Genomic DNA, 72,089 nt, shown 5'->3' with positions numbered 1-72,089 from the left:
GTTCATTTTGGCCTTTACCTGCCTAAACATCCTTCTCATAGTGTCCTTTGATCAGTCAAAAAATTTTACAAATCTCGGTTTAACAGAAAGCTTCAGTTGCAGTTTCACTGACTGCTTTGGATGCTTTTCTCTTTTCTTCCTTCATATTATTATTCATAATCATAGTCATAACTCCATTTATGAGAACATTCACTCCTCTTTAATCATTATCTTGCATTTTAGAGTTTCACATAATGAGATCAGACATATCTTTTTGCTTAATCCTTTCATCTCTTCCTTTCTGAAGTCCAGGGAAATACAGCAGTATCCAAATATTTAAATTGCATGTGAATCTACAGTTTTCTTATAATGAAAAGTTTAAAGAAAAGTGAGTCAGAAGAAAAAATAAGGAACATTCACTTTCTTGCAGCTAATTAGAAAACAGCAATCACTCCTTTACTTGAACTAGACTGTGTTTTAGAAGCACAGGGTTACTGACCTCTATTAAGCGCCCACCTCTTGGTCCCATCCAACACTGTTTCTTGGTGTTACATGCCTGCATGTTCTTTACTCCCTTGAAGAAAAAAATGTGCTTACAGTCTATATTAGTTTCCCATGGCTACTCTAACAAAGTACACAAACTAGATGGATTAAAACAACAGAAATTTGTCCTCTTCCTGTTCTGGAGGCTGTAAGACTGAAATCAAGGTGTCAACAAGGCTATGCTCCCTCTGTGACTCTGGGTAGAATCCTTCCTTGCCTTCTGCTAGTGGCCAGCAATTCTTAGCATTCCTTGTCTTTCAGCTGTATCACTCTCATTTCTGCCTGTCTTCATGTGGCATTCTCCCCGTATGTCTCTGTCTGTGTCTCTTTTCTTCTTATGAAGACACCAGTCATATTGAATTAGGGGCCACTCTAGTGACCTAATCTTTACTTGATTATATCTGCAAAGACCCTATTTTCAAATGAGGTCACATTCACAGGTACCAGAGGTTAAGACTTCAACATATCTTTTCATGTTACACAGTTCAATTCATAGCATATCACAAAGTTGGAACTCAAAAAGTGGTTACATCTAAAACAAAACCCCCAATTTTTCAATTACTTTGATAAGCATCACTGCAGCCATTCTCTCTAAACTACATCTTCCAATGTTACAAAGAATTGCTGAAGATTATGAGACGCTTTAGGGGAATTAAACTCTAATTAACTTTGTGACTGATTAACTTTGTCAATATTTTTCAGGAAACAGGGAAAGGATTTAAAGATTAACGTGGATTGTCACAGGTGGCTGCAGAGGAAGACCCAGATGCTCACAAATCCTTTCACCACCACTCCCAGTGGAATATGCATTATTTAGAGTAAAAATATAAGAAAAATTTGATAAAACAGGTGATACAACTAGCTTCTTAAAACTGCTCCCTTTTTTCTATCCAACTGGTAGTAGAAATAATAAGAAATAGGAATACGGTCAGAATTAAGGCAATAAAAGGTCATAAGAAAATCATACCTGGTTAATCAGTTCCTGAACAAAACAAGATCTGTCTGTAATATGAAAGTTAATAGTTCCACTAAGCATAAAAATATGTTATTATTTTAGAAATAAAATATATTATCATATACAATGTAATATAGTAAAACTCTCCCTTGGCAATATTATACATTAAAATTAAAGCAGTTCACTTAAAATTGGGGGTTTCCTAGGAATTGCTTAGAAATGAAAAGCTATAATACAAATCCAGACTTTGTCTAGACTCAAAATCCCAAACTTAATAAAAAGTGTGTCTCTAGATATTCAGACTATTGTCCTTGCTAACACTAAATGATATATTTATTCAAACATTTGTCTTTCTCCAGTGGGAAAATAGAATTGTGCGATAATAGAGAGACTTCATACAAATCCATTACTATTTGTCAGTGCATTTAGAATAATCATGAACACATAGTAGGTACTCAGCAAGTTTCTCCCTAATAATTAAACAAATTAAATGATCCTGGAAATAATAGGTTTTAACTCCACATTAAGATTTGTACAGTCCTGTTATTCAATAAATTTTTACAACTGTTTTTCTTTTAATTAAAATTGGAAAATGAATCTGAAACCATTATAAATTGTAAAGTCTCTTACAAATGTATGTTATTAATATAATTAATGAGTTGATAAATGACATTTTTAAAAAATGAAAGCTTTTTTTTCTTTTATCTTTGGGTCATTTATCGTTTCCCTTCTAAGTACAATTTGATTTTTTCATTAAATTAATTTATTTCTCTGGTTCATATTGTAAGATGATTTTGGAATGTCTTTTGTGTGAAATATATGTGTGGCTGAGAGAGAGAAAACTACCTAATTCTGCTCATATTGCAGAACTTAAAATATATTAATAAAATTAAGCCTCACCATAGTTTGAATATATTTGTGAGGCATCCACTTTATAAAACTCTATAAAATCTGTGCTGTCCAAATGTGAGTTGACATATTTAAAGTTAAATATTTAAAATATTTAAAATTTAGCAAAAGTTAAACAAGAACCTTCTTTAAGTGAAATTAGGTATTTGAAAAAAATGTCATGATAGGAATTACTTTCAGAGAATGAAATAGAAATATAGTTGCCGGTTAAATACTCTTTTTATTGGAAAGGGGGTAGCCTCAGGGATTCTGATTATGAATGGGAAAAGCAAAAGAAGTATGGATAGAAATAGAGGTACTATGAAACACAGGTAGCAGTGAGCTCAGTACTTCCCCTCTCCATTCCTCCTCCCTTGCTTAAGACTTGCTCTCACCTATATCACTGCAGGAGTCTCCTCACTGGCTTCCAGGCCTCCAAATCTTGCCCCTCTCCAAACCATTTTCTATGCTGCAACCAGAATTATCTTTTTGAAATGTAAATATGATCACGTTGCTCCACTGTTTAAGACATTTTAACGACTATTCATTCCTACAAAATGAAGGCCAAACTTGTTACCATGGCCTTTAAGAACCATTATATTCACGCTTTTCTCTCCAGCCTTATTTCTCACCATCTTTCTGCTTACCGCCACCATCACTATCCCACCCTCAAGCTCTAATCATGCTGAACAGATCGGAATTCCTCAGTGTTATTATTCTCTCTCCAGCTCTGGGCCTTTTCATATCTAGTAATCTTTTCAAGATCTCTCAATGCACAATTTAGTAACCACTTTACGTGATCCCATAGAAAGCATCAGACTTGAAAATTTCTAATAATTTTTCAAGGCTCAGTTGAAAGACTAACTATACTCTGTGAATCCTTCCTTGACTTCCCCAGGCAGAGTTAGTCTCTTTTCCTTTGCTCCTTTTGCAATATGCACATTTCTCAATTATGGCTTTAACTTTACTGCATTTTAGTTCTTGGACTTCTTGTCTCACGCACTACTGTATACCCAGCATCCTAGCAATGTGCCTAATACAAAGTTGACGCTCAATAAATATTTGTTGAATGACTAAATGTATCAATAAACCAACCAATAAATAAATAACCACTAGGTATTTAAATAGTGATATCCAAACAAGAGATCTCAATTTAAGAAAACACAAACTACCAAAGCAATTTCAGTTTATTCTCAGAGTAGCAGTAGAAAACAAAGAAAAAAAGTATTACTATTAGTGGCCATAATTTATAAACAAGATCTGTTATTCATAGTGCAATAGCTAAAAACAAATTAGTGTTTGTGTCTACAGCACATATTTCTGAGGATACCTGGGGTTGAATTAATCTATGACGGATAATTATGGCAATTAATTTTGAGAGGAACTTTATATGCCAAAGTGATTGCATACCTATAAATATTAAAATAAATTGTTTTTTTCCCTAAATGTTATACAAATATTTATAATTAGTACGAAGATTGTTTCAGTCCATTTAGGTTGCTATAACAGAATATCGTAGCCTGGGTGGCTTAAAAACAACAAAAATTTATTTCTCATAGTCCTAGAGGCTGGGAAGTCCAAGATCACATGACTGGCAGATTTGGTATACGGTGAAGACCCACTTCCTGGTTCATAAATAGCCGTCTTCTTGTGTTCTCACAGGGCAGAAAAGGCAAAAGAGCTCTCTGGGGTCTCTTTTATAAGGGCACTAATCTGCTTCATAAAGGCTCCTTCCTCATGACCTAATCACCTCCCAAAGTCTCCATCTCCTAATACCATCACATTGGGGGATAGGATTCTAATATATGAATTTTAGGGGGATACAAATATTCAGTCTATGGCAAAGATAAGTTTTAATGATAAAATCAACTGGAATATTAGAGATAGATCATTTTTAGCACTTCTACCTCTTCTAGAAATGGTGGACTACATTGTTTTGGACCAATAATACTCCTGAGAAAACTAGAAAATCTGGATAACATCTATTTAAATGCAATGATATGCACTTGTGAGGACAAGATCTCTACCAGAAGGGAAATCAAGAGGGTGAGACTGATGTGGCACTACTTTTCCCCTCAAAGCATTTGACTATTCACATGCAGTGACTGAGAGACTGAAAAGGTAAGAGAGCTATTTGCAGTGTCCCAGATCTGGAGGAAAAAAATTACGGTTTAAATCTTGACAAGCAGGAGGAACGCTGGTAAAAACCTGAGGCTTTAACTTGAGACCCTAAAGGGTTATATACTAAGAGTAAGGGTAAACTTGAAATAGACCAGCCCTCACAAAAACTAAAGCCAGCATTAATCAGATAAATCCCTGATTGGAATAAAATAATCTGCCTTTGGCTTAATTGCATGCCAGAAGCAAAAGTAAATTGTCTCTGGAGCATAACAATATCCAGAGCCTCAAACAATCTCAACTATTTTGTCATACACAATAATCAGAACTCAATTAAAAACAATAAAGCATGCAAGAAGTAAAAAATTTACTAAAAACCAAGAAAAATAAATAGACTGTATAAAAAAATCATGTAAAATCTAGATAGTATAATTTTTAGATATTAACCTTAAAAAAAACCACGGATTAACAATTTAAGAAATTCAATGACAAGGTGAGGAATTCTTCAGAAAACTGGAAACTGAAACAAAAAATCAAATAGGAGTTCTAGAATGAGGAAATACAATAATTGGAAATAAGAGTTAATGGATGGGTCTAATAGCATATTAGAGATTAAGAGAGAAGAAATACATTGAAGTGTGTGTGAGGATTGAGGAGAAAGTATACTGAAGAACTATGAGACAAATTAACAGAAAAGAGCACAGGAAACGTGGGACATGGGAAAGAATTCTGACATATGTGTAACTGGCATCACAGAAAGAGAGCAATCAGAAAATGGGGCAGAAAAAATACTTACAGAGACAATGCCTAAGAATTTTCCAAAATTGAGAGGTAATACCAAGCTACAGATTCAAGATGTGCTACTCTAAGCAGGATAAATGCAAAGAAATCTACATGTAGGCTCATCATGGAAAAGCTGCTGAAACCCAAAGATGTTTTTTTTAATTGCAAAAGCAGCCAAAGGCAGGCGGGAATACATATTACCTCTACATTTTGGATCACTTTGCCCCCACACGTGTTTTCCTTAGGATGATCCAAGTTGAGATCCTACTGTAGGATCCACATTTAGCCCATGGGAAACATGGGAAGCACACACCTATCTATACACGCCAATCTCTGAAGGTGCAAGCTATTTCCAAACAGCTGTGTCGTTTTGTTCTACTACCCTACATGTCTCATCCAGTCTTTCACCTTTAGATTATTCGGACATGAATCAGGTATGAGCACCTTTATCTTCAAGATGTCCCCTCCGGGAAATACATATTAATCTCCTCTGAAATCCCATCGTTTGGCTTGGTGGATTGAGTATAACTCCCATTGGCACGGGATGGAGTTGCAGAGGTAGAGAAAGGCCAAATCATTTAGTTCCTTATAGGCAATGGTAAAGAATGAGTGTGTGTGTGTGTGTGTGTGTGTTTTCTAGTGCAATTAGAAGCCTTGAAATGTGTTAAGGAAGGAATAACAAAATAATGTTTGCATTTAAAAAATACCACTATGTTTGCAGTTTGGAAATAAGATTGGTTGAGGTAGTAAAAGAGAAAGCAAGAAAACCAATTAGTATTCCATAGTGGCTGCACCAGTTTGCACTCCCACCAGCAGTGTATGAGAGTTCTCTTCTCTCCACATCCTCTCCAACACTTGTTGTTTCCTGTCTTGTTAATTATAGCCATTCTGAAGGGCGTGAGGTACGAGTATTAGTATTTAGGTGGTGAACATGATGTAATCTATGCAGAAATAGAAGTATAATGATGTACACCTGAAATTTATACAATGTTATAAACCAATGTTACTGCAACAAACAAAAAATTAAAAGAAAAAAAGAAAACCAATTAGTAGACAATTGAAATAGTACAAACTAGAGACTATGGTGGCTTGGACTTGAATAGTGATAAATAAATATAGAAATAAGTAAACAGATTACAGAAATATTTTGAATGATTCTCTTTGTGGAGGCCAGGGCTCCATTCCTGTCTACTACTCTGACCCATCTGTTGTTTTTCACGTCAACATATTCAAGTTTTTTGTATTTCTGCTCCTGTTATATAAAATTCATGATTTTTTTATACCATATAAGGAAAGATAAAGTATTCTTTGAAATATTATTACTAGATTTGCTAATAGTTTACATCTGAGTCTTCTCTTTAACTTGTTCTGCCATATCTATTTTTCAAAGTTTCTATATATGGTTCTTTTCTTTCTGTCCATCCTTGAAAGAGGCAATAATCATTCAGATATGATATATGGAAATAGACAACATTCATTAATTTTTTGGCTCTACTCACTTGTGTGCTTCCATGATACCCTTTCATAGAGACACTGAATGCTGACAAGTTGAGACTCTGCTGTACTCATGGGGCTCTATTCCTATATCCACGTATTGGCTTTCTGGTATTTTGAAGCAAAGTAGTTCCAGAAATGAAAGAGAGTTGGACACTGTGGTTGCTCCTAGTGCTGTTCATAAATCTAGTTTTCTCTATAGCTATATGGTGGGATGACACTCCCAGCCTCTGTTGAAGTTAGGCAGTGTGTTTTCATTTGGCCAATAAAATAGAGTGTCACTTGCAGGGGAAAATTTGAGAACTATTTTGTGACTCACCACCTTCCCTTTCCAGTGCTCTAGTTATAATGGAAGCTCATGCCAAGATGAAGACTCCATCAACCTGAGTCCCTAAGTTACAACAATGAGCAGAGTCAACTACACTCCCCCCAAACCTTCCTTGGACTTTTAGCACGTGAGAAACTTTCGTTGTCCTAAGCCTATTTTAGGCTTGTTAATGCAGCAGAGCCTAGTCCGTCCTCATACAGACACTGGTTTAGGTCAACCTCTCACTCTCAGTAGGGTCTCCCTCTAAAGCAATTGAGTCCCTGGACATTTAACACTGATAGTGATTGAGAAATCACTATCTTTTGAGGTCATGTTCTCCAATTTTTTTTTTATAATTTTATTTATTTATTTTTCCCCCAAAGCCCCAGCAGATAGTTGTATGTCACAGCTGCACATCCTTCTAGTTGCTGTATGTGGGACGTGGCCTCAGCATGGCCAGAGAAGTGGTGCGTCGGTGCGTGCCTGGGGTCTGAACCTGGGCCGCCAGCAGCGGAGCGCGCACACTTAACCGTTAAGCCACGGGGCTGGCCCTCCATTTTTAAACAGTTAAAATTATTAAATTATTCTCTGTTTTGAACCAAAATTTTCCTTTCTGTAACTTCGACTCAAAAGCTAATTTACATACTGGGCTTAATTAACGAATAGGCACTTGACTATATTTCTTCAGTGATATTCTTCAACTTAGAATTTATAACCTGCCCCAGGAAGTGTTCTGTTTAAACTATCTTCTGAAAAAGCCTAAATCTTGAATAACAGAACACATTGAATGTAAATTAAACAGCCCTCTTGAGCAGAAAATTAAGTTGGTTCCATGACATGGGTTTTAAGGAACCCCACATAATGTAAACAGTGCTGCAAGTGACTGATAAACCTGTAAACTCAATTGATACCCTACCTTGGTGATAAACAGTGGGGAAAATTAGAGTAATATGATGCATATATCATTCAAATACTTTGATTCTATTATCTTAGTAGAACCAGAAACTATTTTCAAGTAATTAATGACATTTTAATCCAGAAATATCAATATAGTATACACTTTTTAAATGCACTCCTTTTAGTTTTTATAGGAAGAATGTTCTACTCACCATAATCCTAGGTTTAAAACTAAAGTTTGATGGTTCAGAGTTCCTCATCATAACTAGTCTATTTTACACCAGTCTATTTTACAACTGGTGCAGAGAAATAAGTAGCAACCTACCTAGTATAATTTAAAAGGCACTAGAAAACTGCCATTGCCCCAAACCTATTTATCAAGGGTCATTCATATTTTGGGGCTTACAGTATTATTTATTATTTCCGAGCCCTTAAACATCAATATGAATTAGATAAATGCACAACAGAATAATAAGTAGAGGAGGAGAATATGGTCTTCAAAAGTGAAAAAATGCAAACGGGGAAGAATTGTGTAAAAATATGCTTAATTCCCTAGAGATCAAATAGCAAAATTAAAGCAATAAGATCTCATTTTTCATTGGCTTTTTCGTTTTTTACTAACAATGTCTATTATTGATGAGTTTGGGAAATGCACCCTCTTATTCACTTTTGATAGTAACATAAAATAGCATACTCTTTCCTTTCCTTTCCTCTCTTTTCTTTCTTCCTATGGTGATCAGTGAAAAGGAAAACACTTCATAACAAGTAGGTAATTACAGCAAACATGACTCAATGAAGACGAAGAAACTAACGTCTCAGGTGCCTCAAGGATGAAGGTCTTTGAGTCACTGCCACCCCGGAGAAGAAAATTTGACTTGCTGAAGTGTTGGTCATGGGTGAGAGAAAGAATGTGTAATGGAGGAGAGAGATAAATATTAATTACATTTTCAGAATCAGTAACAACAAGCAGAGACTGTAGCTTCTTTCACTAAACTTCCTGTATTAAAACTTTTATAGAGATGGTAACTGGCTTCCAACTTCAAGACTAATTGGACTTAATGGAGGTTATAATAGTACTAGGCATTTCTCGTGTATCACCTTACATAATTTCAACAACAACTCTGAATCCAGCCATGCGTATGGTGAACAATTTTGTGTAGGCTTCATCCTACTTCACACCAACTGCCTCAAGAGAGTCCCATGCTTCTCTCATTTATGGCTCTAGGATTTTTCTGATGCTGCAGCATGGGTTACCTATGGGAGCATCCTCAGCACCTGCATATGTGCTACCGAGAGGTGTGGGGGAGTTAACAACCCATGGGACAGCCCCCAACCCAAAGAGGATGAGAGTAAATGGCTAAGTGCTTTTGCCTTTTATCCTCCACTAGAAACTTGAGACACACATTCTAGGACTCCTCAGAAGTTCCCATGGGACTGAGCATGAGGTTACCAAGTATTGCTTTTCCTTTGTCCTAGGTTTCACTCTCCACAGGCCCTCAATCCTGCAACCTCAAATCACTTTCAAAAACAAAAACAAAAAAAAACACTCTCATTCAAGCCCTTGTTCTAGGCTCTGTTTGCCTAGAGGAAACCCAGGCTAAGATAATATGAATAACTTTACACTAAGAAATTTATTTTCAAGAAATTTATTCTGAGGAAATAATCAAACACAAGAAAAGTTTTCTTTCTAATATATCAGGTATAGTATGTTATGAAATAAAAATACTTAAAATGTAAATGTTCAATATTAGGGGCTTGGTAATCCAAATTTCAAACTTCTAAGGGGAAGATAGCAGTTTCATTGGAAAACAACTCAGGTTTCAGCCCACTCCGTTTAGGCAAATAAGTGAGATCCCTAAAACCGGGCTGAGATTTATGGAATAAAAATTACAAAAGAGGACATTATTGGGTTTTGATTTATGTGGAAGTTTAATTTATGCACGAGATTTCCTTTGGATTTCATTTTTGGGAGCTTAAGGTCTCTGTGGGAAATTATAATAATATGATAGGGGATTTTATTTAAAATTCAGTCCCTGATGTGAACTATTCTGTTCTATTCTATTCTACTTCATTGTATAAACCTTCATGAAGAATTAGGTGGGATAGCATAACTTTACATATTGTTAGTTGGACTAAAGAGTAGAAGGTAAACATTCAGCTTCGGGAATAGGGAGGCCTTAGAGTTAATTAAGTTCCTGTCCCGACCAATCTCTGAAACTTCTGAGGAAAGTCAGCTAGAATATCTATTATACCGGTCCAAGAAAGATCAATAGGAGTTGTGGCAAATTATGAGCAAAAGGCCTACCAAAAATAGTAGGATTTCTATATTTTATCTATATTTTCCAGAGGGAAACAGCCACAGCATAGGCTTGCCTGTTGAGCTTAATGGTCTAAACAAGAAAGAAAAGTGGGAGAACCGAGGAAGGTGAAAGCCTCTTACCCCTTTGGCTGCTTCCCTGTCCACTTTTGTCTGTACTCCTTCTCACCCAATTCCCAAAACCAAAGAGGGTGAAATAATGATCGGATTCGTCAGATACTAGGAAACTGGTTATGTCACAATTACTAATAAGCAGTAACTTTGTGATAAATGGTCATAAATCTCTTTATCCTTCTTCCTCTTTTTACATGTGGCATCATCAGAAAGTTAAGATATACAGTATATCTCTCTTATGGGCTGTCTGAAATTTAGGCCTTAGTTAGGCCTTAAAAGGCTAGTTGTAAATCAGGATTAGGGTTGACGCACATGTATGGTCTTTTTTCCGTTTCTAAGTTACATGCTCTAATTCAGTCTCATGAGAGATCCTTATATTTCAGTTTATATTGACCTGGATAATAACAGAGTGGCATTTTATATCTAATTTAGCATAGTCACACATGCATCCAGCTTTCTAATGAACTTTTAGGGATGAGCTGGGACATAGGCAGGATTTAGGTATCTCTAAATAATCTGGACATACTACTATTTAAACATGACCGCAACTTTAATTTCGGATATCAAAAACCATTCTCTATCCAAAAACTAAATTCTCAGTACTGACTTTGAATTATCTGTCATGTTGATATGGTCTTAATCCTCCACTTAAGTTGGATAATTATAAAAACCTCAAGTTCCAGAATATTGTTTACAGACAATTACAAAAGGTGGGGGTGGAGGAAGTCTCATATATGTAAAATGGTTTTACCTTGCTAGGCAGAAGAACAGATTCGTTTACATGATGCCGTTCAAGTTATGTGCTCCACTTATTTGTTCTAATAGAATTCGCTACTTCCCTCTGTCATACACTTCTTCTTTTTTTTTTTTGAGGAAGATTGGCCCTGAGCTAACATCTGTTGCCAATCTTCCTCTTTTTCTTTTTTCTCCCCAAAGCCCCAGTACATAGTTCTATATCCTAGTTGTAGGTCCTTCTACTTCTTCTATGTGGGGTGCCACCTCAGCATGGCTTGATGAGCCGTAAGTAGGTCTGCGCCCAGGATCTGAACCAGCGAACCCTGGGCCGCTGAAACAGAACATGTGAACTTAACCGCTGTGCCACCGGGCCGGCCCTTGTCATATATTTCTCACATTGGATTTGTCATTGCCAGTCACTCTTGATAATCTGTAATCCCCAAAAGGGCAAGAACTATGATTAAGTTGTTTTGTATTCCCAGTAACTACCAGATTTCCTAGAATAAATTATGCACTCAATCAATAAATGAATAAATTAACATAGACTTTGCATTGTGAGAAAATCAAGTTAGACAGTGTCTGAGTCTGCTCGAGCTGCTATAACAAAATTCCAAAAACTGGGTGATTTAAACAACAGACATTTATTTCTCACAGCTCTGGAGGCTGGGAAGTCCAAGACCAAGGTGCCAGCAAATTCGTTTCCTGGTGAGGGCCCTCTTTCTGGTTTGTGGACAAGAATCTCCTGACATGGTAGAGGAAGAAAGGGAAAGAGAGAGCGAGCTCTCTAGTCTCTTGCAATAAGAGAACTAATCACATTATGAAGACCCCATCCTCATGGCCTCATCTAATCTAATTACCTCCCAAAGGCCCCAACTCCTAATACCATCACATTGGGGGTTAAGACTTCAACACATAAATTTTGAGGGAACACAAACATACAGTCCAAAATAGCCAGATACATAAAGGATCTCATAGTACTTGAGCTGATTCTAGAATAACATATTTATTTTTAAAAAGCACTGTGAATCTGAAAGGATATGAGCTTTTGATTGGTAAGAAGACTGGTAAAATAACTTTCTGTAACTCAATCATAAAAATAATTACTCTTTGGCAATCTAGACATTCTGGGGAAAGTGGAAGGGGATAATTCTCTAAAATGTTTTGGGTTTTTATTTTTGGCCAAAATGTTTTAAAAATTATTTTCCACGTGCAATCAATCTTATATGCTGTGTTTCATTTGCTTTTTATTTACTTACTTGGAGTTTGGGGTTAATAGTTAAATATGAAGAAATGTTATTTGAATTTATTTTAGTCTTAAGAATATTTTAAAAGAGTAAACCATTTTCCCTCACTGTACAGGGGTGACAGATGCTTAAGACAGCAGGATAATATAATGAGGGAAATTAAAATATTAACTTTGTTTTTCATCTTCCTTTAATATACACGATAATAAGATATTCTGCAAATCCAGGGCAAATTACTCCTCACAGTCTTTAGTCATTTGAATCAAGCAATAGAGAAATAGCACCTTGCTGAGATAGCTTGGGTATCACCTCAGGGGCCCCTCTAAAATTATTAAGTTCTCATTCACACCACAGTGAGCAAACTCCCTCTAAATGATTCGGAGTAAACTGAGTACATTTATTCGACTCAAATATATCTTCACTTGTCTAAATGGTTAATTGGATGATTCAGTTCATTTGCTCTTCTATTTAGCTGACTATTACCATATATCCACTATATGAATTACCCCTTTTCAACAAAATGACATTTCACTGTAAAGCAATACTGAACACAATTTATATTTTTTAATGACTGAGAAGGCACATCATGATCTAGTTACAGGACCTCAGGGACATCATAGTAAACCTCAAAAATCACAGTGCTGTATAAAAAATTGATTGAACTAATCTCCTGTGATTTCAGAAATAAATCATCAATTTCTTTGTTTATATCATATTTTCTCATATTCCTCACAATATGATACATGAAATAATTTATTTATTAACACTTTGAATATGGCAATGCCAATAATTCATCCATTTCAATCATTCTCTCTTTTTTTTACCATGGAAATTTCCACTACTTAAATCCTGACTATCTTTAAGGAAAAATTTGCAACATTCTGGGAAGTTTAGTCTCCTTTTCTTCTCAGTTTCAAAACACTCCAGTTAAAATTTGGAAACTGAGGCATTCTCTGTTAAATAGGCTGATGTCATAAATATGATTAACTCCCAAATAAAATCTAGTGTGATAAATTTAAACCCATAACTATACAGTTTTATTTAAGGTAGCCTCATACAGAAAATTATAAAAAAAAACCATTCAGATTCTAAACTTACAAAGCAAATTCTTGTTTCGGGGATTTGTTATATTAAATATTAATTAAATGTGAATTAACAAATGTTAACTGTGAACAATTTGTGGAGGAATTGGACAATTTGGGAGTAATAAATCTTTATTAATGGAAGCAGAGACCTGTGATGCACTTACCTCTGCAGTTGAATTTAACAATTAGATAATAATTGTCTAGTGGTGATTCCTGAACTCTTTTTGTTGATATAAAATAAACAAATTATCTTTATAACTGCTGTAATTGAATCAAACCTGAAAAGTACAAAGCCTAGTCAGCAATGGGTTTCCTATTTTCTTGATCTCCCCTAACACAAACTTCCTTATTAGTAAGCCAGCAGCCCAATATGGCTTTTCTTCTCTTCCTACAAAAATCCAAAAATTGTGCTGATCAGTTGTTGCCTCACAATCAAGCCAGTATATGGAAATGAACCATCATAGAAGCATGTTTATTCCATATCCAGAAATTCAAAGCAAGACTTAATTAGAAATTTGTTTTAAACAGTGATTTTTTTCCTGTCAGTTTTCATCCCACTAGCCAAAATAACCAAGGAGAATTGTAGTTGAAGTTTTTTCTAACTTTTGATTTTGGAGAGACAGTTCAAATTTAAGTCATATTGCTATCAGCTTTCAAATACTATTGATTTTGAGTCTTGTTTCAGGGTCTATTATTTGTCAAATCAATATGCATTCTCCCTCTTTACTTAGTAACTGTATCATTGTTTTATTTGGAGTACCAATGCATCCAGCAAAAAAGACTTCATTTTCCAGGTTTCCTTACAATTAAATGTGGTCATAAAACTAAGATGTACATAGAAGTTACAAGATGAAACTATTTTGAAAACTTCTAAAATAGAGGAAGACATACACCCTTGTTTTCTCTGAACATCCTGTCTTCTTTTTTCTTGACAGGATAGTTAATAGCTAAAGATTCAGTAGCCATTCTCAACTGGAAATTACATGCTAAGGCTATTGTAGAAGAAAGAAAGAAATTGAATCTCTCTGTTTCCAAGGCATCTCTATACCATTGTGGGCTGCCTACCTCCAGAACTCTTTAAAATGAGAGAGAAATAACTTCTATTGTGTTTAAATTTTTCTTATTTTAAGTTTTTCTGTTACGTGCAGCTAAAATGAATGTTACCTGATATGGTGTGAGTGTTCATGGATTAGAACATTTTCTGATAATAAGAGAGAGTAAGGAAATAATATAAATTGCATCGGCCCTCACATGCCACAAACAACGAAGGCTGAAGCCAAATTAAACTATAAACTCAAATACAAAGAGCAAAGGCTCACCTGCAATTTCAGCTCCTACATGTAAACAACTTGGAAATAATGACTACTACCTTTACAATAAGAAAAAGGCTGAACAAACTGAAAATCAATGACTTTTCTTGGACCCGTCAGAGAACCAAAGTCACAGAGCAAACCACCATCCTAAAATATGGAAAGACTGAACAATTCAGTCACATCTGAGATCTTAAATGCACCAGAAACCACTAGAGCCATAAATTGGTAGCAACATCTCAATGGTAATTTTGACAAATTGCTGAAGGCTGAGTGTGGGCTAACATGAAAGTAAGAAACTCCTAGGGGCCACGGTATTAGGGATGCCCCCACACTTTCATGGACCTTACCTCCAGGAACCCTGCTAGGTTCTCAGTGTGAAGAGCCAAGAAAGATCTCATGGCTCTGGCAGGGGGAAGGGAAAAATAACCATTGTGAAGTATTTCTAGGGCATTCTCCAAAAGTAAAGCCCTAGAGGGCTCTCTACTCTCTAGAGGAAAAGACTTTACCAGAGCTTTGTCCCAGAGCACTGGGAAAATGGCATTTTTCTCCCTCCAGCCTCCTCTAGTTTTCCTGTTTCACCCATGAAGGAGCAAAGGAAAACAAAAAAGCTATACAATAAAAAACACCTGTAAAGGTCACAGGCCAAAGCATAGGCCTACCCACTAAAAGAATGAGATTTAAATGGAAGATTATATAGGACTCCTTCTCCTCCTCCACATCTTAACACCACACCACCAGTACAATAACAATAGATTACAGCTGAAAGACCTGCAAGACAGACTTTTATTTTAGGAGAAGTACTTAGGGAATTCCAAAGTGCTTGGCAATTTCAAATATAGCAAACATTTAAAAAAGATTCACTCCCAGCCACATTAACATAAATTCTCACACTAGTGGCTTACTTACCTCAGTTCTTCTTATCCAATACAACATATCTAAACTTCAACATGGTATTACATGGTATGCTACAGGAAGAAAAAAATCCGTCTAAAGAGACAAAGCAAGCATCAGAAGCAGACTCAGATATGGTAGTGATGTTTGAATTATCAGACTGCTGAATGGCATTTTTCTCATATTCAGCATCAGAAATTTAAAATGACTATGATTAATATGTTAAAGAATCTAATGGAAAAAAATATACAACATGCAAAAACAATGACTAATGCAGAAAGATGGGAACTCTAAGGGAGAATCTAAAAGAAATGCTAGAAATCAAAAACATTGTAACAGAAATGAAGAATAGCTTTGATGGGTTCATTAGCAGATTTGACAAGGTGAGGAAAGAATCCGTGAGCTTGAAGTTAAGTCAATAGAAACTTCCCAAACCAAAATGAAGAGAAAAAAATAACGAAAAAAAAAATAACAGAATATGTAAGAACTATAGGATAATATCAAAATGAAACTATCAAAAGGACAATATCAAACATATGCATATATGGAATACCAGATGGAGAATGGTTTAGAACTTTCCAAAATTAATAACAGAAACCAAACCAAAGATCCAGAAAGTCCAGAGAACACTAAGCGGAATAAATACCAAAAGTACCACACATAGGCAGATCATAATAAAACTGCGAAAAAAAAAAAAAAGGAAAAATCTTAAAGAAGCCAGATAATGGGAGGAAAAAGCACCTTGTTGATACAGGACAAAGGACAATAATTACAGCAAACTTCTCATCAGAGATCATGAAAGCAAGAAGAGAGTGGAGTAAAATATTTATAGTGTTGAAAATAAACAAAAACCAATAACCCAGAATTCTATATCCAATGAAATTATCCTACAAAAGTGAAGGAGTACCACTACAATCTATTAGAACAGCAAAAATCCAAAACACTGATCACATTAAATGCTGATGAGAATCTGGAGCAACAGGAACTATCATTCATTGCTAATGAAAATGCAAAATGGTACAGCCACTTTGGAAGACATTTTGGAAGTTTCTTGAAAACTAAACATATTATTACCATATGATCCAGCAATCACACTCCTCAATATTTACCCAAATGAAATGAAAACTTATGTCCACACAAAAACCTGCACATGGATGTTTATAGCAGCTTTATTTATAATTGCCAAAACTTGAGCAACCAAGATATCCTTCAGTAGGTGAATGGATAAATAACATGTGGTACATCCAGACAATGGACTACTATTCAGCATTAAAAATATGAGCTAACAAGCCATGAAAAGACATAGACAACCTTAAATTCATATTACTAATTCAAAGAAGCCAAACTGAAATGGCTACATACTGTATGATTCCAATTATATGTCATTCTGGAAAAGGTAAAACTATGGAGACAGTAAAATGATCAGTGGTTGTCAGTGTTTGAGGGAAGGGAGGGATGAATAAGCAACGTACACAGGATTTTTAGGGCAGTGCAACTATTCTATATGACACTATAATGGAGGACAGATGTCACTATGCATTTGTTAAAACCCATAGACTATACTACATCAAGAATGAATGCTAATGTAAATTATGGAATTTGTATGATCATGTTGACATATAAAAGTTCATCAATTGTAAAAAATGTACCACTCTGGTTTAGGATGTTGAAAAGGTGGGAGGCTGTGTATGTGTGGGGGCAGGAGGTGTATGGGAACTCTTTATACTTTCTGCTCAGTTTTGCTGTAAACCTAATACTGCTCTGAAAAATAAAGCCTATTTTAAAAAGTAAAAGAGAACTAACAACTTTTCCCAGACCAAAAAAACCTGAGGAAATTCATCACTGGCAGACCTTCCCTACAAGAAATGTTAACAGATATTCTTCAGGCAGGAAGAAAATGATATATGTCAGAAACATAAAACTATATAAAGAAAGGAAAAGCATTAGAGAAGTAATAAATGAAGGTAAAATAAAATCTTTTTTCTCTTATTCTTAATTTATCTAACATATAATTATTTAAAGTAATTAAAGTAACAATGTATTGAGTGGTTATACCACATGGATAAATGAAATGAATGACAGCAATGAAAATGAATAGGAGGGAGGAATTTTTAACACTCTACTATAAGGTATCTGCACTACCTTTGAAGTAGAATAGTGTTATTAAAGGTGAATTTAGATTAGTTAAAAATGTATATTATAAAGTCTAGAGTAAACACAGAAAAAAATTTTAATTATAATTGATAATAAATTGAAATCATAAAAAATACTGAAAACCAGAGAAGGCTGAAAAAGAGGGTGTAGAAAAACCCCCAAAGAATAAGTATAACAAATGGAAAATTACAGACATAATAGATATTAATCTAGCTATATCAATAATTATATTAAATGCCAATGATCTAAATACATTTATTAACAGATATATTATCATAATTGATTAAAAAAAACAGGACCCAACACATTGTCTACTAGAAACCCACTTTAAACATTAACACTCAGATGGGTTAAAAATAAAAAGATGGAGAAAACCATAGCATGATAACTCTAATGAAAAGAAAGCTGAAGTTGCTATGTTAATTTCAGACAAATCAGACTTCAGAACAAGAAGAATTATCAGGGATAAAGAAGGGCATTACATAAGTATAAATAACCAATTCTCTAAGAAGACATAACAATCTTTAATGTATATGCATCTAACAATACAGCATCAAAATATAAGAGGCAAAAACTGCTAGAACTGCAAGGAGAAATACACAATTTCACTATTATATGGAAACTTTCATACTCCTCTCTCAGTATTGATAGATCAAGCAGGCATAAAATCGGTAAGGATCTAGTTTACCTGAACAGGACTATCAATCAACTTGATTTAATTGACATTTATAGAATATTCCATCCATTACCAGCAGATTACACATTCTTCTCAAGCTTGCTGAAATAGTCACCAAGATAGACCACATTCTGGGTGATAAAACACACCTCAATAAATGCAAAGCAATAGAAATCATACAAAACAGATTCTATGCAAAAGAATTATACTAGAAATCAATAACAGAAAGAGCTAGATAATCACCAAATATATAGAGATTAAACAACACACATAAATAATACATGGGTCAAACAAAAAGTCTCAGGATAAAATTAATAATATTTTGAACTAAATAAAATGAAAATACAACTTATCAAAATTTGTGGGTTGTGAAGACAGCAGAGCTTAGAGGGAAATTTATAGCACTAAATGCATACATTAGGGGAAAAAAAAGATCTAAAATCAATAATCTGAGTTTCCATTTTAGGAAACTAGAAAAAGAAGAAAAATTTAAGCCTAAAGCAATGAGGAGAAAAGAAATAATAAAAATTAGGGCAGAAATCAATGAAAGTGAAAACAAGAAATCAACAGAGAAACAAAACCAAAAGCTGGTTCTTTGAGATCAATTTTAAAAATTGATAAACCTCTATTCAAGCTACCTAAGAAAAAGAGAAGATACACATTGCTAATATTATAACTGAGAGGTCATCACTACTGATCTCACATTAAAAGGATAATAAAAACATGGTATGAACCACTCTGTGTCCCCAAATTTCATAATGTAGATGAAATGTCTTTCAATTTATTGAAAGACACAAACTACCAAAACTCACACAAGGAGAAGCAGATAATTTGAATCAACCTATATGTATTAATGAAATTGAATCAATAATTCATAACCTTCCAAATAAGAAAGCACTATCCCCAGATGGTTTCATTGGTGAATTCCGCCAAACATTTAAGGAAGAAATGATACCTATTCTCCACAATATTTTCCAGAAAACAGAAGCAGAGGAAATATTTCCTAAATCATTCTATGAGGCCAGAATTACCCTAATAACAAAATCACAGAAAGACATTGCAAGAAAGGAAAACTACTCACCAATATAGCTTATGGATATTCATACAAAAATACTCACCAAAAATGTAGCAAATCAAATCCAATAATGTAAAATAAGAATTATACATTATGACAGGGTGACAATTACTCCAGGTATGCAAGGCTAGTTCAGCATTTGGAAATTAATGTAATCCAGCACATCAACAGACTAAAAAATAAATAAAATTATATGATCCAAAAACAAAACCTCTAGAATAGACTCAGTGCAATAAAAAGTACTGATTATAAATGTAATTTCAAGCCTTTTGGAATGAGGGAGTCCTGCTCCCTCAAAGAATAAAGGTTAAGTGATTGAAAAAACAGACTTTTTATAGAGCTAGTAAATTGATCTCTACCAGGAAAATGTCTTGTGATCCACCCTACAAAATGATGTACAGATTTATACTTAGAGAAAGATCAAGATCCATCTCTGTCTTCACCTAAATTGAATCTAGCACATAAAAAATTTCACACAACTTGTGGCCCCGTGAATTATCCTATCCTCTCAAAATTGAGACATGGTCCTTCTACATTTCAAGACTTTGTTGGAGAAATTTGTGGGTGGTGATGTTTCTCAATGCAAATAGTAGTTGAGATTTTATAAGAAACACAATTCATGTCATTGTCATCTATCGTTCTCTCAGAAAGCATCAAGCAACACATCGACAATTAGATTCACATACAAAGACTGTGTAGTTAGACTAATGTTAGATTACAGAAGAACTTGAATACTAAGCAAGCTCAGGAATTTAGACCTTATTCTGAAAGCATATTCAAAATCATGATTAGATTTATTCACCTTTTATAGTCAATTTTTATAACTTTATATAAATTCAGAAATTCAAGAGTAACTACTATATTTCATTTTTAAAGCCTCTACTATGTACAAATTATTTGAAGTTTGGGATTTATTTTGTAAAAGAAAACAAATGGAAGTTGCCTATTTAATTTATATTTGTCATTCTGGATGGAGGGAGGTGATGTGAAGAAGGAAGGTATCAAGGGAAGATGGTGTTGATCATTTAGGGAAGCTAAGTCATTAGTCCGGATTAGAAACCTAGGTTTAGAATTGCCCATAACTGGTTAACAATTATGATTCAGACCACTGGTTCTTAAATTTTACTGTGGACAAGCATTATCTACTGTTTTTGTTAAAAATGTAGATTTCACTCTTTGGGGTTGGGCCAGGAATCAACATTTATAACAGGGATCCCAGATGGCTCTGATAAAAGGGTTTACCTTAGGTTGTAGTCTCCAAAATGGATCCTAAGAAAAAGGTTCATTTACTAAGAAGGTGTTCCCAGGAGAAAATAATAAGAGAAGGGGAAAACGGTAAAGAGAAAGGGAAGAAGTCAAGCAGGAGTGACATTTCAGGCAAAGTCCTCAACTCAATCTGATCCCATGGAGAGCTCTACAGAATAAATTACACCTCAGATTCTGTCTTAACTTGAATCCAGTGAGCTACGTTTTCATACTCTGCCCCCATTGTCAGTCATAGGCTTAAAGGCAATTCAAGGGAGATGTTAACTTGCAGGTACTTCCAGCTCTGCATGCATCTATCTTAGTGTGTGGATTCAGTAACAGTCAGTCTCCCAAAGAAGAATTTTACCTACAGATCCTTATAAATAAACCTACATTTAAGCTGGAGGAAAAAGAGAGATCCAAGGTAATCTGGATAGAGCACCAACTACATCCCCTACAGGGTCTGTGGAGCACATTTTGAGGGACGTTGCTTTTTATTTTTATTTGATTTGTCAAAAACAGTGAGTCATAGATGAGATAGGATTTGCATGACCTTGGTACCTTACAAAAGGGAAAATGATAATACAACAAAACTTAGATCAGGGCAATTTGAAATTGAGTGGAAGACATTTTCTGAATCAGATCCAAAGAGGCCTTTGGCAACTTGATAGTGAGAGATCAGAGACTAAAGCAAGACCTGTTCATTTGCAGACTTGTTCACCTATTAGTCCATCTGTAGAGCTAAATTAGTGTCCATCCTCCAGTTATTCCTTCATGAACATATGAGTAATAAGGAAATACTGGGGGGATATATGGCTCCCATCAGCCTTCCTAGTGGGGTTTGCCCATACTTCCCTCAGACAATTTCAATTATTTATTTTTTGCACCCAGCCTAGACAAGGTTAAGGGATGAGAAAGGAACTAAAGTCTACACGCAACCTAAGGTGTGCCACTGAGACATATTCTGTAACATCATCAATTCATTTTTTTATACAGATTTTTCTTTCAGTTTCTTTAAATTTTCAATAATTGTGTTTGCCAGCACAAAGAAAAAAGACACGCTTCCGTATCTTTGCTAGAATAAAAAAGAGCTAATTATGGTCTCAAGGCCTGAAGAAACTCAGGAAAGCTTGATTGATTAGGGAATATGAGATGGGGTAAATTAGCTGGGAAAACACTTTTAAAATGTAACCTGCTCCTCATATGGTATGTTTAGGAAGCTTAACATCTATGTGAACGTGACACCTGTTGGACACGTGTTTGGGAAATCTAACAGAAGGGAGAAAGCCATTAGTAGGTGGAACTTGACTTCTGGTATACCTGTAATTAAAGCTAGAAAGTCAGAATAGGGGATAATGGTGAGAAATCCCAAGTCAAATAGAAAAATAGGCGTAAAAATTTCTTATAATTTTAAGTTTAGTTGGTTACGTCCCAGCTAGGCTCTGATGCTGCTGAATAGTTTCTAAAAGTTGTGGAGAACAGCAATCTAAAGGTATTCAGATCAAAGATTCAGGACTTTTCTTCTATGGCTGTTCTGTGGGAATGAATGTATGTGGGAGTATATGCATATCAGTATAAATGTGTGTTTATGTGTAAACACTTCAAATTGAATAGTACTATAGAAATTTAAGTTTGTCACAAATACCTGGGTATTTACTAAAGAGATAATCAATTATTGCCTGGGAAAATCTTTCTCAATTTTAAATTTCTTTTCTCAATTTCATATTCACTTTTAGTTAGCACTGGAAATAAAGGCAAATTTCAGTGAATCAAGTTGTAGTACAACCAATCTATTGACAGTGCTCTTAAACTGCTCCACCTGAGTTTTCTCTCTCATGATTCCCACCATCTACAGAGGTTTATTTCCACGGTGGGTAATTCTAACCTAGACTCTCTCTCTTGAAATCATTGCATTGATCTCTTATCAAGCAACTCTCTAATATTGACTTGGTTTCCCCACTGGACAGGCAGCACACAAGTAAATCAACAAGAGTCTTCTATTCCACTTGGCAGTTTTATTGCTTAGTGTTAACAAATACATTGATACTCTTTGCTTTTAAAAATCACTCTCTTAGGAGTTCAGTTAGTAATCCATAAGAGTTGAGTTTACTCTGGTAAATTGACCAAATTGAGTTTCTGACACTGAAATTGTGAAAATCCTATTGGAGTACAGATACTCTTCGAGGTCCTTTCTAAAAACAGTCAAATTGGTCCCTCACATACACACACACACTTATACAAATATTGTAGTAGTTGCTTTTCCTCTGCCTTGAATATGCATGTTTCTCCAATGTTTATTTAAAATTAAATAAAATCATTTGACATTGCTGTTTCCTCTAGCTTCCATCTTTATGCTTTACATTTCCCTGAAGTCTGTTATCACTTCCTCACAGTATCATTCTAGCCTATTTTAAATTTCCATATCCAATACTCTCGCGGAACCATATACTTCTCACCCATACCACTTACTAGAGTTTTAGAATTCACATTTAGTTTATATGTATGAATATTTGATTAAAATATGCATCTCCATCTAAGTGTAGGCACCATGTGTACCCAGCATGTAGCACTGTACATGGTACCTAGTGGGATATCAAACATTTATTGAATGAATGGGTAAATGAGTGAATAAACTATTTCTTACAGGAATTGACTATGTTAGTTGTCTTCATTAATCCACAACTCTTCTACTCCTTAATTTCATAAAATCATTTTTTTCTAACTCCACAATTCCTCAAAGCTGCTTTGTTGAAGGTAATTAATGTCATAAGTAGAAAATATAGTCAGTTTTTTTGATACTCTATCTCAAATTTTCTGCAGAATTTGACACGGTTGATTGGTCCCTCAAGGCTACCTTGGAATACTTCCATTCTTTTGGTTACAAGATATTTCATTATTCTGTTTCATCTTTTACTTCTCAAATTTCTTTATCTCTGTTGTTTTTAGCTTTCCCCAAGCTTTCTCCAAATGTGAGCATTTACTAAAGGCCTAGTTTCTGACCATGGAATTATTGTTCTGGACTAATACCCTGGTGAATTCTGTCTCATACCTTCAACTATCTTCTCCAGATCTGTAGGCTTGACCTATCCTATCATCAGAGCTCACGTTCCCTGATGTAAATTGCCTACTGAATATTTCTATGAATGTCTTTCAGTTACCTAGTTACCTCCTCATTTTCCCTTGAACATACTAATTATCTCAGGCAAAAATGGGAAACTCATTCATCTTGTTCACCTCTTATATAATGATTCAATTCCTCATACCTGTCAATCGTTCCTCTTTATTTCTCACATGCATCTATTATTTATAGTTCCCACCTTCAAATTCTCTGTACTTCAGAGTACAAAATAATTTCTCGGCGCATGCTGTGACCACAAATTTAAAGAACCACATTTCCTTATCCCTATGTCATGCCAGTCTTACCCACCCATTCCTATGAGTCAACAATATCCTTTCACTGTCTCCTATGAACACTAGGACTTAGTGCACATACCAGCACCAGTTGCACACTGCTGTCTTATCACTTAGTCTTTTGTTCACTCATAGCATATATTCATACACTAGTGCTTCTTTAAAAAGACTATAAGCTGCTTTCTAACACGGACCCTGCTCCACCTACAACTCTATAAGGCAGCAGTGTTAAGATTTCTTAAAGCATGGTGTCCTGGGTGACCCTTCCATACTGCAGTATCATAGTTCAATTTTACACAATTTTACATATAAAAAGGAATACATGCTCATAAACATTTTCAAGATATAATAATAGTACTTTTATGAATATATTACTCTGTAATTTACAAGGAACTTCCCATTTATTATCTCATTTGAACATCTCAACAAGCCCAGATACTGATATTGGCCTAAATTTTTATACTCATTTTACAAATTAAAACATTGAAATTTTAAAAAGTTAAATGGCTTGCTTACTAAAAAAATCATGCCCTTTGCTATATCTATTCACTTCTGTAAAATATTTCATATTTTTCTATATAATCTTTCTATATAGCTTATAGAGAAAGCTAGAAGTTGTTGACCACAATGTTTCTTACAATAGTGTCAAATAAGAGGATGGATACATATTTACAGTCAATGGATTATTTTTCAACAAGTAGTTAACTTAAAATGAATTAAGTCAAAAAATTTATTCAACACCCATAATATATCACACACTGAACAAAACATATAAGACCTTTGCTTTCATGAAAATTACGTTCGTGTGGGGAAATTCAGGAATTAAAATTAAATATATAAATAAATAAGCAAGAGTATATCAAAATATAACAAGGTCACTGCAAAAAAAGAAAAAGAAAATATGGTCATGGGATGACTGTGAAATGGTAGTTATAAAAGAGTTTGATACAGAAACAATAATTGTGATAAGAGACATATAAAAGTGATAATGCTAATAAATGTAAGTGGAAAAGCATCATAGCATTGAATGCACACTCAATGTACACTATTTAACAGCTAAATAAAATATAATGCACAGAAAAAATAAGACTGGATGAATATATACCAATATGTTTATATTGTTCATCTTAAGGTACTATAATTGGGGTACTTTTCGTCTTCTACACAATGAGAAAAATTTAATATAACAATTATAATTTTAAAATGCTGTTAACGTTAACCAGCTTGTATATGGAGGACCCAGTATTCAAACTCAGATCTTCTGGACCTAAATCTAGTATTATTTCTGCTATACAAAGCTTCCTATGGGAGAACAAAAACTGTTGGAAATCATTCATATCATATAAAAATACCAATAATAACATCAATAAAACAGGCTGTCACAGAGTCAAAGCTGTGAGCATCTGAATGAATTTAAGAAACAGGCACTATTTCCTGCCTCAAGTTTAGCAAGTTTTTGGTTCATTTGTTTTGGCAAATTTGCTACTCTTTCAACATTCACCTTTTTTTTGTCAGTGCTTCATTAGTTTTTTAAAATTTGAAGTGAACTTACATACAGGAAAGTGAATAAATCACAGTAATGTTCTGTGTATAGTTCTATGACATAGATACCGATGACAGTATAGAACATTATCCATACCCTATAACGTGCCCTCATGTCCCTTCCCATTATAGACACTCCTCTTTCCATTATAGAAACTCTCCACAGAAGAAGCCGCTATTCTGATTTCAGTTACAACAGATTAATTTTGTCAGTTTTGAATTTTATAAAAATGGTCCCATACAGTATGTATTCTTTTATGTATGGCTCCTTTTACTCAACGTTATATTTGTAATATTAATTTATGTGTATTAATGAATCAGTATTTTATTCTTTTCATTGCTATATAACATTCTATTGTGTATACCACAATTTATTTATACATTATACTCTTGATGGGCATTTGGATTATTTCCAGTTTGGGCCTACCATGAATAAAGTCGTTATGAAGATTTTGATACCTACAGTTTGGTAGACATATGCCCTCTCTTCTCTTGTATGTACCCAGAAATAGAGTAGCTCAGTCACAGAATAGGTGTATATTTAGCTTTAGTCTAAACAGACAAACAGAAAAGCATACACTTTTAAAAGCCTACACTCCAATGAGAAACTAGAAACTGATTTTTGCAATAAGCTAAATCAGTCTTGAAAATAAGGACTTCCTGAGGAAGAGTGTACAAGAACCTGGCTGATTATAATCCTGAACTCATTTCACTGCTGAATTTCATATTCTATGATTTATATAGACAAGAGATTTTGGTTTTGTAGAAACATTAAGGTCCACATTTCACAATATCCATGTTCTTCCTAGTAGAGAAAAGAATGTAAATCAAGTACACAGTATTAACTGCCTTAATACATCTTCTCACAAAACATTATATTCCTTCAAAAATTATTACTACCTCATAGAGCAAAAGAAAACATAGATTATAGTTTGGTTTTGCTTCCAAATTTCCTTTATATTAACAGTATTTTGAAAAAATCATTCTAACAAACCAACATTTGAGAAGCTAGTCTTAGGAGGATGACCCATAAACTTGACTGAGTTTTAGCACAGATTCAGAAAGGATTATTTCAAATATATAGACACACTTCAGTTTTTAATTTAATCACACCAAAACTCAATACACTTTTTTTCAGCAACTGATATTGAGGAGTAGGAAGATCCAACAACCAATCATAGGTGAGAATTCCCACCGTGTGGAGGATGGCAAAGATCATAATGCCAACCACCAGAAGCAGGAGCCCACAGACCTTGGCCCACCAGGCACTGGTTGGACCAACGCTTTACTCACAGAAAGAAGAGATGCAGCAAGATCAGCATCTGTAGTGTGCACTGGTCTCCCATGGCCAATGGGTCCCTCCCAATAGCTGAGGCAGGGCAAGGAACTGCGCGCAACCCTCTCCTGCTGCAGGCAAAGACTCTATTCCCTTACCGCGAGGGGTAGATATACCGGTGCGGCTGGCCAGGTGCGTTATGACACACACGCTTAAGTAAAACAAGAAAGTTCACTGTGCACCCAAAACAGGGAAAGATTTCTCCTAATAAGAAAGAAGAATCCTGGACCAAGACACAGTTTGGCACTTGGCCTCCATACAGGGGAATGTTCCACACCCAGGGCACTGATTGGGCAATCCCAGAGAGGGGCAGCAGGTCACAGGATGGCTGTTTCCCCAACAAATATGCTTTCCAATTTAATCACAGAAATGTCGCTGGTAAAGAGTAAAGTTAATTATAAAGCATAATTTGAACATCTGCATCATATTTTTTTATTGTGGTAAAAAACACATAACATAAATTTACCCTCTCAATGCTTTTTAAGGGTATATTACAGTATTAACTACATGCACATTTTTGTACAAGAGATTTCTAGAACTTTTTGATCTTGCACGACTGAAACTTTATACGCATTAAAAACAAGTCCCTGTTTCCCCTTTCCCCCCGTCCCTGGAAACCACCATTCTACTTTCTGTTTCTGTGAGTTTGATTACTTTAAATAATTCATATAAGTGCAATCATTTATCCTTTGTGATTGGCTTATTTCACTTATCACAATGTCTTCAAGATTAATCTGTATTGCATATTTCAGCTTATGACAGGATTTCCTTCTTTTTTAAGGCTGAATAACATTCCATTGTCTGTATATACCACATTATCTTTACCCATTCATCCATTAATGGGCATTTAGGTTGCTTCCACATCTTGTTTATTGTGAATAGCGCTGCAATGAACAAATATCTCTTCAAGATCTTATTTTCAATTCTTTTGGATAGACGTCCAGAAGTGGGATTGCTGGGTCACATGGTAGTTCTAATTTTAATTTTTTGACGATCCTCCACACTGTTTTCCACAGTGGCTGCATCATTTTGCATTCTCACCAACAGTGTGCAAGCGTTCCAATTTCTCCACATCCTCACTAACTTTTGTTATCTCTTGTTTTTTTTCATAGTGGTCATCCTAATGGGTGTGAGGTGATACATCATTGTGGTTTTGTTTTGCATTTCCCAAATGCTTAGTAATGTTGAGCACATTTTCATATACCTGTTGGGCATTTGTAATATCTTCACTGCAAAAATGTTGATTCAATTATTTTGCCCATTTTTAATTGGGTTATTTGATTTTTTGCTATTTAGCTTTAGAAATTCTTTTTTTTTTTTATTGTGGTAACATTGGTTTATAACATTGTATAAATTTCAGGTGTACATCATTATACTTCTATTTCTGCAAAGATTACATCATGTTCACCACCCAAATATTAATTACAATCCATCACCACACACATGTGTCTAATCATCCCTTTCACCCTCCTCCCTCCACCCTTCCCCTCTGGTAACCACCAATCCAATATCTGTCTTTATGTGTTGGTTTTCTGTTGTTTTTATCTTCTATTTATGGGTGAGATCATATGGTATTTGACCTTCTCCCCCTGACTTATTTCGCTTAGCATAATACCCTCAATGTCCATCCATGTTGTCACAAATTGCTGGATTTCATCGTTTCTTATGGCTGAGTAGTATTCCATTGTATATATATACCACATCTTCTTTATCCATTCGTCCCTTGATGGGCAGCTAGGTTGCTTCCAAGTCTTGGCTATTGTGAATAATGCTGCAACTAACACAGGGGTGCATGTATCTTTACGCATTGGTGTTTTCAAGTTCTTTGGATAAATACCCAGCAGTGGAACAGCGGGATCATATGGTAGTTCTATCCTTAATTTTTCGAGGAATCTCCATAATGTTTTCCATAGTGGCTGCACCAGTTTGCACTCTCACCAGCAGTGTATGAGAGTTCTTTTCTCTCCACACCCTTTCCAACACTTGTTTCCTGTGTTGTTAATTATAGCCATTCTGACGGGCATGAGGTGATATCTCATTGTAGTTTTGATTTACATTTCCCTGATAGTCAATGATGTTGAACATCTTTTCAAGCGCCTGTTGGCCATCTGTATATCTTCTTTGGAGAAATGTCTGTTCAGATATTTTGCCCATTTTTTAATTGGGTTGTTAGTTTTTTTGTTGTTGAGATGTATGAGTTCTTTACATATTTTTGAGATTAACCCCTTATCAGATATATGTTTTGCAAATATCTTGGACCAATTGTTAGGTTGTCTTTTTGTTTTGTTGATGGTTTCCTTCACTGCGCAGAAGCTTTTCAGTTTGATGTAGTCCCATTTGTTTATTTTTTCTATTGTTTCTCTTGCCCAGTCAGACATGGTACTTGAAAATACGTTGCTGAGACCAACGTCAAAGAGTGTACTGTCTACATTTTCTTCTAGAAGTTTCATGGTTTCATGTCTTACATTCAAGTCTTTAATCCACTTTGAGTTAATTTATGTGTACGGTGTAAGATAATGGCCTACTTTCATTTTTTTGCATGTGGCTGTCCAGTTTTCCCAACACCATTTGTTGAAGAGACTTTCTTTTCTCCATTGTATGTTTTTGGCTCCTTTGTCCAAAATTAGCTGTCCATACATGTGTGAGTTTATTTCTGGGCTCTCGATTCTATTCCATTGATGTGTGTGTCTGTTTTTGTGCATGTACCATGCTGTTTTGGTTACCATAGCTTTGTAGTATATTTTGAAGTCAGGGAGTATGATACCTCCAGCTTTGTTCTTTTTTCTCAGGATTCTTTTGGCTATTCAGGGTCTTTCGTTGTTCCATGTAAATTTTACGATTCTTTGTTCTATTTCTGTGAAAAATATTGTTGAGTTATAGAAATTCTTTATATATTTTGGATATTAACTCCTTATCCAGTGTATGGTTTGCAAATATTTTCTCCCATTCTGTAGGTTGATTTTTCACTCTCTTGATTGCTTCCTTTGTTGTGCAGAAGTTTTTACGTTTGATGTAATCCTATCATTTGCCTTTATTATCTGTGCTTATGGTGTCATATCCAAAAAATCAATGCTCATTTCAATGTCATAAAGCTTTTCCCCTATGTTTTCTTCTAGGAGTTTTATAGTTTCAAATCTCATGTTTAGGTCTTTAATCCATCTTGAGTTAATTTTTGTATATGGTGTAAGATAAGGGTCCAATTTCATTCTTTTGCATGTGGATATACAGTTTACCCAATACCATTTATTGAATAGACTATCTTTTCAAGACTCTTTCCAAGAGTCTTGGCACTTTTGTCAAAGATCAGTTAATCATATATGTGAGAATTTATTTCTAGGTTCTCTATTTTGTTCCAATGGTATATATGTGTGTCTTTATCCAATATCATACTGTTTTGATTACTGTAGCTTTATAATATATTTTGAAATTAGGAAGTGTGAGGCCTCCAGCTTTGTTATTCTTTGTCAATTTGTTTTGGCTATTCAGGGTCCTTTGAGATTCTATATGAATTTTAGGATGTTTTTTTCTGTTTCTAAAAAAAATGCCATTGGGATTTTTACAGGGATTACATTGATTTTGTAGATTGCTTTGGTTAGTTTGGATATTCTAGCAGCGTTAAATTTTCCAATCCATGAACATTTGATATCTTTCCATTTACTTGTGTGTTCGTTAATTTCTTTCAGCAGTGTTTTCTAGTTTCCAGTCTACAAATTTTTCACCTCTTTGGTTAGCTTTATTCTTAAGTATTTTATTTTTTTGATACTACTGTCAATGGGATTGTTTCCTTAATTTTATTTTCAGATTGTTCATTGTTAGTCTATAGAAATGCCACTGATTTTTGAGTGTTGATTTTATATCCTGCAACTTTACTGAGTTTATTAGTTATAACAGGTTTTTTTTCCATGGAATTTCTAGGGTTTTCTATATGTCATGTGTGAACAGAGATAATTGTACTTCTTCCTTTCCAATTTGGATGCCTTTTATTTCCTTTCCTTGCCTAATTGCTCTTGCTAGGAATTCCAGTACTATGTTGATTAAAAGTGGTGAGAGTGGGCATCCTTGCCTTGTTTCTGATCTTAGAGGAAAAGTTTTCTGTATTTCACCATTGAATATAATATTAGCTGTAGGCTTTTCATATATGGCCACTATTATGTTGAGAGAATTTCCTTCTATAACTAGTTTGTTGAGTGTTTTTATCATGAAAAGGTGTTGAATTTTGTCAAATGATTTTTTCTGCATCTAGTGAGATGATCATGTGATTTTTATCTTTTATTCTGTTAATATGGTGTATCACATTGATTGATTTGCAGATGTTGGACCATTCTTGCATCACAGGGATAAATCCCACTTGATCATTGTGTATAATCCTTTTAATGTGCTGCTGAATTTGATTTGCTAGTATTTTGTTGAAGATTTTGCATTAATATTCATTAGGAATATTGGCCTGTAGTTTTTATTTTTTCTTGTAGTATTTTTGTCTGGCTTTGATATCAGTGTAATTCTGGTCTCATAAAAGGAGTTTGGAATTGTTCCCTCCTTTTCAAATTTTTGAAAAAAGTTTGAAAAGGCTTTGTATAAATTATTCTTTAATTTTTGTAAGAATTCACCCATGAAGCAACCTGGTTCTGAGATTTTTCTTTGTTGGGAAAGTTTTGATTACCTTGATAATTTATTTTAATTTGCCCAAACACATGAAAAGCAAAAATTGCAGTGGTCATAAATCACTTTCTGTATATTTTACACATATAGGCTTATTTTAATTCTCTCTGACAGCCAAGTTAAAATGGTACTTCACAATTAAAAAAATTCAATATGTATACTGAAGCAACCACTGGAACAAGGTATAATAGGGACAAAATTCAAATATCACATTTACTCATCTAGGATGAAGACATTTCATAAGTATGAACAAAATGGTGAACCTAAAATAAAAACTAAAATTAATTATCGTTTTCTGTATACTTTATAGGTAACTGTCTTTTTATCACCCATGAATAAAACTCATAGGATTACACTTCCCTCAACTTTCAAGATAGACTCTAAAGGATTGCTATGGCCTCTATGGTGCAGGGTACAAGGAAAGGACCTAGTCCCATTGTAGCCAGAGGAGGCAGCAGATGATATAAAGATATATTCATATCACTACATTTCCAGGGTTTCTCTATCTTCTCATGTTGTTGGGACATCATTCTAAGTATTTGGTCACTGTGTTTCATTTGACTATTACAGGCCAGGTCTTGTGGTGAGCAATAGGAATCTAGCAATTAACATTAAATGTCTTCTACCTTTAAGAAACTCACAGTGTTCTGGAGGAGGCAGACATCCATATAAATCTTCCTCTGGAAGTGTCAAGGAGGAACCAATTAATTTCAACTATGGGAAAAAGGGAAGGTGGTATTTGAAACTCTATTCATCCTTTTTCTCATTTCAGTTCAATCATTTTATGAGTGCAATCCAACATTCACCTACTTTTTATACAATAGCAGTTGATATTTATTAAGGGCTTAATACATGCCCTTGTACAGATTAATTATAAAAGTAACCTAAATAGTGGCAGTGGTCACTCTGGCTTTTGACATTTAGATAAATTAATTTAAGCATGTATTACTCATTCTTTGAAGCCCAGTGCTCTCCCCAAGATTCCTGCTCTTCTGGGCACTTATTTTTTCACTTCTGTCTCTAAGCCATTGCTTTCACTGACATTTAAATCTTATTCTCTAATATAATACCAATATTCTCTTCTTCTCTGTACTAAACCATTTATAATAACTACTTACAAAAGGTATTTGTGTGTGCAGCATACTTTATTAAAGATTTAAGCAGGTAGAAGAATTTTACATCACAAGAATATCAAGAACTTAAAATTAGTTATTTTTATTCTTACGAGCCTTTTGGCCACCTCGATACTGAACATTTCCAGCCACCTATTTCTTCATATTTCAGACTTGTATAATTTCAATTGATTATCTCTCTCTCTTCTTTCTCCTAATGACCCACAAAAATATATTCACTTTTCAAGTAGAGAAGTTAATTATTTCTTACTGTCCTTTTCTAAATCATGGTTTCAGGACCTTATCTTCCAAAGCTAAATAAGTGATTTAGGCTTTCTCCTCTTCCCCATTCAACACACAGCTGTATCTTCTTATGCAGCACCAGCCATGTCCCTGAGACACGATGGTGAAAATTGGAGTAAATAGATTTGGCCACATTGGGTGCCTGGTCACCAGGGCTGCTTTTAACTCTCGCGAAGCGGACACTGTCATCGTCAGTGACCCCTTCATTGACCTCAACTACACGGTGTACCCCTTCATTGATCTCAACTCCATGTTCTACATGTTCCTGTATGATTCCACCCATGGCAAGTTCGACGGCACAGTCTAGGCTGAGAACAGGAAGCTTGTCATCAATGGAAAGCTCATCTTCATTTTCCAGGAGCAAGATTTCACCAACATCAAATGAGGTGATGCTGGTGCTGAATATGTTGTGTAATCCACTGGTGTGTTCACTACTTTGGAGAAGACTGGGACTTACTTGAAGGGTAGAACCAAAAGGGTCATCATCTTTGCCCCTTCTGTGGATGCTCCCACGTTTGTGATGGGTGTGAACCATGAGAAATATGATAACTCCCTCAAGATATTCAGCAATGTCTCCTGCACCACCACCTGCTTGGCCTCCCTGGGCAAGGTCATCCATAACAACTTTGGCATTGTGGAGGGACTCATAACCACTGTCCATGCCATTACCGCCACCTAGAAGACTGTAGATGACCCCTCTAGGAAGCTGTGGTATGTTGGCCAAGGGGCTGCCCAGAACATCATCCCTGTTTCTACTGGCACTGCCAAGGCTGTGGGCAAGGTCATCCCTGAGCTGAATGGGAAGCTCACTGTCACGGCTTTTGTGTCCTCATCCACAATGTGTCACATGTGGATCTGACCTTCTACCTACAAAAATCTGCCAAATACAATAACATCAAGAAGGTGGTGAAGCAAGCACCAGGGGACCCCCTAAAGGGCAGCCTGGGCTATACTGAGGACCAGGTTGTCTCCTGCAACTTTAACAATGACACCCACTCTTACACCTTTGATTCTGGGGCTGGCATTGCCCTCAATGACCACTTCATCAAGCTCATTTCCTGCGGTAACAGTGAATTTGGCTATATCAACAGCGTGGTGGACGTTATGGTCCACATGGCCTCCAAGGAGTAAGAGCCCCCTGGACCATCAGCTCCAGCAAAAGCACGAGAGAGGCCTTCAGCTGTTGGGGGTCCTTGCCCCAGCTTAATTCTCCAACACACTGAGAATTTCCCAACCTTGACAGTTTTCATCCCAGACCCCCTGAAGAAGGGGAGAGACTTATGGAGCCCTACCATGTCATGTACCATCAATAAAGTATACTGTACCCAACCTAAATAAATAAATAGCTTACTTTTTCTAAATAAAGATAGCTCCTTTCATAAAAGGAATTCTGTTATCAACTGTTCAAATGATATATTTCCATTCCGCTACACACATTTTGTTTTGTTTACTTTTCATGATAACACAATGAACAAGGTATCATTATCTTCATTTTATAGATTAGAAAACTAATGCTGAGAAAAGTTACTTGAAGTTATAAAACTACAGATCAAAGAATATAACCAAAATATGATTCCAAAAGCCTGTGCTGTTATGATGTCTGTGTATGTATTTCTATTTAATTATCCTACCTTGCTTGATTAAGAAAAATCCTAAAGCCTGGATTTGCAAAAGAAGTCACTTTCATTGATCTAAAATAGCATATTACCACTGATATATAGAATTGGAGACAATAACCATCAAAATTTTTTCCATCCCTGGAATTTAGTGAAATATTCATGTTTTGTTTGGTTTGGTTTGGGTTTCTGTTTCTAAATACTACTACTCTCGGAGGGAAAGAGAAATCACTTGATAAGTATGCTCACAGAATTCTAATCTGTGACTTCTAATTGAAGAGGGGTTATTAACAACTTCAAGATGTTTTCTAAACATATTTGTCTACCAAAAAAAAAATTACCAGAAAATTTGAATACTATCCTTCAGAAGTTGTATAAAGATGCAATTCTTTGAATAAAGTTTCCACATTAAAATCATCCAGAGATGTAGAAATAAGAATCAGTTGCTGCTCTAAATGTAATTGGATGGCTGGGAAAATTGTGATTCCCAATACTGATGTTCACAGTAGAGAGAGCAATTGAAACTTCATAAAGTTTTAACTTAATACAATGGATAGAGAGAAAATATGGAGTCATAACAAATATATACATTTAGCGCTGGTGCCTCCCCTGGCTTTTGTAGACATTCAGTAAATGTTTGCTCCGTTAACCCAAATCTAGGAAGAGAAATATTTCAAAGACACATGTACATTTTGCTAAAATTTTGATAAAACACACCTCTCTTACATATAGAGGAGAAAGACCTATCTTTAATAAAAAGTTAATAGCTAATAAAGAAAATTTTTAGTTTAATATTATTTCTAACTTGAAGCACACTTAAGTCAGATCACTAATTGTCAAGGTTGTGGGTATGAAAAATGAAGCCATGCCACCTCTAAGAACACGAAAAATTTGTAGTTAGGCTACCTTCACGTCTCTTGTGAGGTTTCAGAATTGAATATATGAAACCGAGTGGCTCTAGTCACAGATGGAAGGAGGTGGTCATCTTTTCTTTAACCAAAAAATTGAATGTAGTGTTCCACAGTTCAAACTAAGATATAGATGATTAGCTACTAGGAATTTTGTTAACATCTTTGTTCTCCTTAATACTATCTTAAACCCTAGGGAGTTAACCTAAGCTGTGGTATCTAAACATTGGAATATTAATATCAGAATTTCATTAACAAAATGCCTAAAAAGCTCAAAAATTCCATAGATAACATACAGAAATTTAAGATGAACAAAAATTTTCTTTTGAAAAAACAGAAAAAAAGCTGACTCTTTTTAAATAAATTGCTATAGGTCAAACAGTTGCCAAATATCAAATTATATATTTTGAGAGCTGAAAATGACTTTAAAGACCATCCACTCGAACTCTTTCATTTACAGATAAGAAATTTGAAAGCCAAACAGGTTAAATAACTTTCCCAACATCATCTTGCTGGTTACTGACAGAACTTCTACTAGAATCACACTTTCTTTGTCAGTTCAATCCTCTTTCTACAACTTAGTCTTTTCAATTTTTATAGCTGACATTTTGTTGTATTTACTGATTTTTTAAAATAATTATATCTATCATGTGTATGTATGTGTGTATGTAATTTAGGAATAGTTTACCCTTCTATTTTCCAAATAGCATTACCCGTGCACTACCTATGTCAATTGCATCCAGAGTTTCAAAGTATAATTATCAGTTTCTAATATACTTTAATTTTTGTATACTGTTGGAAGTTGGGTTCAAGATTTTTCAGATGCCAAATTCCTTAGCTTGATAAATATCTGGAGTATTTTACTTTATAAAAAATTATTATAATATTGGTCTATTAGACAGTAATTTATATATTAATATTCTTAGAACTAAATAAACCAGATGGAATTTTTTTCATTCTTTTAATAGTAATTTAAGAAATGAAACGCAAAATACAAATAAATTTTCATCTTATTTTCTAGTGATCATTGGCCTTTATCCCATCATCAATTAACAATTATATTTTCTACATTTCTATTACCCCCAATAAAATATCACTACTGTCCTCTTCACGTTCTGTATGGGTGTGTGATGTTGATGAAAAACATTTGAACCCTCTACTTCTCCAACAGGCCCTGAGGTATTCTTTTTCAATTTTCTCCAGATAAAAGGAGTAATAGCCTTATACTATGTCATTTATTTCTGAGAAGCAAGAGAGGATGTAATCATTGGTGCAAAAGTAATTTTAGATCAAGGACTAGAGGGCATAACAAAAATCTAGCAAAAACCTCTGGAGAGAAAAAGAATTGTAAGGTTTTTAAGCAGCTGGAATTAGAGTTGTAACAGAGAATAGGTAGAGATAGAGACCCTAGAGGAGGCCAATTAATAATAGCCCTTTCAATTTGGTATCTGGCTAGGGACATCATTTGGTCCACTTTAAATATGTTGTACATGCAAAATATAAGAGATGAGAGATACAGGTTTGTAATCAATTTAAGTATTACTTTAATGAAGGAGATGACCATATGGGGGTAAATTTACACAAGTGAAATTTCCAGGGCACTTCATTTTAATAGATTTTATCAAGTGAATTTCAAAATAAGCATGCCAATATTTATAACTACTCATTTCTATGGTCAGATTCAAGCCACTTGTTAAAAAAAAATTTCTGTGAGGAAGATTAACCCTGAGCTAACATCCGTTGCCAATCCTCCTCTTTTTTGCTGAGGAAGGTTGCCTGGGCTAACATCCGTGCCCATCCTCCTCCAGTTTATATGGGATGCCACCACAGCATGGCTTGACAAGCGGTGCGCCAGTCGGTGCCCAGGATCCAACCCCATAAACTCCAGGCTGCTGAAGTGGAGCATGCAAACCCAACTGCTACACCCCTGGGCCAGCCCCTCATGCCACTTTTAAGAGGCTCTATTGATTTTTTCCATATTTTTTTTCAGTTTTGAATAATAGATTTTAGCATATGTGAAAATGTCCAGTATTAGCAGAAATTTGTTTTAGATGATCTTGAAAGATGTATGAATGAATCATTATTTTGTGGAAGTTTATGTCCTAAGTGGAGACTTACTTAAAGACAACTTCTAACAGCAGTGGGATACCAAAGTACAGGGTAGTGGAAGTGGTCCACTCCAGGAGGAGGCACAGATGGAGTGCATTGCTTTTAGAGAATTTAAAAACAATGATAAAATTCCTGAAAATTGTTGCTGTTGTTTTTAATATCATCATGCACCAGCAATTCTAAATAACATCAGTGATAAAATCTTTCTCTTCACCGGGGCAGACTGCTCCCACAGCCTCTCCTTCCTTTGGTATGCCAATCTCTAACAGTAAATGCTCAATATATGTGCAAACCTGCAAAAACTGTTTAGGCATATGTAGTCATTCGTTCATTCTGTGTGTTGATATGGTTGCCAGGGTGATGCAGAGTTCCCTTTAAATATCTGTATTAAGAAATCTGTATTAAATAGGCAAGAAAAAATATATAGAGAGAGATGTATATATATATAGATATTTATTACCTATGTTTTTAAAATTTACTCTTTATTGATATAAATGTTATAAATAATAATGTACACATATCTTCAGTAAACAGTTTGATAAATTTTTACAAATACATATGTAAAATTTAATCAAGTTGTTTATATATATATACTCTTGATCTAGATCATTTGCACATTATAAATTGCATGCAGAAAGGTCTTTATTTTGTTTTGGATAAGGTAATTCATGCTTGAAATATCCATGCTAATGATATGATTTTCAGCTATATTTAATGAGTATATTTCTGGTTTTATGCAGTAGTTTAGTAGAGGCAGTTAGTGGCACAGATTTAGCTAAATCTTACAGGTGCTTACATAGTTCCCTAGTTTAAGAGAGAAAATATTTTCTTTAGGGAAGATAATAAAACAGAATTCTCATTAATGTATCTTTTAAAAAAAGTAAAGGTATGTTTAAATGTGGTGTTAGTCTCTACTAAAGTTCTGAAACTAGATGTTTGACTTTTCACGCCGCCAGCCAGTAGCTTCCCCTAAACTCTTTCCCATTGCATAGATTTTCTTTTTGTTTTTTTTTCCCTCTCATTTGGCATTTTTAAAGGGCAACAGGGAAAGCTTAGCAGCAAATCAGACCAGACCTTTCATTTGAAACAGCTCCAGTTAATTGAAATAAAATGTAACTTTAAAAAGTGCAAGGATTGGGGCTGGCTCGGTGGCCGACTGGGTAAAGTTATGCACCTTCCACTTTGGTGGCACGGGTTCTAGGGTTCCGATCCCAGGCGCAGACCTATACCACTCGTCAAGCAATGCTGTGGCAGCAACCCATATACAAAATAGAGGAAGACTGGCACAGATGTTAACTCAGGGCTAATCTTCCTCAAGCAAAAGAAGAGGAAGATTGGCAACAGAAGTTAGCTCAGAGCTAATCTTCCTCAAGTGAAAAAATACGAAGATTGCCAACGGATGTCAGCTCAGGGCGAATCTTCCTCACCAAAAAAAAAAAAAAAAAAGCCCTGCCAGTATGGTTGTGCTCTTATTAATAAACATGCATTCATTAAAAGTGTGCCCCTATTCAGGCTCTTCTATGGCATTCTTCTGTGGGAGGTTAGTTTACCGTAGGAACTTTGGCACAAAGCAGGTATCATGAGGTCATTGGTAGCATGATTTGAAAGCTAGGTGGGCAAAAAAGGGGAAGCTATTAATATCAAAGTGTTACTCTCTTCACAATTTTGCCCAGTTGCCCTTCAATGCCATGACTTAGTAAGTTACTTAACAATATCCTATAGAATTATCTTCTTCCTGCTGCATTCAAAGAACACATTGGAGTACTTTGGTATATCTACATGGGGCAGGCAATAAAGCCTTAACTTAGGGTCGTGAGCATTTAGTAGCACCAGTTTAATTTATATGAAACATACCAGACATGTCAGTCAAACTTTATGGTAGACTACCCTATAAAACTTTCATGTTTTGATTCATAATTTAACACATGTGTGCTGGTGCAGCTGAATGTAAATATTTGCTTTTTTCTTTTCAGAAACTGAGTACTGATATCTCATGAAATTCTATGTTATTAAGTAGCTTTGTATATCCAGAAAAAATTTATGCTTCAAGTAGCCTGGATAACCATCATTCATAAAATATACATTCCCAAGAGATCAAGAATTTTTCAACTCAAATATTATTTGGAATGATCAAAACATATGTAAATTTGAAGAAAAAGATTGACTGAAATTTAAAATTCTGCAATACTAATTACAAAGCTTGGATTTGTGAGAAAAAATATTTTAATGGATAAATTATTAGTGAACCAAAAGCAAAATTGTGGAACTAGAACTTTCCTTATTTCCTTACTACATGAATAAAAGAATAATTTAAATAAAAGTAGTAGAGCAAAATGATGATAATTTCAAATGCTTTAGGACAAGAAAATGTAGGAATATATTTATCTACACACAAGCAGTGCGTTAACAGGCCCTTTGTAAAACTTACCGCATTTCATTCCCACAACATTAATCGGATAAGAAGAAGTTCTAAAATTCTCTCTTGGTCAATTTTTCTGTAAATATTGACTCCAAAGTCATAGAATGGAAAAATTAGCCTATTTTTTTTCTCAATAATCTGTTCCACATTTTTTCAGTTAAGCATCTACTAGAAGAAAATTAGTTTCGACAGATTTTATTCTTCACGGCAATGTCTGATTATTACTAATATCTTCTCTTTTTATCTGTGATATTCAATAAACTTCTAAATATGACATGCCTTACACCTGGTACTTCTTATTTGATCCTCACAATAACATTATAAAATAGATTACACAGGTTAAAATACTTGCCCAAGAGAAGTAGAAAAGACAAAACTATAACTCAGGCCTAAGTCCAAGGCTTCCACTCATAACTACTAAGCCACAGTCTTTATCTTATAGTTACCTCTGGAAAATTCAGTATCCTGCAATTGACGTTAAAAAGAGAGAGAAAGAGAAAGTTGAAACTTCTAGGTAGCTGAAGAGAATGGGAGTTACCAACTCCCAAAATTTCCTTCCCAAACTATATGAAATAATTTCAGAACTATAAACATTTTACACCAAAATCATACCTCAGCATTACTTCAAGACAGAGAATGCTGAAACTGCAAAATGGCTTTGAGGAAAAACAGGGAAAATCAACAATACTTAGCACACAGTCACTCACACTCATGCCCCCACACCTCAGCCCTGCAACAGGGCTTTGTGAGGAGCAAATGCAAACTGAGAAAAGCTGAGATCTGAGGTGAGCAAAGAGGCCCAAGGGTGATTTGGAATATGCACCTAAAAGATTAAACCAACCCTAAATCTAAATACAGTGGGAAAGTATCCGGGCAGATCAGAGTAAGGACTACAGGTAAGAAATTTCAAAATAAACTTGATTTAAAAGTCCAGAGGCAATTTATAGAACTACACGAAATTTAAATGGATAGTTTTATAATACCTTAGCTTCTGGGGGAGAATAAAGGCTAAAAGGAAGGAAAAAATATTCCATGACAATTGGATGATGAAAGGAAAAAGGAGAAAAAAATGGAAATTTTAAAGTTCTGAAAAATGCAAGATAAACTTAAAATCAAGGATTCACAACATTCACAAGCCTTCCCGTACCATCAAAATAAACAAAACAAAGCTGACAAAAAGAACACTATTAAAGGACTTTGCTAGAATGACAATAAAGGGCAACATTAGACTAGGAATATTGTAAATCATTCCAATGCAATAAAAATGAACAAGAGGAAAATAATATCCATAGAGAAATATTTACAAAATCAGGAAATAAAATTTTATTCATCAACTGAGTTAACCAATCCTGAAAAACACACTCGAAGCAATACAACTGTAAGTCTACACTGCAAAAAGGATTAAACATACTAAACGAAGCACTTAAATATATGGAAAAATTTAATGGCAGCCAAACATGGAACAACAGGAAATTTCAATTTTTGCTGTTGGGAATGCAAAATGGAACTATACAACCACTTTGGAGGACAATTTGGCAATTTCTTACAAAGCTAAACATAGTCTTCTACAATCCAGCACTCATGATCCTAGGTTTCAACTGATTTGAAAGTTTAAGTCCACACAAAAACCTGCACACAAATGTTTATAGCAGCTTTATTCAAAATCTCTAAAGATCTGAAGCAACGAAGATATCCTTCAGTACACAAATGGTTAAACAAACTGTGCTACAACCACATAATGGAATACCCTTAAGTAATAAAAATAAATGAACTATAAAGCTACCGAAAGACATGGATGAATCTTAAGTACACATTGCTAAGTAAAAGAAGCCAATCTTAAAAAGGCTACATATTGTATAATTCAATTTATATGACATTCTGGAAAAGGCAAAATTCTAGAAATAGTAAACAGATCAGTGGTTGCCATGAGTTTGGCGTGGGGAGAGTTGAATAAGGGAATCATAGGGGACTTGTTTTTAGGGCAGATAAACTATTCAGTATGGTACTTTAATGGCAGATACATGACACTATGCATTTTTCAAAACTCATAGAACTTTACAGTAAAAATATTAAACTTTAACATATAAGTTTTAAAAATCATTTAAGAGGTTAGGAGATCCCAGGATGGAATGCAGGCTGTAAGAAAAGAATCTAACTTTCTTGCAAATGTATGAAACAACCTCACTAAAGGGGGTAGGAGGGAGTGCTATTCTAGGTAACTTTGTAAATGAGTGGAGTCAGTAAAACTAAAGACAAAAGAAACTGTATATAAGCACTGTAATCTAGTTAATAAAGTTGTTTCCCCTGGGGGAATAGGTTAACAATTCTGAAACTGCTATCCATGTATACTGGAATTGAACAATTGAGTAAATGGATGGCAGATGATGAGGTCAGATTTCTCTCTGTTATAGACCAGCAAGGGGCAAAGGCTAGAATTATCCATGTGATAATGGATTGGAGTTGGAGACATCGTTATGACTCATGCTTAGCTTTAATATAGATCTGGACACTTACAGATAGGAATATCTATAGGTACATGTATATGCATGGGTTGGTAGAAAAGCATACATTTCTTTGCTCTGTCAGTGAAGAAGACCTAGAAACAATGACATTCATAGCAAGGAGCACAACTAGCACCCAGTAAAAGCATTCTTCAATAAAAGGAAACAGGGTTTTTCGGAAAAATGGCTTATTGTAGGGCTGGGATAGAAAATATTTAATTTGAGACTGCAGGATCTTGTAGTGTCAGAAAGTAAGGAAATGCTCTCTCTCTTGCCCTCTCACTCTCTTGTTCTCTCTCGCTTTCACACACACACACACACACACACACACACACACATTGATGGAAATATGCCAAAGGGACACAGAAGCCAACTGAAAAAGATCACAGTTGTCAAAGCTTAATAATTTGAGCAGCAAAATAAATAAAGCAGTATTGGATTATAACCCAAAGTATAAAGTAAATATCCATGAGTCCATATTTACATAAATAAATGTTTGAATACATAGTGTAAGAGAAAAGAAAAATGTCCTGTGCAGACAAAAACAAGGAAATTTTGAGAAACTATCACAACCAAGAGGAGCCTAAGCAGAAATGAAAATTAAATGTAATGTGGTACCCTGTATGTGATCCTGGAATACAGAAAGGGCATTAAATAAAAACCAAGGCAATCCAAATAAAGTATGGACTTCTTAGAATAATAATATATCAATATTGGCTCATTATATGTGACAAATAAGCCATACTACTGAGAGATGTAATAACAGAGGAACTGGGTATAGAGTTGTAAGAACCCTATTATTTTCACAATTTTGCTGTAAATCTAAAACTACAATAAAATATAAAGTTTATTTAAAATATTAAACCATTTAACAAAGAAAGTGTGAATCAAGGATTTTATATCCAGCCAAGGTGTCCTTTAAATATCAGTGTTATTGAAATAAAATTTTCAACATAAAAGAACTTAAGAGAGAGTAGAACCATGGTTACTAGGGGCGACAAGATGGGGAAAATGAGGAGAGATTTGTCAAAGGGCACAAACCTTCAGTTATAAGATGAATAAGTTCTAAGAATCTAATGAACAGCATGGTGACTATAGGTAATAGTACTGTATTGTATACTTGAAATTTGCTAAAAGAGTAGATCTTAAGTGTCCTCACCATACCAAAAAAAAAACGGTAATTATATGAGGCAATAGATGTGTTAATTAGGTTGACTGTAGTAATCATTTCATAATTAATACATATTTCGAAACATGATGTTATACACCTTAAACATACATAATTTTTATTTGCCAATTATATTTCAATAAAGCTGGAAACAACTTTTTAAAAAAAGGACTTAATAAATTCTGCACCCATCAGCCTTTCTTGAAGAATCTATTAGAGGATAAATTTCATACAATTAAGTGATGAGAGGGATAATTTCAGCAAAAGGACTAATGCTTAGTATTTAAAAACAAAAATGTACATATAAGACTAAACCTAGTTGGAGATAAGAGTGGAAAGCTAATTTACAAATGTTGTATATTATGAAAAATTAAAATAATGCCTCTAAAAAAGCAAAGGGAGAGGGAAAATAAAACAGAAAATGCTGATAGTTGTCCAGTATATGTGGATTTTAAAGACCACTGAGGGGAAAACCAAAAACAAAACCAACCAAACAAACAAAAATCCAAACTACCAAACCAGAAATCCATACTACCAAACCAGAGAGTAAAAGGTTAAATAGGAAAACAGGGAACTAAGCTTATTTTTAAAAGGATATAAGCATGAGTTAGTATACATACAAATATTTCCTAGCTCTGTCTGTCGAGAGGACCTAGACAGAATGACAACCCTGTAGCAAAGCACACTCTGTGTCTAGATCTCAGTTTCTAAATACCACTTTCCAACTAAAGAAACCAGAGCTCCTTGGAGAAATGGCTGATTTTAAGGCCGGAACAGGTGAAAGACAAGATGAGCTTAGAACATTTTGTAGTGCCAGAAAACAAGATTGTGCTCAAGAAACAGGACAATAGGGGCATGTCAAAGTGACACAGGTTCAATCTGAAAGGAGTCCCAATGGCTAAAATGAGAACAATAAAATTAATAACATAGTATTATATACAAAAATATGTATTATGTTTATATTTTATTATATAAAAGATGAGTTACATATCATTATATATTGTATTATATACACACATTATTAAATATATTTATATTTTATTATATAAAAATAAATTTATTTTGAGCATCAAATAAATAACATAATATTGGATTATAATCCAAACTATAAAATAAATATACATTACCCCATACTGACATAAATATGTTATTGGATAAATAAATAAGTGGAGTAGAAGGAAGCTTCCTTAGAAAAAATTCCAAGTAATATAAGTAAATACTCTCCCAACAGTTAGATCTTAATTTCTCACACTCTTGAGTATGGGATGGACTTAGCCTTACATCCATAGAAAAGAGTATATAAAGGGGAAAAATAGTAATTTTAGAGTGGAGAAACATGACAAACACTTTTAACCAAATGATCAAGGTTAACATCACATCACCAGTGATCAATCATGTTGATATCATGTATTCTCTGATACAATGAGATGAAGAGGTAACTTCATTTCTGTGGCATTACTTCCAAAAACCCATAGTCATCATCTAATCATAAGGAAAATATCACCCTTCATGTAAGAAAGAAGTGTATATAAGGAAATGCACATGTATCTGTACATTTGTGAAAAAGAAATACAGGAAGGATTTTTAAAAGACGCTAAAGAGATGGGTTATATGCTGGGCTTGAGTGGGAAAGGGAAAGAGGTGGGAATAAGGGGAGGAAGGCTACAAAGTAGAAAACATGAGGAGGGTGTGACACTTCTCTGAGTATAACTGTTTTATATCTCCCAATCTTAAAATTATATTAGTGTTTCACATAAAGTTCAAATACTAAAAAAAAACAACAGTTAAAACCAACCAGGATGTGAAATGAAAAAAACAATGGAATATAAACAGCAAAAGAAGAACCCACCTCTATTAAAAACAAATAAATTAGCCATACTGAAGTGGGTGGGGAAGAAAAGATCTAAGTAACTCTGGAAAACAATATCTTGACCAGATCCTGTGAGGCTAAAGACAAAAAGAATGTACATAAATGCTGGAATCTAGTTAGTAAATGTGTCTCTCACAGGGGTGTGGGATAGCAATTCAGAAATTACATTATGTTTATACAAGAAAAGAATAAAATTTTCTCCTTGGAGATGTGGTTAATTCTAAAGCTGGGGCAAGAGAAAGCATGATGTCCCTGGAATATCATGTGGTGCTCAAAAAACACAAGGGCTTGTCAGAGAGACACAAGGGCCAACCTGAAGGATATCCTAAAGACCAAAGCTGAAACAAATTGAGCAAGAAAATAAATAATGGTAGTGTTGAATTTTAGACAATAGAATAAAATAAATACTAATGAGTTGATACTAATATAAATAAATAAGAAAATAAATAAATAAGTGGACAAGAGGGGCAATTCTTTCATGCAAAAAACTTTTAATTAACAAGTGTAGAAGGAAAAAGAAGATCATCATTAGGGAAACTGCAGTAGTAATTTTTGAAGACAAGATTCATAAATACTGTAAACTAGTGGAAGAAAGTTTGAGGAGAAATAGGCTGCTTGCATAGTCTCAATGTATCTCCTCCAGACTTTTATTTATTACAAGGGGGAAACGGTAACTTTACAATAGAGAAACCCAACAAGAACTAACTTAACCAAGTGATCAAGTTCTACATCAATAGTAATAAGACTATTGACATTATGAACCACTTAATATAATGCACTGAGGTCAAGACCATTTCAGTGATAGTCTTGAAAAAAATCCATAATCTTAATCTAATCATGAGAAGACATCAGAAAAACTCAAATTGAGAGATGTTCTACCAAATAACTGACCAATACTCATCAAAACTGTCAAGGTCATGAAAGAAAAGGAAAGATTGATAAATTGTCACAGGTTAGAGGAGACAAACCAGAAATAGCAAATAAATGCAATATGGGATTCTGGGCTGGATCAAGGAGCCTGGAAAAATTTGTGAAATTTGAAGTAAGGTTTGTAGTTTAGTAAATAGTCTTGAACCAATGTTAATTTCCTGGTTTTGATACGTATACTCTGATTATATCACACATTACATTAGGGGAAGTTGGGTGAAGGGTTACATGGGAACTCTCTGTACTATTTTTGAAACTTTCTTGTAAGTTTACAAGTTTAAAAGTTAAAAAGTATTTTCAGGAAAGCATTACCCTTCCTGAAATTGTGAAAAGGCATTTTAAGGTGCCCCTTTAATATCAACAGAGGTGAAACTATATTTGTTCATTGGTTGAAAAGTTTGAGAGCTTTAAAACAACAGTACTGAGAAATAGATATAGCAACGATTGTAGTTGGAAATTTTAATATAACCTTCTCAGAAAATGACAAAGCATACAGACAAATATAAGCAGAGACATCAAAAACCAAAATAATTAGTAAATTCTAGTTAGTAGAATACACATAATGAGCTCTGTAACTCAACAGAAAAAGACAGTTATTCTTTTCTAGTACATGTGGAACATTTCCAAATTAGATCATATATCAGGCCACAAAAGAAGCCTTTATAAATTCCAAAGGATTAATATGGTCCTTAGCCATAATGTAACAAAATTAATTAGATAGAAAAAGTGTATAATTCCATATTTGGGGAAAATTAATAACATTACTGATTATCAAGGAAATTTAGCAATGTTTAGAACTGATTGACAATAAAAATGTTACATCCCAAAATATGGAGTACACAACAATGTGAATGTACTTAATATCACTGAACTGTACACTTAAAATGGTTAAGATAGTAAATTTTGTTGTGTGTATTTTATCACAATAAAAAATTAGGAAAAATGAGGTTTATGGCAAAATTAGTACTTGGGGGAAATTTATAGCTTCAAATATATTTATCAGGCCAAAAAAATCTAAAAATCAGTAAATGAAATATTCATATGTAAAAGGTACCACAGAGCAAAGAAAATGAAATACAAAGTAAAGAAATAATAAAAACATAGGCAGAAATCAATAAAAAAGAATAGAGAAGCTTAATAATATCAATTTTCTTTAAAACTATTCATAAGATAGAACACTTAAGAATGATTAAAAACAAAAGAAAAAGTTATACAAACAATATATAGAATGACAAAAGGTGATAAATATAAGCATGAAAACTAAAAAAAAAATGATAAAATGCTAATATGAACAACTAAACTTAAACTGAATTTGAAAACTTACCTTAAGTGATTAATGTCAAAATTGGCACAAGAATATCTACAGAGCTTGAAAAATGTATTTCAAATGTGAATTGCTAGTCAAAATCTTCCCCACCAAAAAAATTACCCAAATGGTTCTACATGTGAACTCTATTGAAATCTCAAGAATCAGTTAAACTATGCCTAATATAAGTTGCTTTAGAAGCATATCAAAAGTCCATGGAGTTTTATGATGCTAAAGTATTCCTGATTTCAAAACAAAAGGAGAGTAATATAAGAGAAAAGTTACTATATAGGTCTATTTCACTTACAAATTTAGATGCAAGAGTCCTAATACAACATTAGGCTACTAAATCCAACTACGTATTAAAAATTATATCGAGATCAAGAAGAGTTTAATCTAGGAAAACATGAGAAAATATTATCAGTATAATTTGTGCCATCATTAGACTAAAGAAAAAACTATAAGCTTATCTTAATCGATGCAGAAATGGTACATAATAAATTTTAACATTAATTTATGACAATTACTTTTAGCAAACTTAAAATAGAAGCATTTGTCCTTAACTTGGTAAGCATTATATAACAAAATCCTATAACAGATTTTTGCTTGATGGAAATATTTTAGTTTCATTTCTTTTAAGATTGGGAAAGGGATCCACATCATCACCACTAGTATTTAATATAGTAGCCAAAATAATAAGTGAAGAAAAAAGGTTTACAATATTTAAGGATTGGGAAGTATGGTAGGCAGAAAGCTAAAATGATTCCCAATGATCTATGCCCTATATAATCCTCTCCTCGAGTGTGGGCGGGACTTGTGAATATCATGGCTAGCACTCCAGTGATTAGGTTACCCTCTATGACAAATGTGAAGTGGTTTGGAGATGTGATCGAGGTTCTAAATCAGTTGATTTTGAGTTAATCAAAAGAGAGATTATCCTGAGTGGGCCTGACCAAATCAAGCAACTCCTTCAATAAATGATCTAGAGGCCAGAGACTCACCTGCTGGATTTGAAGAAGCAAGTTTCCGTAAGCCCTATGGCAGCAAGGCAATGAATTCCACCAACATCCACACCAGCCAGGATGAGGACCCGGAGCCTCAGATGAGACTACAGCCCCAACTAACATCTTGATTCTAGTCTTGTAAAACCTTAAGCAGAGGACCCAGTTAAGCCATGCCAGGACTTCTAATACACAAAACTTTGAGATAATAAATGGGTGTTTTCTTGAGCTACTAAATTTGTGGAAATTTGTTATGCAACAAGAAAAAACTAACATAAGAGAGAAGAGATTAAACTGTCATTATTTACAGTTGCTGTGATCACGTAAACAGAATCAACAATAGAATGAATATACAAACTACTAGAAATAATAAGGAAATCAGTTTGCCAGACAAAAGAACAACTTATATAAATTAACAGCATTTATCTATACCAGTACTAATGAATTAATAAATATAATCAAATGTAAAATATAATTCACATTGTCAGTAAAAATTTATAAAATATCTAGGAGTTAACTTAGATTAGGATATATGGGTACTAAAATAATTTAAATAAAGAGAAAAGCATACCATGCTCTTGGATGAGTTGACTCAATATTAAAAACATCAATTCTCACTAAATTAATCTATAAACAAAGTGCAATCCCAATAAAAATTGCAGTTGCGTTTTAATAATAATAAAATTACTGTGAAATTTATATGGAAAAAATAGAGATTTATAAGTAGTCAAGTCAATCTTAAAAAGAAGAAATTAAAGAGTCCTGCCTCCTAATGTATTAAAACTAACTACAGAATCATCGTAATAAACACAGGGTAGTATTGGTACAAGAACACATATCGCTCCAATGGAACAGAATAAGGAAATCAGAGATAAATAGATTCACATGTGTGTAAGAATGTGACTATGACATAATGAATGACAAAATTGACACCACAAAGCAAAAGGGAAAAAATGAGCAGTATAGGAGATTATGTAGGGAAATCTATCTCACTATAAGTAGAAAAATAAACCTGTATCTCTTAATACACTTAAAGAGATGGATTACAGATTCATTGAAGGTCTATATACGAAACCAAAAAATGTAAAGTTAATCATATTAAATGTAGGAGAACATTTTGGTCTCTAGGTCTGGGGAAGATCTTCTTACAACAAAATTCAAAAGCACATAAAATAAAGCTAAATTTATAAATTTGATAATTTCATTTCTGTTCAATTAAGGGTATCATGGACAAAGTTAATAGATGATAGGAGACTTTATTTGCAATGTCCAAAACTAACATAGGATTAATATATAGAATATATGTGATTCTCTTAAAATTCAACAATAAAAACACAAGAATGAAAGTAGAAAAATACTCAAAGGATATTAACATTGGGAGGATGAATTCCAAAGGCTAACAAGCATGCTAAGTAATGTTCAAACATTAATAATCAGAGAAATGCCTATTAAAACATTGATGTATCACTTAATACCTATTAGACTAAAAAATGCAGAAAGTTGGATATATGCAAATATTGGCAGAAATGTGGGGACATAAAAATTCTCAGTTACTGCTAGTGGGAGAGTACACTGGGTGCAGATATTCTAGAAAATAACCTAGCACTATTTAATCAAATGTGTGTGTGTGTGTATATATATACACCCTGTAACTCAGCAATTACACTTCTGGGCATATAACACAAAGAAAGGTTCACATAGGTTCATAAAAGTATCTATATTAGTACACTCTTTACTATGTTATTTGTGGTGCTGGGAGTTTGATGCAACTGAATGTTTATTATTGGGTGAGTGGATACGTAAAGTGGGATGGGTCCCCATTGTAAAATACGATATGTCATTTAGAAGAAACAAATTAGGTGTACACATAGCAACATGAACAGATATTAAATGCATATTGCTTAGTGAAAAAATATAAAAAAAGGAGAGAGATGAAATCCATTCAGGTAAATAAAAATATGTAGAAAACAACACTATTCATTCTTTGAGAACACATCCAAATAATTAAAGAAAAGAAACACATTAAATGGCTACCTGTTATGTGGGGAATAGGAAGAAAATTTGTGCATGAGATGGTGATGCAAGGAAACAAACAAATAAATAACCAAAATAATTCCAAAAAAATAGAAAACATAAATGAACAATCAATTATTAATAAAATAGAAATGCAAATCAAAAGTTACTTCCTCTACCTACCCCACTTCCAATCAAAAAAGACAGGGTTTCCTAGCATCAGGTCCTTGACAAAACTTTGAGTAATTTGTGCCTGTGGCTTAAGTAATTATAAATAAATGATGTAACCCAAAGACCCATCAATTCCATTCCCAAGTATATATTCGTAAAAAAATATAACATATGTCCTTAAGATGGCATACATTGTTTTTGATAGCAGAGAGTCGGAAGAATCAGAGAGTTCATCAGTGGTAGAGTCAAATTGTGGTAGAGATAGGTAAAGATGAGGGAGAGGAGTACTGTGCGTCATTTAGAAGCATTTAGGATCAGATGTACACATAAACATAATCCTGGGTAGCAAAAGTAAGAAAAAGAATGCAATACATAATGAAATACCATTTACTTAGACTACAAATGCATGTGCAAAGTACACATTTTGTAAGAACACAAACAAGAAATACACATTAAATAATTGGAATGGTTGACTATGCAGAAATGGTTGACTATAGGCACATGAAAAAATTCTTAAACTCCCTGAGCTGCATTTTCTACATCAGAAAATAGAAACAATAATTGTAATTTAGTTTTCCATAAACTCAAAAAAGGAAGAAATAATTTATGGTCTTTGAAATTTTTTCCTATTTATCACCTAATTTCTTTTAGATTTAGCCCAAGATAATTAGAATAATTGGCTAAGACACACATGACTTACTGTTATATGTATTGTTTTGTTATACACATATCCCAGAGGAATAACTATATTCTTCACCACCCAGTGATAGTTATGCAACATGACATAGTTCTATTCTAGGCCCTAGACAAAAGAAAAGAAAACACATACATTCTTGGGCATTTAGGGTGAGGCAAGAGCCCAAGCAAATGAAGAGATCAATAAATAATGTGTACAGGCTTTTGTTATTCCTGTTCTTTGTCCTGTGGCAGCTGTAAGATATTCACTATATTTTGGTGCTTGTCAAGGAGAAATATCACTTCTGTTGACCTTTGAAGGTGGTCATTGACTTAGCCCAGCAGCCAGGTAGTTGTACAATAAACAATGATGGAGTCAGGAGAGCATACTTGCCTGCAACCAATCTCAAATGCTGTCCCACCATCAAATCAGGCTTTCTGCAATATCAGTTTCACAAAAGCATAGTAACTCTTAAATGAATCATTCAAGTAAATATTGATGGCAGACATTGCATGAGGCAACATAGATTGAATAGTCTCATTTGTTTTTATGAAAGTGCCATATTATCAAAGAGTCTTGTCTTTGGCTTGCAAAAGAAAGAGCACTGCATTCAGAGCAACAGTAGAACTCTGTTATTAAAAACATCTAAAATTGCTGAGAAAAAAGCCAGACTGAGCAAAAGTAAACACTCCAATTTAATTATTTTGCTTCATAACTTCAAAAGCTAAATGCTGCTATTGCAGAATGTAAGTAATTTCAACAGCACTGTTGAAATGGAGTGGATAGAACAGTGATTAGAAGTTGTGGGGGCTGTCATCAACATGAAATTATCAATCCTTCTTATCAAAAAAGGCATATTCTGAGATTGGTCTGACAAAAGCGATAGATGAATAGTTAACTTCTAGTTTGAATTCATCATAAACTGTTTAAGAACAAGAAGTTGCCAGAGTATCAAGCTAAGCATTGTGGTCAAGCAAAATTCGATTCCCTAAACAACAAAATGTGGATGGAAAGGGCAACTAAACCAAAAGAAACTGTAAAAGGAAAACAATTCCATGTTATTTTAAAATGTATACATGTGCCATGGCGTATCATCCTACCATTCACTGTTATATGATACAGCACAAATCATAGAGCATTGAATAACCACAAAGCAGTGTGTGGAATGCTAGGGAAATAGCATGATACTGCAATACATAGTAGGCTCCATAAGAGTCTATTAGGCTTGATCTCTTAGTTTGCTCTCTGATCTCTCAGCACAGAATGGATCTAGGGCAGTTTCACATTCATTTAAGTGACCTGTCTCAATTTACACAATGACTAGGTAAAAAATAATTCAGAGGAGGGGCCGGCCCCATGGCATAATGGTTAAATTCAGCATGCTCTGCTTCAGCAGCCTGGGTTTGTGGGTTTGGATCCCAGGTGCAGACCTACACCATTCATCAGCCATGCTGTGGTGGTGACCCACATACAAAATGGAGCAAGATTGGCACAGACGTTAGCTTGGGGCTAATCTTCCACAAGCAAAAAAAGAGGAAGATTCACAACAGATGTTAGCTTAGGGAAAATCTTCCTCAGCAAAAATAAAATAATAATAATAATAATACTTCAGAGAAGAAGAAAATATTAGCCAGATAAAATGAAAATATAAATAAAATAATAAGAGAGGATTATATTAAATAATATCTGGGCCCCATCTTTAAGCATTAAATTGTCTGTGTAGTATTGATTCCTGGGTCTTAGCTCTGTCTGAATCCTATGCCTTAACAGGTCTTGTGTTATAAACTGCCACTTGAAACTTTTAGTACATTTTCTTCACACAGGGGGCAAGATATGAAGACAGAGAACAAAAGAGCTTTGATGAGTGTGATCACATTTTATAAGTAAATGAATCTAAGGCTTAATCATTAACAGAAAATTCCAAAAAGAGACCTAGATATCCATCATTCCAACTCTATCTGTATCAATGGGCAGCCAATAACTTTGACTGCCAATTTTATAATGCACATGTGTTGATCTCTGCTCAAGGAGTTCTTACTAGCATTATAATTCCACAGGTTATTTTAAGAATGTATAATCAATAAAAATGTCACCAGTGATCCAGAAATAACAGTAGATGCATGCAAAGAAGAAATGCTATTTTCCCTTACTTCCTTTGGTATTCTCCCACATAGGTTATGGATTCATCCAAGACTGAAAAATTGATTCTGCTAAAAGGCTGTACATATCCTCCTGAAAGTCTAGAAGTAAAAGTTAAATCATACAGGGAGCCCCACAGTTTGTAAACCTTAATTGATAAAGTTCTTTCCAGGGCCAGCTTGCTGCTCAGAAGTAGCCAAGCAGCTCTCATACAAAAGAGTGACCATAAGTTGCATCCTCTGGCAGCCAGATCCCATACTGTGAAATGCCTCAGACACAAGGTAATGATCAGGTTTATTTTCTATCCAATCACATTTTTGTAACAGAAAGAAAATAGAATAGGAAAAGAGTATTCTTTTGCTGAATCAAAATTGCAAAGGTCCAATTTCTCTTCACATTGGAAATATCCTAAGTCTCAATAACATCATACCGCATGAAAGGAAACTGCAAATATATAAAAATTAAAATATCCGTTATTCCTGTGGAAATCCAACCAAAATGCATTACATATAAAATAGTCATAAATAATGCTTACAGCCCAGAATAACAGATTACAAGCTTTGGAGACACTATTCTCTATGTACTCATAGATAGGAAAGTACGAGTCAATGAAGTCATACTACGAGCTACAAAATAAATTCAAAAATGCTTATACTAAGTCTGTCACTTGGTAAATATAATATGTTGAATTATGTATGATTTCTTTAAAGCATAAAATTTTCTAAAATCCCGTGTATAAGAAATGTGGCAAACTTAACACAATTAACTCCAGACTGAAGCCTATTTTAAGACATCAAATTATCTTTTTCGAGTGAAAGATGTGATGAAATATACTTCTTTGGGGAGTTTCAGAAATGTTGCATTTAATTTATAGATTGATTTAGGAAGAATTGGCATCTACTATCCATGAACATATCTGTGTGTGTCCGTTATTCAAGCACACTTACATGTGTTTAAGAAAAGGTATTTTCTTTATATAGAACTTGTATAAATATTATTTGGTTTATCTTAAATATACTGAGTCAAGACTCCAAGAGGGATGTTGGCATCACAATGGAGTGAGTTGTTTTTATCTCTCCCCTCTAAGTTACAACCAAACAGATATTCATCCAACAGAGGATTCCTGACACAGCACAATAGGACATCTGAGAGATCCACGCAGCTATACATCAGAAGGTGGGGGGACTGGATCCCCGGGAAGCAGTGGAACTAGGTGAACAGAACCCTCCTCCTCCCAGGCAGCAGCAATGTAGGTCATTGGTCCTCACACAGCTGCCGGTATGACTGTAAAATGAGGCAGGGGCACACACTGGCTTGTGTGCAAACACTTTTGGAGTGATAGCCCGGCACATAGGAGCACCCACTGTGCCATGGCAGCTGCCCATGGAATGCTCCTCACTGAGCGGTGCAGCATAGCCCCTGTGAAGGAGCCCAAACCAAGTGCAGCAGCTCAGCCAAGCTACCCATGAGCACAGAGCTGCTCCTCCCCTCCCACCTAGTGCACCAGCTCGGCCAGTCCCCTGCCAAGCACAGTGGACCCACACCAGAGCAACCCACTGGTGAAGCACAGAGGCCCCACTTGCATGTGCCTGTGTGACCTAGCAAGTGGCTGTGGCCAGTACACAAACAAAGAGGAGCCCTACCATCACAACTTCCAGCAGACAGGGCAGGATCAGAAAACACAGCTTTTGCTCCCCACTTAGTGGTGGCAGGTGGAATCTGTGGCCTGATATTACCACAAATGCACTGGCAAAGGATCAATTCATCAAGCAACATGAAGAACTACATTAACACTTCAGAGTAGGAGGAAAATGACAAGTCTAAAGAAACCAATCCTGAAGTCACAGAAATTTACAACCTAAATGACAGGGAATTCAAAATAGTTGTCAAAAAGAAACTCGACGACTTACAAAAAAACTCCAAAAGACAGTTCAATGAGCTCAGGAATAAAATTAATGAGCAGAAGGAATATTTCACCAAAGAGATTGAAACTTTTGGAAAAAAAAAACACAAAAATTCTGAAGATGAAGAACACAGTTAATGAGATAAAAAATAATCTAGAATCCATAAAAAAATAGAGCTGATATTATGGAGGACAGAATTAGTGATTTAGAGGATAGGAATATAGAAATGCTTTAGGTGGAAGAGGAGAGAGAACTAAGATTTTAACAAAATGAAGAAATTCTTCAGGAAATATCTGACTCAATCAGGAAAAGCAACATAAGGACTATAGGTATTCCAGAGGGAGAAGGGAGGAAGAAAGGAGCAGAAAGCTTGTTCAAAGAAACAATACCTGAGAACTTCCCAAACCTGGGGAAGGAACCGGACTTACAAGTACATGAAGCCAATAGAACTCCTAATGACACCAATGCAAAAAGACCTTCTCAAAGGCATATACTATTAAAACTGGCAAAAGTCAGCAACAAAGAAAAAATATTAAGGGCAGCAGGGCATAAGAAAATAACCTACAAAGGAACCACTATCAGGCTTTCAGCGGATTTCTCAGCAGAAAACTTACAGGCTAGGAGAGAATGGAATGATATATTCAAAATATTGAAAAGCAAAAACTTTAGCCAAGAACACTCTACCCAGTGAAACTATCCTTCAGATATGATGGAGAAATAAAAGCTTTCCCAGATAAACAAATCTGAGTTTATCACCACTAGACCTGCCTTACAGGAAACATTGAAAGGAGCCTTCCAATCTGAAAGTAAAAAGCAAAGGTTTACAATACCTTGAGCAAGGAGATAAATAGAGAAATAGAATAAGAAAATTGCAGCTCTATATCAGAATATGTTAGTAAACACTTAATTACAACATAAAAGACAAAGGGAAGGAAAGCATCAAAAATAACTATAAACACTTCAATTTAGTCATAAGCTCACAACACAGAAAAGAACAATTTGTGACAACAATAATTCAGAAGGGGAAGAGGAAAAGGACGGAACATGCTTAGGCTAATGGAGATAAGAGACCATCAGAAAATGGACTATATCATCTATGAGATCTTTTCTACAAACCTCATGGTAAGCACCAAACAAAAAATCAGAGCAGAGCCGAAAATCATAAATAAAGAGAAAATTCGGAAAACCATCACAGAAAACCACCAAACTGAAATGGCAGTCAGAAATACAAGGGAAAAACAAGGAAAATATAGAAAAACTGGAAAACGAGAGATAAAATGGCATTAAGTCCCCATATCAATAATCACTCTAAATGTAAATGGATGGAATTCTCCAATCAAAAGGCACAGAATAGCTAGATGGATTGAAAAACAAGACCCAACAATAGTCGGCCTCCAGGAAACGCATCTCAGCTTCAAAGACAGATATAGGCTCAGAGTGATGGGGCGGAACATGATTCTCCAAGCAAATGGCAAGCAAAAGAAAGCACGTGTTGCCATACTTATATCAGACAAAGCAGACTTCAAGATAAAAAAGACAACGAGAGACAAAGTGGGGCAGTATATAATGATAAAAGGGACATTCCACTAAGAGGACATAACCCTTATGAATATATATGCACCTAACACATGATCACCAAAAAGTGTATAAAGCAACTATTAACAGACCTAAAGGGAGAAATTGACAGCAACACAATAATAGTAGGGGACTTCAATACCCCACTTACATCAATGGATAGATAATCCAGACAGAAAGTCAAGAAGGAAAGAGTGGCCTTAAATGAAATACTAGACCAGATGGACTTAATAGATATACATAGAACATTCCATCCAAAAACAGCAAAATACACATTCTTCTCAAGTGCACATGGAACATTCTCAAAGATAGACCATATGTTGGGAAACAAGGCAAGCCTCAATAAATTTAAGATTGAAATCATATCAAGCATCTTTTCTGACAAAAATGCTATGAAAGTAGAAATCAACCACAAGAATAAGGCTGGGAAAGTAACAAATATGTGGAGATGGAACAACATGCTACTGAACAACCATTGTACCAATGAAGAAATCAAAGAAGAAATCAACAATACCTAGAGAGAAATGAAAATGAAAATACAACATACCAACTCTTATGGGATGCAACAAAAGGAGTGCTAAGAGGGAAATTTATAGCAATACAGGCCTACCGCAACACATAAGAAAAGTCTCAAATAAGTAATCTTAAACTCCATGTAATGGAACTAGAAAAAGAAGAACAAACAGAACCACAAGTCAGAATAAGGAGGGAAATAAAAAATTAGAGGAGAAATAAATGAAATAGAGACTAAAAAACCAATAAAAAGGATCAACGAAACTAAGAGCCGGTTCTGTGAAAAGGAAAATAAAATTGACAAACCCTTAGCCAGACTCACTAAGAAAAAAATAGAGAAGGCTCAAATAAATAAAATTAGAAATGAAAGAGGAGAAATTACAATGGATACCACAGAAATACAAAAGATTATAAGAGAATACTATGAAAAACTACATGCCAATAAATTGGACAACCTAGAAAAAATGGATAAATTCTTAGACTCATAAAACCTCCCAAAACTGAATCAAGAAGAAATACAGAATCTGAATACACCGATCACAAGCAAACAGATTGAAACAGTAATTTAAAACCTCCCAAAAAACAAAAGTCCAGGAACAGATGGCTTCTCTGGATAATTCTACCAAACCTCCAAAGAAGATTTAATATCTATCCTTCTAAAACTATTCCAAAAAATTGAAGAAGAGAGAATGCTTCCTAACTCATTCTATGAGGTCAACATTACCTTGATCCCAAAACCAGACAAGGACAACACAGGAAGGAAAATTCCAGGGCAATATCGTTGATGAGCATAGACACAAAAATCCTCAACAAAGTATTGGCAAATTGAATACAGCAACATATTAAAAGGATCAAACACCATGATCAAGTGGTATTTATACCAGGGATGCAGGGATGGTTCAACATCCGCAAATCAATCAATGTGATACACCACATTAACAAAATGAGGAATAAAAATCACATGATCATGTCAACAGATGCAGAGAAAGCATTTGACAAGATCCAACATCCATTAATGATAAACAGTCTCAATAAAATGGGTATAGAAGGAAAGTACCTCAACATAATAAAGGCCACATATGACAAAAACACAGCCAACATCATACTTAATGCTGAAAATCTGAAAGCCATCCCTCTGAGAACAGGAACAAGACAAGGGTGCCCACTTTCACCACTCCTATTCAACATAGTACTGGAGGTTTTGGCAAGGGCAATGAGGCAAGGAAAGAAATAAAAGGTATCCAGGTTGGAAAGGAAGAAGTGAAAATCTTGCTGTTTGCGGACAATATGATTCTATATACAGAAAACCCTAAAGAATCCACCAGAAAACTATTAGAAATAATCAACAACTACAGCAAAGTTGCAGGGTACAAAATCAACTTACAAAATTCAGTTGCATTTCTATACTTTAATAACAAACTAGCAGAAATAGAAGTCAAGAATGCAATCTCATTTATAATCAGAACAAAAAGAATAAAATATCTAGGAATAAACTTGACCAAGGAGGTGAAAGAACTGTACACTGAAAACTATAAGACATTGTTGATGAAATCAACAAAGATACAAAGAAATGGAAAGATATTCCATGCTCATGGATGGGAAGAATAAACATAGTTAAAATGTCCAATTACCTTTAGAAATCCATAGATTCAATGCAATCCCAATCAGAATCCCTATGACATTCTTCACGGAAATAGAAAAAAGAATCCTAAAATGTATATGGAACAACAAAAGACCCCAAATAGCAAAAGCAATCCTGAGAAAAAAGAACAAAGCTGGAGGCATCACAATTCCTGATTTCAAAATATACTACAAAACTGTAGTAATCAAAACAGCATGGTACTGGCACAAAAAGAGACACACAAATCAATGGAATAGAATTGAAACCAAGAAATAAAACCACACATCTATGGATAGCTAATATTTGACAAAGGAACCAAGAAAGGAAAGTCTCTTCAATAAATAGTGTTGGGAAAACTGGACAGCCACACACAAAAGAATGAAAGTAGACCATTATATTACACCATACACAAAAATTAACACAAAATGGATTAAAGACTTGAATGTAAAACCTGAAACCATAAAACTCCTAGAAGAAAATATAGGTAGTACACTCTTTGACATCAGTCTTGGTAGCATCTTTTTGAATACCATGTCTACTCAGGCAAGGGAAACAAAAGAAAAAATTAACATATGGGACTACATCAGACTAAAAAGCTTCTGCAAGGCAAAGGAAACCACGAACAAAACGAAAAGACAACCCACCAACTGGGAGAAAATATTTGCAAATCATATATGCGACACTGGGGTTAATCTCCAAAATATATAAATAACTCATACAACTCAACAACAAAAAAACAAACAACTCGATCACAAAATGGGCAGAGGATATTAACAGACATTTTTCTGAAGACGATATACAGATGGCCAATAGGCATACGAAAAGATGTTCAATATCACTAATTATTAGGGAATGCAAATTTAAACTACAATGAGATTTCACCTTATACCTGTCAGAATGGTTATAATTACCAAGATAAAATTAACAAATGTTGGAGATGATGTGGAGAAAAGGGAACTCTCATACACTGCTGGTGGGAATGCAAACTGGTGCAGTCACTAGAGAAAACAATATGGAGGTTTCTCAAAAACTTAAAAATAGAAATGTCATATGATCCAGCTGTCCCACTACTGGTTATGTATCCAAAGAACATGAAATCAACAATACAAAGAGATCTATGCACCCCTGTGTTCATTGCAGCGTTATTCACAACAGCCAAGACATGGAAGCAACCCAAGTGCCCATCAACTGATGAATGGATAAAGAAGATGTATATGTATACAATGGAATACAATTCAGCCATAAAAAAAGTCAAAATCACTCCATTTGCAACAACATGGATGGAACTTGAGGGTATTATGTTAAGCAAAATAAGCCAGAGAGAGAAAGAAAAACACTGTATGATTTCACTCATATCTTGAAGATAAACAAACACATGGATAAAGAGAACAGATTAATGGTTACCAGAGGGGAAGGGGATGGGGGGTGGGCAAAAGGGGTAAAGGGGCACATGTGTATGATGACGGATAAAAATTAGACTATTTGTAGTGAGCATGATACAGTCTATACAGAAACTGATATATAATAATGTACACCTGAAGTTACACAATGTTATAAACCAATATCACCTCAATAAAATAATAAAAAAGTGAAAAAAAAACACTCCAGTTGCAAGCTAACTTAAGCTAGATTAAGAAAAATGTGGAATTTATTCATTCATGTGAACACACAATGGAAAATTCAGGAGTGGGGCCGGCCTCTGGGAAGAATTGATACAGAGTGTCAAAAATCACATTTTCTCTAAGTATAGACTGACTCTCTCTCTCCCCTCAAAACTGCTTCTCCATGTATCAGAGCACATTTTTACATTTTTTTCTGTTATTATATTGATATTACCAAATCTGATTTCTATTTATAGTATTTGTATCATCTATCTTTACCAGTCTCCTAGTTTTATACTTTTTAAGTGTATCAACTATAAACCACAAATATATTTTTAAAAGGGAATCTGAGAATAAGTCTTTTTAAAATTTAAGGGAGAAGGGAATGACATCAGCAAGATGGCCAACTAGGAAGCTTCAGGCCTTCAGTCTCTCGTGGAAACTTTATAAAAACCTAGAGACTGGCGAAGATAACTTTATAGAAGCTCTTGAAAGTAGTCAATGTAAGCAACAAAGCAAATACCCCATAAATAAAAAGCCACATTCAAGATGGTAGAAAAATTTCTGGCATTTTTACTGGCCCTTGCTTTATGCCCTCCTCGGGACGTGGCCACACAGTGAGAAGAAAGAAGCAGCCCAGTTTCCAATTTCCTCCCTCAAACCAGAGGTAACAGAGAACACCTTATTCGCAATGTTCTACCCTGTCTGGTGGCTGCCTGAGGGACTGGTCTCTATTTTGTCTGACTCAGAGGTCAGATGGAGAGTAACAGCAGAGTTTGAATCTCCAGTCAGGAAAAGCCACAGAAAGTAGCAGGCATGGCTCGTGTAAGATGCAGGGGGACTACAGATCCATGACATTTGGGGCAAGAGATTACAGGTAGAGGAATAAAATAGAATACCTAAGGCACCAAAGAGAAGCTGGGTGAGACTCTTTGAGAAATTAAGATATTCAAAGCAGCCATGTATACAAGGCGATCAAAAAGCCACACACTGGACCAGGCAAGATGCATAACTAGAGAAGACTTGAGCGGTCCTTAAGCCTTCATCCCAGGCTGATCTCAAGGCTCAGAACATGACCTTCTAAGTAGTGAAGGACTTTACTAATACAAAGTCAGTCTGCAAAGACTGGGAGAGGTGGCTGATTTTTTCGAATAAACAATTTGCAGCAATTTGTGGCAAATAAACAATATGCCACAAGGCATATAAATAAAGAAGAAAACATAGTATATTCAAATGAATAAAATAACATGGTAGTAATCATCCCTGGGGAAACACAAACATCAGACATATTAGACAACGGTTTTATTTATTATTTATTTATTTATTTATTTTTTACTTTTTTTGTGAGGGAGAGCAGCCTTGAGCTAACATCCATGCTAATCCTCCTCTTTTTGCTGAGGAAGACCGGCTCTGAGCTAACATCTATTGCCAATCCTCCTCCTTTCCCTCCCCCCCCAAAGCCCCAGGAGATAGTTGTATGTCATAGTTGCACATCCTTCTAGTTGCTGTATGTGGGACGTGGCCTCAGCATGGCCAGAGAAGCGGTACGTCGGTGTGCACCCTGGATCCGAACCTAGGCTGCCAGTAGCGGAGCACGCACACTTAACCGCTAAGCCACGGGGCCGGCCCCTAGACAACGGTTTTAAAACAATTGTTTTAAATATATTCAAAGAGCTAAAGAAAAAAATGAACAAAGAACTAAAGGAAAACTATATATGAATGAGATAAGAATATCAACAAAGAGAGAGAATTTATAAAAAGGAAGCAAATAGGTATTCTGGAACAGAAATATACAACAACTGAATTGAAAAAGTCACTAGTAGGGTTCAAGAGCAGACTCAAACAAGCAGACGAAAGAATAATATTCGTGAAGACAGGACATTTGAAATTATTGAGGCTGAAAAGCAAAAAGAAAAAAGAATGTAGAAAGTCAACAAAGTCTAAGGGACTTATGGAACACCATCAAAAAGACCAATATATACATTATGGAATTCCCAGAAATAGAAGAGAGAAAGAAAAGTAGAGATTATTTGAAGAAATAAATGACAAATGTATAAAAAATAATTACAAATCTATGTTGATGGGTATGTAATATGTAAATATGAAATTTGTGACACCAATAATATAAAGTGAGTGGGGGCAGAGCTGTAGGAGTAGTTTTTGTATGTGGTTGAAGTTAAATTGGCATTAATCTAAAATAGATTGATTTAACTTTAGGATGATTTCTGTAATTCCTATAGCAGCCACAAAGAAAATATCTGTACAATATTCAGAAAAGGAAATGAGAAGAGAATCAAAATGTGTCACCACAAAAAAAAATCAACTAAAAGAACAAGAAAGGCAATAAGGAAGGATATGGGGGACAAAGAGCTATAAAACATATAGAAACTAAATACAAAATAGTGAAAGTAAGTCCTTCTCCTCAGTAATTGCTTTAAATATCAATGGATTAAACTCCCCAATCAAAAGACACAGATTGACAGAATGGAATTTAAAAAAAAATCATTTAATAATATGCTGACTGCAAGAGACTCACTTTAGATATAAAACCACAGATAGGTTGAAAATGAAAGGATTGAAAAACATATTCCTTGTAAATAGTAACCAAAGCGAGGAAGAGTGGCTATACTCAGATCAAAAAAAATAGACTTTATGTCAACAACTGTTACAAGAAACAAATATGGACATTATATAGTGCTAAAAGATTAATTCACCAAGAAGATATAACAATGATAAACATATCTGCACTGAACATCAGAGCCTCTAAATATATGAAGAAAGCATTGACATAATTGAAGCAAGAAATAGAAACCTCTACAATAATAGTAGGAGACTTCAATATATCCCTTTCAATAATGGATAGAACAGCCAGACAGAAGATAAATTAGAAAATAGATGATGTGAATAACACTAGAGACCAACTAGACCTAACAAACCTATACAGAATACTCCACACCATAACAGCAAAATACATATTTTCTCAAGTGCATGCGGATCATTCTCTAGGATAGGCCATATCTTGGACCACAAAACAAGTCTTCATAAATTTAGAAAGACTGAAAAAATACACAGTATCTTTTCTGATCAAAATGGAATGAAACTAGAAATCAATTGGGGAAGGAAAATTGGAAAGTATACAAATATGTGGAAATTAAACAACACACTATTAAACAACCAATATATCAAAGAAGAAATCACAGGGGAAATTAGAAAATATCTCGACACAAATGAAAATTAAAACACAACATTCCAAAACATATGAGGTGTAGCAAAAGCAGTGCCATGAGGGAAATTTATACCAGTAAAAGCTTATATTAAAAGAAAGAAAGATCTCAAATCAACAACCTAACTTTACACTTTAAGGAACCAGAAAAAAACAAAAAAGAACTAAATCCAACGTTAGCAGAAAGAAGGGGGCCGGCCCCGTGGCTTGGTGGTTGGGTGTGCGCGCTCTGCTACTGGCGGCCTGGGTTCAGATCCTGGGCATGCACTGGCGCACCGCTTCTCCGGCCATGCTGAGGCTGCGTCCCACATACAGCAACTAGAAGGATGTGCAACTATGACATACAACTATCTACTGGGGCTTTGGGGAAGAAAAAAAAGGAGGAGGATTGGCAATAGATGTTAGCTCAGAGCCGGTCTTCCTCAGCAGAAAGAGGAGGATTAACATGGATGTTTGCTCAGGGCTGATCTCCCTCACACACACACAAAAAAAGTTAAAAAAAAATTTAATATTCAAAATATTGAGAAGGAAGAAACACTCCCTAACTCACTCTATGAAGCTAGAATTACCCTGATACCACAGTCAGACAAAGAAACTGACATTACAAGAAAAGCAAACTACAAACCTATATCACATATGAATATAGATGCAAAAACCTTCAACAAAATACTAGAAAACTGAATTCAACAGCATATTAGAAGGAGTATGCACCATGAGTAAGTTCCTCAAAGAAATGTACATAGAATTGCCATATGATCCAGAAATTTATACTGGATATACACCCAAAAATATTGAAAGCAGAGACTTGCACAAATATTGATACACTAATGTTCACTGCAGTATTATTATTGATAGCCATATGGCAGAAACAGCTGAAATATCCACTGCTAGATGAATGGATAAATAGTAGGTGATATACATATATACAATGGAATATTATTCAGCCTTAAAAATGAATGAAATTCTGACACATAGTACAACATGATGTGTAGAATGAAAACATTCTAAGTGAAATAAGCCAGACACAAAAGGACACATACTGTATGACTGCAATTATATGAGGTACCTAAAGTAGTGGTAGAATGGTGTTGTCAGGCACTGGGGGCTGAACGGAAGGGATTGGAGAATGGGGAGTTACTATTCAATAGGTATAGAGTTTACATTTGGGAAGATGAAAAATTCTGTAGATGGATGGTGGTGATGGTTGCACAACAATATGAATATACATAATGCCATTGATCTGTACGGTTAAAATGATTAAAATGGTAAATTTTAAGTATGTTTCCACAATTAAAATAAACCAAGGCAAATTTTACATACATTGAAATGCCAAGATTTTAAGACAGCAGTTTGATGAATTTAGTCGAATTTATTCACCCACATAAACAGCAATCCAATCAAAAGATAAAAAATTTTTCTGTACTCCAGGAAATTACTTTTTCTTCATTTCAGGCAATCACCACTCCCACATAGGCAGCCTCTTTCCCTATTTCTATCATCTTATATTACTTTTTGTTGTTTTTGAGCTCCATATAAATAGAATAATACAGTATGTAATTTTTTATGACTGACTTGTTTTGCTCACCAAATTACTGTAAAATTAATCCAGATTGTTGTGCTTATCAGTGTATGATTTTTGAAATTACACAGTGATATTTAATTGTGTGAATATAACATATTTTGCATATTGACTCTTTGTTTATGGACATTTGTGTTGTTTTCAATTTTGGGCTACTATGAATAAGGCTATTACAAAAACTTCTGTAAAATGTTTTTGTGGATGAATACTATCCTTTCTTTTGGATAAATTCCAAAGGCTGGAATTACTTGGTCATAGAATAGGGTTGCTGAATATAATAATAAATCACCAGTTTTACAAAGTCATTTTACACAACAATGTGTGTGAATTCCAGTCGCTCCATATCTTGGCCAACATTTGAAGCTGCCAGTCTTTAATTTTATCATTTCTAGTGGTTGTATAGTCATATTTCATTGTGATTTTAATTGCATTTCTATAATTAATAAAGATGTAGAGTACCACTTTGTGTGCTTAATGGTCATTTATAGAGCTTCTTGGGTGAAATGAGTACTCAATTTTAATCAAGTTGTTTGTCTTCTTATAACTGTTTTAAGAGTTTATTATATATTCTGTATGAAAGCTCTTTGCTCCAATATAACATAATATATTGAAAGCTCTCTACTCTTTTCTCTCTATATATATGGCATTAAATATATAAATATATATTAAACATATGTATAGCTTGATTTTTTAACGTTGTTAATGAGAAGTTTTTAATTTTGATTAAGTCCAATCTACATTTTTATAATTTTTATGGTTAATGTGTCTCCTGGTGAGTCTCTGGGTATGTAGAACTGCTCATGGACTGTGCTGGGAGGGGTTGTATCCAAGTCACAGAGTTGTTTCAGGATCTGCTGTCAGACCAAGTTTAGCTGGCCTGCCTCAGAGGACACTAACAGGCATATCTCACAGTGGGTCCCAGGTTTGGTGGGACCGCTCACAGACAACAGTGGGGAAGTGCTAGAGCTGAGTCACAGGGTTGTTTTAGGATCTACCGTCAGAGCAAGGTTTGCTGATCTGCCTCTGGGGACACTGACAGGCAGGTCTCCTACTGTGTCCCTGGACTGGCAGAATATAAGGTCATTTCAGGATCTCCAGAGGTGCATATAAGAGTGTCTTCCACTGAGTCCCTGGGCTGGCAGGACTGCTCATGAACTAGGGCTGAGAGGGGCTGGAGCCCGTTTACAGGACTGTTTCAAAATCTACAGTCAGACTGAGTTGGTGGGCTTGCCTCCAAAGCCTCCTGGACTGCAGCCAACAGAGACCACTTCAGAGTCCACAGCCAAGATTGAAGGCTGAAGTCTGTGGGCCTGTTACCTGAGACACAGTCAGGTGTGACTTCTTCTGGGTCCCTTGGTGTATGGTGCTGGTGCAAGACCAAGGCCAAAGAGGGGGGATATAGCTGAGTCCACAGGAGTATGAAGCTGTTTCTGGGTCTGTAGCCAGGACCATGGTTGAAAAGTCAGCCACCTGAGTATGGGCCTGCCTTCTTAAAATGACCCTCCTTGGTCTTGGTCTCCACCAGAGTTTCACAATCTCCTACCTGGATCCCAAAGCTCCCACAAAGGCACTTTTGTCCACAGATGGCTGACAAATTATTGTTGTTGTGGAAGAATATGAGCAGGGGAACTCCTATTCTGCCATCTGGCTCTCAAATTTCCTAAATCTCCAGTCTTATTGACATGGATCCCTGGCCCGTGATCTTTGCAGGTGTTTCTTAGCCTCCCTTGCCTCCTCCTTTGGTGAGACAGGAAGATTAGAGTGGGCTGGAGTTTGAGAAATATCTTTCCCCTTAGTTAGATAAGATTCTCAAGTATAGTGTTTTTCCCTGGATTGTAGCCCTTTGCTATGGAGAAGGCTCTGGAAGTATCTCACAAGAATTACTCTTCCTCGTCCCCTACCCTTTTCAGATATATGAAGGGATCTTTCTTGGTTCTTCTCTGTGAGAACATGATGGTATTCTTGCAGTTAAGACCCACAAATGTTCGAGAGTCTGCCTAAAACTGCAGCCCCACAGTTTCTCACTCTCATACTAGTCCACAGTAAGCCTCTAGCAGTTTATCAAAATTACCATTTTAAGTGTTTCTATCATTTTAAGACTTCAGTGTCTTCTGCTCTAGGTTAACAGACCTTGGCTATGACTCGCTGGATTCACCTCTCTCTCTAGATTTAAGAGTGGCTGTTTGCCATGAAACTTCAGTCTACAAAGAGTCTGAAAAAAGTCATTGTTTTTCTGTTTGTTCAGCTGTTTTTGATGTAAAGACAGGAATGAGAAGTTCCAAGTTCTTCATGTTAGAATTGAAATTGGAAGTTCACTTTGTTCATTTTTAAAATTTGTACATTTTTTTCAACAATTTGAATATATTTCTAAGTTTTTTCTCTTTTTTTGCTTTTATCATCCTTGGATTTTGCTGAGCTTTTTGGATCTGTGAGTAGACAGTTTTTATCTAATTGGAGAAATTTTTAGCCACTAATTCTTCGTTTGCTTTTCTGTTCCGTTCTCTCAGTCTTCTCCCTGTGGGACTCTAGTTACACACGTTAAACTGTTTTTTACTGTCCCATGAGTCAGCAAGGTTTACTATTATTTTTTAATCTTTCTTTTCTCTGTTCTTTAGATTGGATAATTTCTATTGACCTAGCTTCAGAGTCACAAACTCTTTCTTCTGTCAACTCCAACCTACTGTTAATCCCATGTAATGAATTTTTCATTGTAGACATTCATTTCATTTCTATAATTTCTTTGAGTCTTTTATACAATATCTATTATTCTTCTGAACTTAGTCATCTGTTATCAATTATAACCATTTTCCCTTTAAATTCTTGAACATATTTATGATAGTTACTCTAAAGCCCTTGTCTACTAAGTCCAACTCATTTCAGAGTCTGTTTCTAATGATATATTTTTTCTTGATTATGATTCATTTTCTCCACTTCTCATGGCTAGGGAGTTTTGATAATCTCAACATTGTGAATGATATTTTTTAGGAAGTCTGGATTATGTCATCTTCCATTAAAGGCTATTGAATTTGGTTTGGGAAGGAAATAAAATTACCCTCAGCTCTTTTTATCCTGTGAATTTTGGTTTTATTCTATAGTAGGGTGAGAATATTTTAGTTTTATCCATAGTCCTAGGTCATAGCCCTTTTTTGAGGGTATGGTCCTTCCTACTAAGATATAGCCATTCTGGATTCTGACTTAAATATCCAAGATGTTCAGTGAGGTCTTTGTACTCTGATACTCTGTCTGGGCTGGAATTCTAATATTTCCAAGGTCTCTCTACATTGCATGACATCTGATATTTCCATTCAGCTCATAGCTCTTCACTGTTAGGCCTCACTGAGTCTTGACCTACACATGCTCAGCCCAGCCCTGGCCAGGGATCAATGCTAAACCCTTAGACTTTTGTATCTCTACCCTTTCCCATTACAATTTCTTCTGTTTTTGTACCCCACAAGCTAATTTCAGCTTCTTCAGCAGCCCTTAACATTGATCCTTGCATCTTCAATTTAGCAAGACCACTGCTCCAAGCGGGCTCCATTGCCCTGAGCCATATTAGGGAAAGTGTCCCAATAAGAAATGCAAAGTGAACCTGGGGCTCACTTTGCTAGATTCCCTTCACTCAAAGAATGTAGTCCTGTTCTACCTGATAGACACTGCCTAAAATGTGTTGCTTCATATGTTTTATACAGTTTTATAGCTGTTTACAGAAAGATGGCAAGTCTGACAACATTTATTCCATAATAGTCAGAAGTAGATGTGTGATTCATTTTCTTTGAATTGGAACCCTTTCTTAGATATTATAATAGCTGATATATTTGGCCTTATGAGAAACAGCATAGCACAGTGGATAAGAGTGTAGGCTCTGGGTAATTACTGTGTGGCCTTGAATCCTGGCTCAGGCATTTATTACTGATGTGATCTGGGGCAAATGACTCATTTACTATATTTTAAATACCTCACATTAAAAATGGGATTAATAATGTTACGAATTTCATATCAATGTTATCAATATAAAATGAGTTAAAATAAGAAAGTGCTTAGGACAGCAATTAGTATATAGTGAACACTTAATACTTGCTTTCTTATTTTGGCTTTCTATGTATACTTTAAGTGGCAGGTAGATGCCTAAATTATCTGCTTTGGTAGGGGACTAACACAGCTGTCACATTTCTCTGTATTTATCTGGATTACTCTCCTTCTTCCAGCCCCCATTGACTCTGATACTGATATAGGAGTTCATCTGTAGTACATCTTGGGAAACTCAATATTTTGGAGGTCTCATCTTTTTGCCTCTGTGAAATAATTTCTCAGCTCTATTAGGTTTTATAACCAATCTATTTCCATCAGACATTTTATGTATAATTTTTTACACTTCTATTGTCATTTCAATGGAATTTTGGGAGAAGAGGAGAAGTAAATATATATATTCAGTCATCTATCTTGAACCAAAAGTTTCTCCATTATTTTTATCTTTGAATATTTATGTATATATGTATATCATACACACACACACACACACACACAACACACACAGGATTATTGGGGTGAACTATGCTGGGCTCCTTGCTCAAAAATAAAAGACTATCAGTGGATATTTCAAACTTACACAGGTCTATAGTCCTCTTTCTTTTTTGTATCTTTAAATAGTATCTTTTGAAATAATTAATTTACCATCTATTTATATGCCAAATACATTTTAATCCTAGAGTGTTTTACAGTCCTCTTTAGTGATCATGGTATAACTAAAAAGTCTAAACTGGGATCCTTAGGATTCATGCAAGCTTCGTATTGACTAGGTACTCAGAGAATACAGATCTAAGAGATAGCCTTCTCATTAGAATGGTGAAACACAGATCCATTGGGGGAGTTTTCTAGTATTACTAAATAATATTGTGTTTCAAAGTATGCCAAGAATTCGCAAGAAGAAAGTACTATAACTGGATGACATACCCTGGGATAAACACAAAATAGAGGTAAAGCTTGCATATAAAGAATAACTCTTACCATTCCTCCTGATAATTCCTCTATTGCTTATGTTGTGGTATAGTTGAATGGTTTGGTTTTATTGTGTATAGAAGGGCATGTTAGGAAGGAACTGGAAATGATGTCCCACTGTGAATAAAAGGTTATATTCTAAGATTTAAAAAAGTTTAGTTCTTCGATTTGACAATCAGATATCACATGGACTATCAATATGGATTAGACTACATCTTTAATATAAGAAGTTTGGTTTCTGGTCTGAATGGTGGTAAAATTTGTAATATATTTCACAAAGTTTAAATATTTTAATATTTAAAGAGTTCTTACAAATAAATAAGAAAAAGACAAACACATCAATAGAAAATGGACAAATATATATTAATGAAAAATCACAAAAGAACAAACGCAGTCCAATAAGTATGTTTTAAAAAAGTTCACATTCAAATAGTCAAAAAGTGCAAACTAAATTAATAGCAAAAAAGTAATTGGCCAATCAAATTACCAAAGTTTTAAAAAAATAATATGATAATACTTAAAGTTTTCATGGGGATATGAAAGCAGACCTTCATATAAACTATTAGTTGGAGTAAACATTTTTATAAATTTTCTGGAAAGCAAGATAGCTATTTGCTTCAGTTATTAATCTGCATTTCATTTGGTCCAGCAATTTCACTTCTACAGATTTATCGTAAGGAAATAATTAAGGATGCACAGAGTTTAGCTATGAGTATAATTAATTTGATAATGCCTGTGAGAATACAAAATATCTTACATGTCTAAATGTAAGAACTTGAATAAACAAATTAAGATACATACAATTTTTTTGTCTTTAGAAAGTTGTGGTAAATCTATGCAATGAGATTTTATGCAGAAATTAAAAATGGATTTATGCAAATATATTTTGATAATAAGGAAATTATTTTATAGTGCATGTTTAGTAAAAAGTCGGCCTCAAATAAGTATAACTAGTATCATCCCATTGGTTTTTAACAAGTACACACACACACTATGAAACAGAATAAATGCTGTTTATCTCTTTGAGGTGGCAATACAGATGATTTATATCTCCATCTTTTGATTAACATAATGCTCT

At 34.8% G+C, this 72,089-nt stretch overlaps 1 pseudogene; it reads left to right on the top strand.

Annotated features, from left to right (window-relative positions):
• Positions 1-33,276: 33,276 nt before the first annotated feature.
• Positions 33,277-34,307, top strand: LOC131400573 (glyceraldehyde-3-phosphate dehydrogenase-like; annotated as a pseudogene).
• Positions 34,308-72,089: the final 37,782 nt, after the last annotated feature.

This window comes from Diceros bicornis, chromosome X (assembly GCF_020826845.1).
Source record: "Diceros bicornis minor isolate mBicDic1 chromosome X, mDicBic1.mat.cur, whole genome shotgun sequence".
Lineage (NCBI taxonomy): Eukaryota > Metazoa > Chordata > Mammalia > Perissodactyla > Rhinocerotidae > Diceros > Diceros bicornis.
This window is presented reverse-complemented; position numbering and strand designations above follow the sequence as displayed.